The 62,961-nt window shown below is 44.7% G+C and overlaps 1 protein-coding gene across 1 annotated transcript; it reads right to left on the minus strand.

The window, feature by feature from the left end:
• Positions 1–5,386: 5,386 nt before the first annotated feature.
• On the minus strand, positions 5,387–44,167 carry TTLL6 (tubulin tyrosine ligase like 6). Its single transcript, XM_057536451.1, is given in 18 exon segments — positions 5,387–5,696; positions 9,419–9,687; positions 10,160–10,529; positions 21,247–21,528; positions 22,513–22,690; positions 23,368–23,556; positions 24,877–25,052; positions 26,370–26,595; positions 30,689–30,774; positions 31,379–31,522; positions 32,296–32,452; positions 33,953–34,083; positions 34,221–34,339; positions 35,344–35,384; positions 36,259–36,469; positions 41,698–41,706; positions 44,064–44,091; positions 44,093–44,167. Coding segments are annotated over 17 exon segments (2,691 nt in total). The 3' UTR covers positions 5,387–5,696.
• Between the last annotated feature and the right edge of the window lie 18,794 nt (positions 44,168–62,961).

The following is a 62,961-nucleotide window of genomic DNA, read 5'->3' on the forward strand; positions in this document are numbered from 1 at the left end:
GAAATCAGACAGAGAGCTGAAGACACCAAGCACCAAATCTAGATTTTTAAAATTAAATCCTAGATTTTGCTTTCTTTCCTCATGCTTTTTGGGGACAGTAGTTGTTCAGGAGTAAAGAAGAAGAGGGGGCTTGATGAAGGCCACCCCAGACCAGTCAGGGCCCAAGGTTCGGGAGAGTCATGGCAGAAGCATGATTAGTAGGTGCCTGGCGGGAAAAACACATGCTCAGAACAATCCCCTCCCACCTCAAGGCAGCTCCTGGAGCTTCTCACCACCTCTCCAGCACACAGCATGTTCTCAGGAGACGTGAAATACCCTCCACAGGACACATGGCCTGATCGGCTTTCCCAGGATGCTGGTTAATAACAAGAGTCATGGCTGGAGAATGCAAAATAATTGAAAGCAATGCTTAGTAAATTGCAGTTTCAAGGTCTTCATTGCCTTCCTAACAATTTGCAAAACCCATTTTATTGCTTTTTTAGATTCCTTGAGTTGAAATGCCACTGTGTGCTGTAATTAAGCTAAGTGATATGCCAGCTGTAAATACAAGGGTTGTGAATGATTACATTCGGCTCATGTAATCAGTCAGTATGGGTGGGGGAGGACGCTGGAACAGCTGCCAATCTGCCTGCCTCACACTCCCTGCCAGGGTGGAGGGGAAAACTGGAATCTGAAGTGGTTCTTTTAAGGCTAGGGAGAGCTACCCAGCCTGTCTGAGGTGGGCTGGGGCTGTCCAGTGGGATGAGCCAGGTAAGTGGTTCCCAAACTTGGCTGTGCCTCTGGACCCTCTGAGGGAGCTTTCTAAATCCAGGTCAACAACCCCCCTCACCCCAGCCAGACTCACTAATTTCGTGTGATGGGTGGGGGCACAAAGATCTTTTAAGCTGCCTGGAGAACCTACCCAGTTCTGAGCCTGGAGAACCTACCCAGTCCAACATGGCTACATTTAACAACTTTGTCTTTAGGAAATCACTTTTGTATTTGGAAATGTTTCCTTCAGTGCTGCTCTTTTAAATCCATCTGGAGACAGAAACTCATCCACCTGCTTTATGAAACAATTACCCTGATCTCCATCCCCCAAAGCTCCTTCTCCCAAAATTCCTATTTTCTTTCAAGGGACTCAGTTCTTTTGAAGCCATCTTTCTTGTTCTCTTTTCCTTTTCCCCTCCATTCATTCAGCTGCTATGTCCAAGCTCCACAGTGTTTTTCTCACCTGTCTCCCTTTCTTTCCCACAGTCAGCCATCCTGATAGGGGCTGCAAGGGCTTGAAATCTGGGTCATCGTATGAGCCTCCTAATCTCTCTCCCACCTTTGTTCTCTTCCCTTGCCAATCATCCATTCTACCATCTACTACGAGATTCACCTTTCTAACACTTAATAAAGTCTCTCTTCCATTCAAAAACCTTCAGTGATTTCCCACTGCCCACTGAATTAGGTCAACACCTCCCAGGATAACATTTTAGACTCTTCACGATATCAGTTCATTCAGCAAGTATTTACCAAATCCAATTATGTCCTAAGCACCAGGCTGAAAGCAGGGGATACAAAGAAGTAAAGACATGGTACAGTGCAGTGGAGAGATAGCCACACAAACAAGTTCACCATCATGAAGGGTACAATAACAACAACATAAACAAAGAGCACCTGGGTCTCCAATGTCTTCTTTTAAACTATCTTTCTATTGTCATCTCCCAATTTTCCTTTCTGATCCAGCCAATTGGACTAGACCTTACTTCTTAATCATGTTCAGGGTTGTTTTTATTTTCTTCCAGGGCTTTATACCTCAGTCCCACACCTCATATACACTTTTTAAAATCCTATTTATAGGGAGAAGATATATGTAGATGATATATGCAGTAAGTGGTTAATATCCAAAATATATAAAGAAATAGCACACAACTCAATAAGAAATTTTTTTTTAAAAGCTGAACAATCCAATTTAAAAAATGAGCAGAGGACCTGAATAGCCATTTTTCCAAAAAAGACATACAGGTGGCCGACAAATGAAAAGATGCTCAACATCACTAATCATCAGGGAAATGCAAATAAAAACCACAATGAGAGATCACCTCACACCTGTCGGAATCCCTACTATCAAAAAAGATGACAAATAACAAGTGTTGGTGAGGATGTGGAGAAAAGGGAATCCTCGTGCACTGTTGATGGGAACATAAATTGGTGCAGCAACTATGGAGAACAGTGCAGAGGTCACTCAAAAAATTAAAAGTAGAACTACCATATGATCCAGAAATTCCACTTCTGGGTATTTATACAAAGAAAATGAAAACACTAATTAGAAAAGATATATGCACCCCTATGTTCACTGCAGCATTATTTACAATAGAACAGTTATGGAAGCAACCTAAGTGTCCATCGATAGACAAATGGATGAAGAAGATGTGGTATACATACACAATGGAATATTACCTAGCCATAAAAAGGAATGAAATCTTGCCATTTGTGGCAACATGGATAGTTCTAGAGAGTATTATGCTAAGCGAAATAAGTCAGACAAAGACAAATACCAAATTTTTTCGCTTATATGTAGACTAAAAAACAAAACAAATGAACAAACAAAATAAAACAGAAACAGACTCATACTGGTGTTCACCAGAGGGGAGAAAGTTGGGCTAAATAGGTGAAGGGGATTAAGAGACACAAACTTCCAGTTATAAAATAAATAAATCACAGGTATGTAATGTACAGCATAGGGTATGTAGTTTATAATATTGTAATAACTTTGTCTGGTGACAGATGGTTACTACATTTATGGTGGTGATCAATTCATAATGTGTGTAAACATTGAACCACTATGTTGTACACCTGGAACTGATATAATATTGTATGTCAACTATATACATCAATTTTTAAAAAATGTTTTGCTTTGTTTTTTGCCACACATGCAGGGCATGCAGAACTTCCCCAACCAGGGGTTGAACCTATGCCCCCTAAGTCCTAAAAAAAATTTTTGTAGAAGAAAGGGATTTGAACCTAAATTTTTTTGAACCTGAATTTTTATACAAAATTTCATGCAACGGCAAATAAATAATCACTGAAATGGGAAACTTTTTTACATTAAAAATCTTTTTAATAGAAAAAGTCCATTTATCTTTTTCTGTCACCTCAAATATCACCTCTTCTATTGAAGCAGACTTGATCCTCACAGCTGGGTGTGAGAGCGTTTCCTTCTCATCCACCGATGCTCTTTTTTTCAGTGGCACTTAACTCAGGCTAGTTGTCCGTGAACCTGTCTTACCCCACTGCACACTCCATGGAGGCAAGGACCACCACAAGCATTTTTTTGTCCCCCATGAGCATTCAGCAGACAGCTGCTCTGCATAGCCCCATGGCTGAACAGGCAGGAGGCGGGTGGGGCTAGAAAGGCAGCCTACTATTTTGCCTTCTCATTGGACAACCCAGAGCCGTTACAGTCTCTATAGGCAGGACCAGCTACCTAATTTGGTGGGCCCAGTGCAAAATGAAAATACAGGACTCCTCATTGAAAACTTATTCAGAATTTCAAGATGGTGACAGCAGAGCATTAAACCAAATGCAAGGCCCTTCCTAGTGTGGAGCCCTGTGTGACTGCACAGACTGCATGCCCAGGAAGCTGACCCTGTCTCTAGGATCAAAATTGTCCCTTAGGGGCTTCCCCGGTGGTGCAGTGGTTAAGAATCCGCCTGCCAATGCAGGGGACACAGGTTCGAGCCCTGGTCCGGGAAGATCCCACATGCCGTGGAGCAGCTAAGCCCGTGCACCACAACTACTGAGCCTGTGCTCTAGAGCCCGCGAGCCACAACTACTGAAGCCCACACGCCTAGAGCCCATGCTCCGCAACAAGAGAAGCCACCGCAATGAGAAGACTGAGCACCGCAACAAAGAGTACCCCCCGCTCGCCGCAACTAGAGAAAGCCCGCACGCAACAAAGACCCAACTCAGCCAAAAATAAATAAATAAATTTATTAAAAAAAAAAAAAAAAAAAAATTGTCCCTTAGAAAGGCAAATAATTCTGATTTCACCTTATTAAGAGACTTCCTTTTTATCAGCTCAGGAACCTTGACTGGCTGGGGCTGGTGACTAGGGAGAAAAGGGGAAAGATACAGAGCTTCCAGGAAGCCCCATTTCAGCAAGTCTTACATCTTTTGTCTGGGCCAGACTATGACCTATGGCAATCTGATAGTGACAATGGCATCAGGAAAGGGCTGGTGAAAGGGGGTGAGGTGACAATTAAGCTTTTACTAGCCTGCCCAGTGGTAACCAGGGCTTCCTTCTTCTGGTATTCAGGTGGGCCTTGAATTACTACTAAAAAGAACCCTCTACCAGGAGTCCTTGATAATCAGGCTTAGGTCGGGATAAAGGTGGTGTGTCTTTGTGTGTGTGTCACAGCTGGGCACAAATGGCTAGAGCCTAACTTCTCCATTCAGTATCTTGGATAATTAAAGTCTTTTGCCTGAAGGGTACTGTAGGCTTCAAGTATCTCAGAATCCCCTGACATCCTTGAGGCCAGAAATTCATCCCATTGGGAATACATCAAGCAAAGTGAGTCAACACTGCAAAGCAGATGCTTGACTTCAGACCTCACCCTTCTTCCTCCTCTCCTGCTCCATACTCCTCCTCTAAAGCTCATCCCAGAGATCTAACTCAGGAAGAGGAAGTGAGGCAAAAATCTTGGCTCACATTCCTGGAGAGGGTAGAGAATGAACTGGCAGACAAACTGAGATGTTACACCTGGAGTCTAGCCAGGCCCTATGCTGGCCAGAGACATGGCAGCCATGGTGCCCCCAAAAGGGCCACCTCAGGCTGCAGGCTCCCAGCAAGGCGGACAAGGCTTATGGAAGACCACTCATCCAAAAAATTTCTTCAAAGCCTCCTGACACATTTGGAGCTCTCTTAATGAGAGGTGCTCAGAACTCTCTCTCCCACCCGCCCCTTCCCATTCTCACTCCGGATCAGGCTCCTCATCCTGGCATGGAGCATGGCAGTTTATTTGATTAACGCACACTTGAGGGAAAGAGGCATCATTTCTGCAGGTCAATGGAAGAAACACCTGCAGACAGGGTACTCTCACCTCCCCTCTGTCTTCATCAGCAATTTGAGTTAGGCTGGTAAGGGAGATAGCCAGAAGATGTTTGCGCACTGAGGTGCTGGCATGGGAGGAGGTCTGGTCTTTACCTGATGAAGCTACAACCGCCTCAACTCCCTTACTCAGGGGTCAGAGTTCTCCATCGAGCTTAGCCCTTTGTCTTTTCTCTCTGGAGTTGAAGACAAACTGACACTGGCCTGTTGGTGCCCTGAGGGCTTTGGACTCCTGGAAATTGTGAGTCCTTCTCTGCAGCACTCCTCCCTTCGTGTTGCTCTATCCTTGGGAGTGTTCTGGATGACAGTGCTACGTGAGGGACCCATAGGAATGTCACTAGTGGGGCAACTGGGGTGTGTCCTGGGCAGCACCAGTAACTCCCAGAAGTCATGGTCCTCCAGCACTGTAAGCTAACTGGGGAGGGGGGGGGGCGGGCACAAAAGGCAAGGCTATTAGCCTCAGGGTGCTAATGGGAGGTAGTCATAAGACCAGGATGTCTAGACGAGGAAATAAAACTCAGTTGCTTCTATGGGCATTGTAGACACTGTAGGAAGAAACAAATCATTTCCTGGGAGTAAGAGGAAGAAAGGGACACAATGGCAGAGATCCAGTCTGATTCTGGAAAGAAAAAAAAAAAAAGATTTTTCTTAGATTTTCCTTTAAAATGGCTTCTAGAATATTCAAGCCAATTAACTCATCATCACCTTTCCTATCTAATGGGTCAGGAGGCACTCAGGTGATTCACATCCACAGTAACCAGAAACTTTATTTTTTTTTAACATCTTTATTGGAGTATAATTGTTTTACAATGTTGTGTTAGTTTCTGATGTATAACAAAGTGAATCAGCTATATGTATACATATATCCCCATATCACCTCCCTCTTGCGTCTCCCTCCCACCCTCCCTATCCCACCCCTCTAGGTGGTCACAAAGCACCGAGCTGATCTCCTATACAACATTCATCTTCCTGCATCCTTACAGCCCCAAACATTTGATATGGATCATTTAAAAGCTGGCCACAGATAACAAGTGGTAGCAGTTAAGAGTACAAACTTAGCTCTTGGTATCTATGTGCCCTTGGGCACGTTACTTAACTTCTCTAAACCTTGGTTTCCTCATTTGAAAAAAGAGAATAACACCAGTACTTACCACAAAGTGTTGCTTTGAGGATTGAGATACTGTATGCAAAGCTTTTAGTGCACCAAAAGCAAGTGTCCAGAGTGCTGGGCTCAATACCATCAGCACAGTATCATCATCACCATCAACATCATCGTCATCATCATTGCATCTACCAGTTATTCAGTAGGGTGCCAGGCACCCTGCTTTAGCAAGCTTTAACTCATCCTTAAAATCCTACAAAATGGCCTATTTATCCCCTAAATAAGTGGCCCACTCACTATGAAAGTGGATCCCAAGGAAGGATGATGAGATTATAGAGATTTAAGCAGAAAAATGGAGGAAATTGCCAGGGCTCCATTCCTCACATGGGTCAGGATGGGATCTAAGTTCATGGCAGAGTGGTAAAGAGGAAGAAATATCAGGCTATGTTGTCCAGAGCCCACCACTCGTGTGAGTTTGGGCAAATCACTGAATGTCCCCGAAGCTTGATTCTCTTCATCTGCAACTTGAGGATAAAGTAATAATGTCTGCCTTGCCAAACTCACAGCACTGACCTGAGGATTATATGAGATACGGTACATAAACTTGATGTGTGGAAGGTTTTATTATTACACCTACCAAGAAAGCCCATGATTCATAATTTGGACTTCTGCTCTGCTCTTTCCCTCTTTCATTCAACCATTGTTTATTATGCAGAAGCCCTATTCTCACCCCACATCCTGCTCCATTTGTAAATCAATGTGTTGATAGGCATTCTGCTGTATATAATCAGACTTGTATGTGTCAGTCCTTTACGGTCTGGCTAGTTGGGAATTTTTAGAAGCCATTATTTGATCTAAAAGCAGAGGACCAGCTCTGAGATCTGGTGACTCCACATGGTATTCTAGGAAGCCCTGCTTGGCCTTGGCCATCACTGCTTCCTACAGAAATACCTTCACTAAAGAGCCATTTATTATTCCCTCAGCTCTAACTGAAGCCTAATATTAAAAATGCCATTTGAAAGAACAATAGTGTAGCTTTAAGAGCTTGAGGGCTGGGAATCAGCAACATCTGACAAATCCTTTCTCCACCACTTAAAGCTGTGGAACCTCCTGAATGTTAAGCCTTATGCTCTTTGAGCCCCAGTTTTTCCTTTTCTAAAGTGCACAGTTATGATTAGAATTAAATTAGATAAAAAATATATATATTTAGAGGAGTGCTGGCGCCTAGAGAGTATGCTACCAAAAAAAGGGTAAATTTTACCATCATTAATATTCATTAGAAAACATGTCAATACCTTCAGCCATTAACCACCATGGATGGTAGTAAGTCTATAATAGCAAGTGACCACATGACAAACTGCTCTTAGAAATTAGAGGCAGGGAAAGAAGTCTCCTCTAAAGAATCACCTATTTACTAGATGAGTAAACTTATCTTTACGCATTTAGGAGAAAATATCGAAACCTTCTCTGCCTACAAAATCCCAGAGCTTTGCATGGAATCTGAACCCAAGCTGACTTTGCTAAAGAATGGCATGAAGAAGCAGCATCCCGTGTCAGAGCTGTTCGCCAAGGTTCCACTGAGGGGGAAGCTGTCCTTGTTCCCAGCTCACTACAACCCAAAGCTGGTGCTGAGTGACCGGTCATGTGAGTGCCAGTGTGTACAGGGATGTCCAAGAGCTCAGTGTGGGGTGGGGGTGGGAGGATGAGCCCCTGCCTTTAGAGAGACCCCAGTGTGATGGTGGAGGCATAGTCCATGTCCTTAAGGAGTCTCTATTCTGACTGGGGAGACAACAAAGTCCAAAACAGAATGCTATGTTTGGCTTTTTCTGTCCAGAGCTAAATTCAATGGTCATTACAGGAAGCACTTTATCACATCCTTTCAATATAATTATCTCTTCCCTTTCCCTGTGTGGCTTCTGATCATTAAAACTTCATTTAACAGTCATATTAAATACAAGTTTTTATTGTAATCTGCTACATGATCCCTCTTTTTTTTTTTTTTTTTTGATCCCTCTTTTTAAAAGTAGGAGCATAAATAACTTAAAATTCTGGAAAATTATGAACCGAAGATAGTGGGGTACGTTTGAGCCCCATCAGGATTGGGGAGTTTTGTTCCTATAACAGGCCCACAGGTCAGGCCTGGCCGTCACAGGTTCCTCTGCCCAGGCCTGGGTCTAAACACAGGACAGTCTTCACTACCACACCTGAGATACTTCCTTGAAAGGCAAATTCTCAGTGGCCTGTCCCAAATCTCTTGTGTCAGGATTTCCAGAGGTGTGGCCTTGGAAACTACAGGCTTAATAAGGAGCCCCATATGATTCATATCATCTGGGAAGTTTGGGAAACACCAGGCCCAGTTTTTCTCTGATGGTGGTAAGAGGACCAACAGAATCACCTAGAGGAGTTCCTTAAAATGCAGGTTCCTGGGCCCCCAGTAGGACCTACTGAATCAGAATTTCCAGGAGCAGGCCTTGGAATATGCATTTTTATGAGCACCCAAAGTGATCCCTATGGGCTGATGTTCACTCGCCAGCCCTTCTGCAGTGTGAGCTACAGGTTACGAGGGGGCCGGGTCAGACTGTCTGGTCACAGTCTGCTTTAGGTGGCAGGAGTGAGGGAGATGATTAAAATGTATCTCCTTCCATAAGCAGCCAAGCAGCACAGATCCCTCCACCATAGGCAATACTACGTTGTAGAGTTCTCCTAAGTTTTTACATATCACCTTCTTTTAGAAGCACTAACTTTCTGACAAAGGGCTCCCTTGCTATCTCCTTGGTCCTTTTACACAGTGGAATCAAAGCTTAAGGGTCTTTGTTTCCAGATCTTCTCAGGCGCCACTATCCTGTTGTTCCATGCCCTCAGTACACTCCATCACAGGGCCAGCTCTCAGGGCAAGTGACCTGGACCTAGGCCAGGCTGGCAGAGCACGAAAGGTGTGGAAATCAACCCCTCACGGTTGGCATGGTTCTACTTACGGGACCGGCATTAGCGACTGTCTCAATTTCAGCCATGAGTGGAAGACAAGGCTAAGTGTACCTAAAGCAGTGGGGCCGGATCAGTCATAGCAGAAATATACATTGCAAGGGGGTCACATTTTGACTGAGGTTAAGTCTTAATTGTCTACTTACCTGTATGTATTTATGAATCCATCAGTCCACCTACCTACCCAACATTCTAGAAGTATATGTATAGTGCCTGCCAATGCATCAGACACATGAAGGGAATATGGATGGGCCTACCTAGTTCCTCTCACATCCTCTTTGGCCAGAGGTCAGGCAGTGGCTGTATGCTTCCTGATCCTGTATACACCGGTCTCGCACAGCACCTGTATGGCTTCTGCCAGGCCTCGGATCCAGTCGGGCTGCAGTGGCAACCACCAGCAGGTCATTCAGGGAAACAGCATGGCTGTGAGAATTCTGCAAGAGGAGGAGGGAGGACACATCCAGCTGCCTCTTCTCGCCAGAGCTTCGGCTGCAGAAGTAGCACTCCTGGGGCAGGGAGGGGTTTTCTGGAAAGGCAAAGGCATTGGCATCATCAGTCTGTGCTGCTGGACTCAGCACAAATTCCTGGCGAAGGCCACCTCCCACTAGGGTCTCCCACTGAAAATTGGCGGAAGCTGCTGAATCAGAATCAGCCACTGTGCCTTTCCTCCAAACAGTTTCTCTTCCCTGTTTTTTTTTTTTTCAAACTTACCACCCCCAACTTGTACAGGCTCAGCTGAATGGGCCTCATCTGAATGAGAACAGGAAAGATTGAAGAGGGTACTTAGACACAGCTCTACTTTTATCATTTTTTTGCTTTCCCAATAAGACTAGAGACCCCCTAAGAACAAAAATTATGTCTCCGCCATCAGACTGGGGTCTCCCTGAAGGCAGGGGCTACAGTCCCCCTCAGACAGGGCACTCCCCAAGATTAGGACAGGTTCTGTTGGTTTCTCCATCCCCTAAGCTCTTCGCACATCCCTGTACACTGGCACTCACGTGACTCGTCACTCAGCACCAGCTCTGGGTTGTAGTGAGCTGGAAACAAGGACAGCTTCTCCCTCAGTGGAACCTTGGCGAACAGCTCTGACACAGGATGCTGCTTCTTCATGCCATTCTTTAGAAAAGTCCAGCTTGGGTTCAGACTCCTTGAGAAGCTCTGGGATTTTGTAGGCAGAGAATTGTTTGATAATTTTTCCTGGATGAGGTGCCGAGGCATCTGCTGCTTCTTGCATTTAAAGGAGGCCATCCTGTCCATCTCTGAGCTACTGCACTCAGAGCTGGTTCCCATGGTCACCCCTAGCAGAGACTGGGGGGTGTCTGACACCTGGGTGGTGGATTCTGGGAAGGTTTCTACTGAGGTTAGAGCCTGAAAAAGAAAATGGTCCAAAATGAGATTGTGGAAAGCAAAGGGCTCCCTCCTATGCCATTTTTAATTAAAACAAACAGATGAAGAGCTGAGTTCATGAGCAGCAAGAAAGATTTTGGTTAGAACAGTTTCTTAACCATGAACTGGTTAAACACTAGGGCAGAAGATGGTGGGGAGTGTCCACAGAGTTTCCTCTGGAGGTCTTTAAACATGAGATAGATTTTAAACCGTGGAGACTGGTAATCAGAGAAATAGGTATTATTTCACAGCTATTAGACTGGCAAAAATTAGAAAGCTGGATATCAGTGTTGGTGGGAAGGCGGGTGGGATGGGTGTCTCATGCACTGCTGATGAGAATGTAGGCTGGTCCAGCCATTCTGGTGAACCATCTAGAAATACTTGGTTAGGTAAGACTGCAAATACCCTGTGACCCAGCAATTCTGCTCCTAGCTATATATGCTAAATAAGTTATTAGATTGCTCCTTTTAATCAAGTACACCAAGGTTCCCAGCAACATTATTCACAATAGCCAAAAGTGGACACAACCCAAATGTCCACCAACAAATGAATGGATAAAAAAAATGTGGTATATACACACAATGGAATATTATTTAGCCTTAAAAAGGAAGGAAATTCTGATACACGCTACAACATAAATGAACTTTGAACACATTATGCTAAGTGAAATAAACCAGACACAGAAGTACAAATATTGTATGATTCTATTTATATGAGCTACCTAGAGTCCTGATACAGAAAGTACAACAGAGAGGAACAAAATAAGGCAGGAAAGATATCTGAAGAAATAATGGAGAGAAACTTCTCAAATTTGGTGGAAGACATCAATTTACAAAACCAATAAGCTCAAGAATTCTAAATAGGATAAATACAAATAAAACTACATCATATTTCATTTCAAATTGCTGAAATTCAGAGATAAAGAGAGCAGTCAGAGAAAAATGACACATTACATACATGGGACAATGATATGAATACAGTTAATTTCTCATTAAAAAAGAAAAAGAAGAAGAATATCAGAAGAACTGGAACAGCATTTTTAAAGTGCTTCAAGAATAATGTTAACCCAGAATTCTAGGTCCAACAAAAATCTCCTTCAAAATGAAGGCTTTTAAATAAAGACATTTTCAGATAAACAAAAACAGAAAATTCATCACCAATATACAGATGTGCACTACAATAAATACTAGTAATGTATGTTAGTACAAAAGAGAGAATAAGTTTCCCATATTTAAAATTAAGTACAACGTTACCTCTAAGTAGATTCTGACAAGCTGAAGATGAATATTGCAATCCATAGAGTAACACTCCCCAAAAAAGGCAAAAAGTTATAACTAAAAAGATGATGGAGAAATTAAAACTAACAAATACTCACTTTTTGATTAAACCAAAAGAAGGCAGAAAAGGAGGAACACGGGGAAAAAGCAGAAATAGAAAAGATGTATAGAAAACAAACAGAATTTCAGCCCTAAATCGTATTAATAACTACATTAAATGAAAATGGAGTAAACACTCCAATTATAAGGCAGATGTTGTCACACTGGATAAGAAAGCAAGACCCACTTATGTCTGTGTATAAGAGAAATTCTTTTTTTTTTTTTTTTGAGAAATCCTTTAAATATAATGAGAAAAGTGAGTTGAAATTAAAAGAATTTTTAAAAAAAGATATACCATGCAAACAGTAACCATAACCAGCTGGAGTGGTTATATTAATATCAAACAAAATAAATTCTAGGACAAGGAGTATTACCTGGGATAAAGAAGATTTTATCATTTCATGATGATAAAAGGGTCACTACATCAAAAAGACAAAATAATTATAAATGTGTACCTAATAAAAGAGCTTCAAAACACATGAAACAAAAACTGACAGGACAAAAGGTAGAAATAAACAAATCCACAATTGGGGTTGAGATTTTAACATCCATCTCTCAGCAACTGATATAAAAAGTAGAAACTGGGCTTCCCTGGTGGCGCAGTGGTTGAGAATCTGCCTGCTAATGCAGGGGACACGGGTTCGAGCCCTGGTCTGGGAAGATCCCACATGCCACGGAGCAGCTGGGCCCGTGAGCCACAATTGCTGAGCCTGCGCGTCTGGAGCCTGTGCCCCGTGACGGGAGGGGCCGCGATAGAGAAAGGCCCGCGCACCGCGATGAAGAGCGGTCCCCGCACCGCGATGAAGAGTGGCCCCCGCTTGCCGCAACTGGAGAAAGCCCTCGCACGAACCGAAGACCCAACACAGCCAAAAATAAATAAATAAATAAATAAATAAATAAGAAAATCCTTAAAAAAAAAAAAAAAAAAAAAAAGTAGAAACCAAATCAGTCTAGATATGGAAAATCGGAGTGACGTTGTCAACCAAAGTGATCTAATTGATTCATAGAACACTATACTCAGCAACTGTAGAACACACATTCTTTTCAAGTGCACATGAAACATTCATCAAGATAAATCATTTGCTGGGCCGTAAAAGAAGTCTTGATAAATTTTAACAAAGCATTTCTACTAATCGCAAAGGAATTAAATTAGAAATTAATAACCATAAGATATCTAGAAAATCCCTAAATATTAAAAAATTAAACAATATACTTCTAGATCACCCACGGAACAAAAATGAAATCACAAGGAAATTAGGAAATATTTCAAACAATGATAATAAAAATGCAGCATATCAAAATTTGTGGTATGCAGATAAACTAGTGTTTACAGGGAAATTTATAGTGCTAAACACATATTAGAAAGAAAGAAAGGCTTACAATAAATAATCCAACTTTCTACTTTAAAAGGCTGGAAAATGGTGATCGAATTAAACTAAAAGCTAGTAGAAAAAAAGGAAATAATAAAGTTAATACTGGAAAGCAATGAAATAGAAAATAAACCATAGAGAAAATTAACAAAGCCTAAAGCTGGTTCTTTAGTTAATAAAATGGATAAGCCCATAGTAAGATCAAGATAAAAAAAAGAGGAAATAGAAATTGCTTTTATCATCCATGAAAGAGGGGATATCACTACGGATCATGCAGACATCAAAGGGATAAGGAAATTTAAAACAATGAGAAGGGACAGTAGTCTTGGTTCTAGCTGAGATGGATTAAGCATACTGCATCTGTCTCTCCCACTGACTGTTCCTATAAAACCTGCACAGAATGCATGCACAGAGTAGCTATCCGACAATTCTGAAAAGTAAACAGTAGCAGGCAGATTGAGGAAGATGAGAATTCAAAGTACCAGCAAGTGAGCAGTGAGTCTACTGTTTTTCCTCCAGTATCCCCTGACCTGAACTCAAGGCAATTCAAAACTCAAAAATGGCTACTGGGGAGTAGAAAGAGAAAGCTCTACGAGAAGCCCTATAGCTGTGGCTCAAAGACCTTTTTTTCTTCTTTTCTTTTCCCCGCTCTCTGTACCCCCATGTCCATGATGAAATCCTGAGGTGGGTTTTGGTAATTAATAGAACTCAGTGATTAACAGAACTAGTGTACAGAAAATTAATAAGAATATAGAAGAACTGAACAACATCAGCAACCAAATAGATCTAATTGACTCACTACCCAACAGCGGCAAAATAGACATTCTTTTGAAGTGCACGTGAAACATTCTCCAAAAGAGACCATATTCTGAGTCATAACATAAACTTTAACAAATTTAAAAGAACTGAAATCATATAAAGTATGTTCTCTGACGATATGGAATTAAAGTAGAAATCAGTAACAGAAAAACACCAGGAAAATCTCCCAACAACTGAAAATTAAACAACACATTACTCAATTGCCAAGATATGGAAGCAACCTAAGTATCCATCAACAGACGAATGGATAAAGAAGATGTGGTCTATATTTAAAATGGAATATTACTTAGCTATAAAAAAATGAAATTTTGCCATTTGCAGTAACATGGATGGACTTAGAGGACACTCGGCTAAGTGAAATAAGTCGGACAGGGAAAGACAAATACTGTACGATATCACTTATATGTAGACTCTAAAAAATACAACAAACTAGTGGATATATAAAAAAAAAAAAGAAGCAGATTCACAGATATAGAGAATAAACTAGTGGTTACCAGTGGGGAGAGGGAGGGGTGAGGGGCAATATAGGGGTAGGGGATTAAGAAGTACAAACTAGGGGCTTCCCTGGTGGCGCAGTGGTTGAGAATCTGCCTGCTAATGCAGGGGACACGGGTTCGAGCCCTGGTCTGGGAAGATCCCACATGCCACGGAGCAGCTGGGCCCGTGAGCCACAATTGCTGAGCCTGCGCGTCTGGAGCCTGTGCCCCGCGACGGGAGGGGCCGCGATAGAGAAAGGCCCGCGCACCGCGATGAAGAGCGGTCCCCGCACCGTGATGAAGAGTGGCCCCCGCTTGCCGCAACTGGAGAAAGCCCTCGCACGAACCGAAGACCCAACACAGTCAAAAATAAATAAATAAATAAATAAATAAAAAGTAAAAAGAAATGGATAAAATTAATTTAAAAAAAAAAAAAAAAAAAAAAAGAAGTACAAACTATTAGTTACAAAATAAGCTACAAGGATATATTGCACAACATGGGGAATATAGCCAATATTTTACAATACCAATAAATGGAGTATAACCTTTAAAAACTGTGAATCACTATATTGTATACCTGTAATTTATATAACATTGTACAGCAACTATACTTAAATAAAAATAAAGGTTTTTAAACTTAAAAAAAACCCTACATTTCTAAATAACCCATGGGTCATAAAGAAAATCTCAAGTGAAATTATAAAATATTTTGGACTAAATGAAAATGAAAACATATCAAAATTTGTGGTATCTAGCTAAAGTTGTTCTTAGAAATTTATAGCATTAAATGTTTATATTAGGGAAGAAGGTCTTAATCAACATTCTAAGCTTCCACTGTAAGAAATTAGAAAAAAGAAAAGAAAAATAATCCAAAGCAAGCAGAACATAAGTATTAATAAGGGCAGAAATCAGTGAAATAAAAAATTGGAAAATAATAGAAAAAAAATGAAACAAAAACCCAGTTCTTCAAAAAGAATTAACTGATAAACTCCTAGCAACACTTACCAAGAAAAAAAAGAGAGTGAAAGAACAAACAAATTACCCACATCAGGAATGAAAGAGAGGGTATCACTACAAACTCTGCAGACATTACAAGGATAATAGGGAGCTACTATAAACGACTCTTCACATATAAATCCAACAACTTAGATAAAATGGACCGATACCTCAAAAACCACAAACCACCAAAACGCACTCAAAATAAAATGCATAACATTAAAGAAATTGAACTGTAGTTTAAAATATTCCAGAAAAGAAATCTCCAGGCCAAGATAATTTTACTGGAGAACTCTAACTGAATATTTAATTAAGAAATAATGACAATTCTACACAATCTCTTCCAGAAAACAGAAGAGGAGGGAACACTTCCCAATTTATTTTATGGAGCTAACAGACCAAAAAAAAAAAAAAGTAAAAGAAGAAAAAAAACCCTATAAACTAACATCTCTTATGAACACAGACATAAAAATCCTCAACAAAACATTAGCAAGTTGAATCCAGCAATGCATAAAAAGAACAATACATCATGGCTAAGTGGGGTTTATTCCAGGAATGTAAGACTGGCTCAAGATAAAAAATTAATCAATGTTGGGACCTCCCTGGCAGTCCTCTGCGCTTTCACTGCAGGGGGCATGGGTTTGATCCCCGGTCCAGGAACTAAGATCCTGCACGTCGTGAGGTGTGGCCAAAAAAGAAAACGAAAAAGAAAAATAATCAATGTAATCCACCATATTAACAGTCTAAGGTGGAAAAACTATATGATACTATCAACTGATACCAAAAAAGCACTTGACAAAGTTCAACATCCATTCATGATTAAAAACAACTCTCAGCAAACTAGGAATAGAAGTGAACATCTTCAACCTAGTAAAGAATATCTACAAAAACGCTACAGCTAACACCATACTTAATGATAAAAGACTGGAATGTTTCCCCTTTAAGACTGGAAACAGGGCAAGGATATCTATTCTCTCCACTCCTGTTCAACACTGTACTAGAAATCCTAGCCAGGCCATAAGGTAAGAAAAAGAAATAAAAGGCATAAAGATTGGAAAGAAGGAAGTAAAAACCATCTTTATTTGAAGATGACATACTTGTTTGATGAAAATCCTACAGAATCAACAACAAAAATCCTTACTAGAATTTATAAGGCACCCAAGCAATTCAATGAGAAAGGAAAGTCTTTCAATAAATAGTGTAGTAACTAGATGTGCATATGGGGAAAAAGCCTAGTGCCCATCACCTAGCACAGTCAAAAGTTAATTTGAAACGGATCATGGAACTATACACAAAGCTAAAGCTATAAAGCTTTTAGAAAAAACCTAGGAGAATATCTTTGTGACCTGAGAGTGCATGAAAATTTCTTATATAGAACACAGAAAGCAAAAACCATAAAAGAAAAATTGATAAGCTTCATCAAAATTAAGTTTTTTCACTAATCAAAAAACACTATCAAGAAAAAGAATAGGCAAGTTTCCAGACTATATAAAGCATTCCTACAACACAATAGTAAAAACATAAATAATCCCATTTCTTAAAAGGGAGGAAGGCAAAAACTTGAACAGACTCTCCATAAAGAAACATACAAGAATGACCAATAAGCATTTGACAAAGTGCTTGACATGCTTAATCATCAGAGAAATGCAAATTAAAACCGCAATAAGAAATCACAACATAGTCATTAGAGTGGCTAAAATTTAAAAGACAGATAGCACCAAATGTTGACAAACGTGGAGCAATTGGTACTTTCATTCATTGTTGGCTGAAATGTACAAAAGATACAATCACTTTAAATAAAGACTTTGGAGTTTCTTATAAAGTTATACATAGATCTACCCTTTGACCTAGTAATCCTTCTAGGTAATTATCCAAGAGAAATGAAAACTATGTCTGCAAAAAGACTTGTACAGGAATGTTCATAAGAGCTTTAATCACAATAGCAATAAAAGAATAAAAACTGGGAACAACCCAAATATCCATCAACAGGAGAATGATAAAAAAACCTTGCAGTGTATTTGTACAATGGGACACAATTCAGCAATAAAGAAGAACAAACAACTGATATACCCAACAACATGAATGAATCTCACAGATACAATACTGAACTAAAGAAGTCAAACTCAAAAGAATATATACTATAATATTCCATTTGCACAAAATTCTAGAATAGGCAAAACTACTCTAAGATGGAAAGTCAGAGTCAGGATAGTGGATGCCTTGGGGAGGGATGCAGGGAGCAGGAGGGTAATTGCCTAGGAATGGGCAGGAGGGAACTTTGGGGAAATATCAGAAAGCTCGATATTGTGATAGGGATATGGATTACACAGGTGTATTTATTTGTCAGAATTGTACAGTTAAGATTTTAGCATTTGAATGCATGTAACTTTAATCTTAAAAAAAGAAAAAGTGGGGCTCAATAAGAAAAAAAATAGGACATAGAATGAGATAAATAACCCAATCACATTCAAACAGATTTTAAATGCATGTATTTTAAAAAATCCCTTCTTGGGACTTCCCTGGCAGTCCAGTGGTTAAGACTCCTTTGTTTCCACTGCAGGGGGCGCGGGTTAGATCCCTGCTCGGGGAACTAAGATCCTGCATGCCACACAGCATGACCAAAAATTTTTTTTAAATAAAAATTACAAAAAAATTTAGAAATCCCTTCTTTACAAGGAAACAAACTAACAAAAGATGGTGGATAGATGAATGGGAGGTGAGCACAGGGATAAGGGACAAGTAAATAAACAAAACAGTCAAAGGCTTTGAATGAACCAAGTATGATACAACACCCCGAACCAATGATTTTGATTAAATCAACATGAAATCCAAAAAAGAAAAAAAAATAATGAATTGTTGTTAGCTGCCCTATTTTTTTAATCTCTTTAGTGTTAAGTAGTACTGCTTTAAGCCTTAGGTTAATGCAAAAAGAACAAGGGCAGTCTTAAGAAGTTGTTATATTAAAATAATAGCTAATGCGTACTGACTCCTGTGTGATAAACACCACTCGTGGATCCACTTTCGTGGATCCTTTCATTTAATCCTCACAATGATCCGCTGGTAGGTACTATTATGAAAACACCATTTTTTAGATGGGAAAACTGAGGCTTAGGGAGATTAGAGTGACTAGATGGGAGTCATAATATATAATAAAAGGAGACCCCAGGATCTAAACATTGGCAGCCAGATTCCCCAAAGTATACTCTTTACTCATTATTATTATTTTAAAATTTTATTTATTTTTGGCTGCGTTGGGTCTTCGGTGCTGCACGCGGGCTTCCCCTAGTTGTGGCAAGCGGGGGCTACTCTTTGTTGAGGTGTGTGGGCTTCTCCTTGCAGTGGCTTCTCTTGCTGCGGAGCACAGGCTCTAGGCATGCAGGCTTCAGTACTTGTGGCTCACATAAACCCACATAATGTAAAACTTACCATCATAACCATTTTTAAGCGTACAGTATAGTAGTGTTAACTATGTGCACACTGTTGTGCAACACATCTCTAGAACCTTTTTAACTTGCAAAACTGAAACTTAAACCCATTAAACATCCTTTTGTTTCTGCCTCTCCACAGCCCCTGGCAACCACCCTTCTACCTTTTGTTTCTAAGAGTTTGACTACTCTAGATACCTCATATAGGTGGAATCATGCAGTATTTGTCTTTTCGTGACTGGCTGATTTCACTTTGGAGAAATGTCTATTTAAGCCTCTACCCATTTTTTAATCGGGTTGTTTTGTTGTTGTTGTCATTGTGAGTTGTAAGAGTTCTTTATATATTCTGGATATTAACCCCTTATCAGATATATGGTTGGCAAATGTTTTCTCCCATTCCACAGGTTGCTTTTTCATTTTGTTGACTGTTTAAGTCTGATGTAGTCCCACTTATCTACTTTTGCTTCTCTTGCCTGTGGGGTTGGTGTCATATCCAAGAAATCATTGCCAAATCCAACGTGATGAAGCTCCAAAGCATACTCTCGTAAAGGTGTTTATCAAACCGCGGTTGCAAACCTACCAGTAGGTCAGGAAATTAATTTAGTGGACTGTAATGGGTATTTTTAAAAGAATAGAATGAGTCACTATATGCAGTGTGGCTAAGCACTGTTTTAGAAACTTTTCTCCAGTTGTATGTGTGTGTATGTGACGGACTATGAAATAAAATGAATTTCTACTATGGGCTATGGTTAGAAATTTGAAAAACATTGCATTACTCTACACTGCACTCGGACCAAGCAAAGACCCAACAACGCGGAAGATTTTCCAGTAGTTATAGTAGAGTCATCACATAGCTCTTGGTGGGCCTAAGTATGATGAACACAAAAGAACCTGTGTTGGCATTGCTGGTACTACATTCATGTGGCAACTTAGTTTCTAGAAAAATAGAAAATCAACTGTCATACTAAATTAATATTTTATGCAAATTTTATTGGTGCTACTTGTTTTGTTTTGCAGTTGCATAAGAGCTATATCGGTGTAAAGACTTTATATCTGGTTTTATGCTTGTATATATTTATACAAATAATTTAAGTTTACAATTGGAATCTAAAAGAGCTTTCTTTCTTTCAAAAGGTGTCCGTACAACAATGGAGTTTGAAAAACACTGTTTAGGTCGTGGACTGGGTTCAACAATATCCCCCCCAGGGCTTCCCTGGTGGCGCAGTGGTTGAGAATCTGCCTGCCAACGCAGGGGACACGGGTTCGAGCCCTGGTCTGGGAAGACCCCACATGCTGCGGAGCGACTAGGCCCGTGAGCCACAACTACTGAGCCTGCGCATCTGGAGCCTGTGCTCCGCAACAAGAGAGGCCGCGATAGTGAAATGCCCGCGCATTGCGATGAAGAGTGGCCCCCGCTTGCCGCAACTAGAGAAAGCCATCGCATAGAAACGAAGACCCAACACAGCCATAAATAAATAAATTAATAAAATAAAATAAAATAAAATAAAAAGAATATGCTCTTTAAAAAAAAAAAAAACAATATCCTCCCCAAAATTCATGTACACCCACAGCCTCAGAACGTGACCTTATTTGGAAATAGGATCTTTGCAGATCTCAAGTTAAAATAAGCTCATATTGGATTAGGGTGAGCCCTAAATCCAATGACTGGTGTCCTTATAAAGCCATGTGAAGAAACACAGAGGAGAAGCACCGGAAGAAGTCCATGTGATGACAGGGGCAGAGATTGAAGTTATGCTGCCACAAGCCAAGGAATGCCAAGGATTGCCAGCAACCACTAGAATCTAGCAAGAAGCAAGGAAGGATCCTCCCTAGAGAGCCCTCACATGGAGCATGGCAACACCTTGTTTTCAGATCTCTAGCCTCCAGAACTATGAGAGGATAGATTCGTGTTTCAAGCCACCAAGTTTATGGTAATTTGTTACAGCAGCCCTACAGAAACTAACACAACAGGTGGTAACCTGCCCAAAAGAGGGGATGCATAAGACGGCCTTTCTAAAAGCCCTAAAGGTATAGGTCTAGACTCCTAACAGTATGCCATTCCACAACTTGGGCTTCACAAGTGGGGAAATCGAGGCCCAGAGAGGGTAAGTGGCTTACTCAAAGGGCCATAGTAAGTCAGGTGCAGAGAAGGGACCAGAAAGCCACACTCCTACCTCACCCCCCACCCCACCCCCCCACCAGTTCGGCCCTCAGGGAAGGCAGACTGCTCTACTTACCACAGTGCTGGTGACTGTGTTCACTGCAGAGGTGGACTTGGCTTCCCTGATTCTGGAGACGGGTTTACTGAGCTCTGGCCTGGAGCAGCTGAGAAGGCTTGAATTCCTCAAGTCAGTAATAGAGCTGTAAGGCCTCACAGATGTAGGCTTATGGGGAGCAGGGCCAGCCTCCTCCCTGGGGGCCTCCTGCTCGAGGCTGTTGTCTGTCTCATTTTTCTTTGTGTCTCTGATGCTCGACAGCAAGTCGGGTGTGCAGGACATTAATGTCAATGGCTGGAGGTACTGGGAAGGAGGAAACCAAACGTACAGCCCATGGGAACCCAGCTCTGTTCACTTCCAGATCATCTGCACCCAAGGGTAGGTGCAAAGGAGATGAGGAGGAGAGGAAAGCAATCAGAATCAAAGTCTCTCTAATCAGGGGCTCTTAACCTGGGGTTCAAGGACCCCTAAAGGGCTCATGGATGGTTTCACGGGGCCTTTGAGCCACTTAAAACTGCAGTTTTAAAATTGTATCTTTGTATATGTTATGGCAAGAGATTCCATAGCTTTTATCAGATTCTTGAAGGGTCTATGACCCTAACAAAGTTATTTTTTTTTTTAATAAAAAATAAAAATAAAAACCTGCTCTAAACCTGTCCCTTCAGGTAAGTCTTTGAGAAGGAGATAGACTGAAAAGTCAACTGCATCTTTCCAGTGAGCCAGAAGAGAGAGCTAGGCAGAGAAGGGGGGGACCCAGAGATTCAGATGATAGGACAACTGGATAGCTGGCCCCAGCCTAGAGGCTGGTCCACGCTTTGAGCAGAGAGCAGGCTGGAAGCACCAGCTGTGTTCAGTCACCCTGTGTAGTGTTCTGAGGTCCTGCCTCCCAGAAGCTCTTCCCTGGGGCCTCCTCTCTCAGCTGTGCCCCTGGCCTGCTGGAGGGGAGCATTCCAACCCAGACTAGAGTTGGGGACCATGGCCACAGGTAGTCTTAGAGCCTACTCCCTACATGGGGATGGTGGTCAGCCTCCCAGCTGCTTTTACTACAACTGAAGGAAGAAGGGCAGACCAGCGAGAGTCCTCTCTGCCTGGATGGAGGGATCCTCTGAAGGCCTCCGGGCTCCTTGTGACTTCCGGGCTCCCCTCCCGGGGCCCAGCCCTCCATGCGGCCCCATTCCTTCAGTGTGCCTGAGCTCTCAGGAGTGGTCTCCTCAGCATCCCCCCCTGGACTGGCCCCAGCCAGGGAAGGGTGCTGGGCATGCGCGCTCCCCTCCCGTCCAGGTTTACTTGTTTGGAGGCCGGGCTGGTGGTGGTCTTGCACTTCTGCCTTTGTTTCTGTCGCCAGCTCTGCATGCTCTTGCCTCTCGCTCGCTCCCCTGCTGATTCCCCCTGCATTTCTACCCTCTTATCTTTCGTTTGGAAGGATATTTTCTCCTGTTTCAGTCTCAGCTCCTGGATCAGCTGCCTGCCCAGTGAGGAACAGTCATGTAGGTTAGGGATGGGCTGGGAATGTGGACACTCTCCTTGAGGGCAATGGGACGCCCTGCCCTGCCCACCTCATAGGGTGGAGTGGGGGGCTGCACCCCACTCACCACACCCCACCTCTCTCCTCACTTCCCAGTAGGCCAGATCCCACAACTGGCAGGTGCTGGGAAGAAGGTCTGCGTAGGAGGCTAAAGTTAGGGGCTCCCACGTTGGACCCCTTCACATGCTGGGCCTCTCTGGCCAATGATGTGACGGAAATAACTCAGTCACATGACTCAGGAGACAGGGGTTCTAGAGCCTCTTCTGTGGTTATCTGCTGTACGATCCTTTTTCTGCTCCATGAAATGAGGTGGAGGGCGGGGAATGGACCGGATGGGATGAGCCCCTTCCGGCCCTTAGATTTGACACCTGCATGAATCCAGGAGGCAGCCCTGAGGGGCTGGGCATTCTGGAGTGGGGTGGGGGTGCCTGTCTCATGGGTGAGTGTCTAGAAACAGCCTCATATCCACTTAACAACATCCCACACCAAAGAATCTTACGATTCCTGGTCCTTGCGAGACCAAAGCAACTTCAAGGCTGCTCCAAGATTACCCCGCAGGTCAAGCAAACCCCTCTTCCCCCAACACCCTGCTCCCCTAGGCCCAGGAGCCTTCCTACCGGGCATACACCTCCCGAGCCCTGGAGGCAACTGTATTCTGGAAGAGGGAGTTGTTGTCCTGGAAAAACTTCTCATACTTCTCCGAATTCACACTGGGATAAATCAGGCGGAAGCCTCCACAGTTTTCCTTTTCATACTTCTCAGTTTTCTCTAGAAGCATGGCCTGAAAGCCCTTGACTTCCTCCTTCCTGTTGGGAAGCAGAACACAGGGCTGCAGTTGGGGTTTCCTGGGACCAAGCTTGGAGAGGACATGGCCTTTCCAAGGACATGGATGTCATCTAGGGCCAGACGGAGGCCTCACACGCCAACAGTGGTCAGTCAGCATTTCCTAAATAAATGAACGCATGAACGTTTCCCTGAAAGGAGATTCTAGCCCTCCCGGGACAGCAAGTGTCATAATGCACTGAGAGCTGGTTGGAATGGTCTTCCTGACAGCTCACCAAATTCTCTCCCATTACAAGTAGAGCCTATTTCCCTCTTGGCTTTGTTCTGACAAGGCAGACTGTCGCCATCTTCCCAATCACAGCCCCTGCTACCCTTCTCTGGCGAACTGGCAGCTTGTGTTTTGCTAAATTTGAGGGCTTCATGGATGAGCTTGATGAGCTTTTATGAGCTGTGATGATCTCATTCTTCCTCACAGCCCCCCGGGGAGGTGGAGGTCAGGGAGTGAGGAACGATAAGCCCCTTTTACAGCAGGGAAACCAGGAGCCCCTGAGCCACCCAGGGCCAAGTCATGACGAGGAGACTGATCCAGAGGAGGGCCCTGGCCGCCCCTTAGCTGACGCTGCCTCCTTCTCCAGGAGTTTAACGGAAGGCAGCCTGGAATGCCAGGCAGCCCACCCACCGGGCTCTGTGTCCAGACCTGCCACTTACCAGCGAGGTGACCTGTACAAGGCAGTTTCCCTTCCAGAGTCTTGGTCTTCTTAGCTCCAAAAACAGGACCATACAACACCCTACGCTACCACCTACCCATCCCCCTTCCAGGGAAGACAGTGCACATGAACACGCTCTGAGAAACACAGTGCCATCCAAACAGAGATGCCATGCCCTGGTTCCAGAAGCTCAGTCCCGAAGGATCAGGCTGGCTCCGCTCATGAGGAGGACAGCGGGCCACCGTGGGATCTGAAAAGCAACAAAGCCGTCTCCTTGACCAGGCTCCGGGTCTTCCTTCTCGCTCTACAGAGGAAGGCCTCTGTTAAAAGGCAAATGCTACCCAGCAGGGAGCAGGGCGACACAGGCTCCCGCCAACACAGTGGCAAGGGGAGGATGGACAAATCTTCCTTTTTGTATAGATAAATGGTTTTACTTTTGAATTGGTAATCCCTGGATGTTCATATGATATTAATAAACTCATATCCATCACATGTATTTATGTCTATAACTTAATCTCCTATTTTTAGGAACAAAGGAATAGCCACAGTAAAACTGTTCAAACTGCCACATCCTGCCAATATATATTAATTTTCCAAATAGGATTATCATTTGTTAGAATTGACCCATTACTGTACCTGGTCTCCCGAGAACGACACTGCTGCAGGAACCGCGCCCGTTGTCTCTCCTCCTCCAAGACTTTCTTTTTGTCACAGCTTCTCAGGTTGATCAGGACCAAAGTGTCATACAGCAGACTGTCCTTTACCTCTTTATCCAACCAGGAGTCAGTGGAGAAGCTCGGAGAGTGGTTGACCTGTGAGGGCAAGACAGCAGCTGGGGAGGCTGGGCAGGGTGCAAGCAGGGCGTGAGGCGAAACGGCCCCTCCAGGGAACCACCCGAGCCCACCTGGGTCGGGGCCCTGGCTACCAAGATGAGTGGAGAGGAGAGGGAGAGAGGGTCTAGACTGGAGCCACGGTGAAGAAAGGAGGAAGCAGAACCCCCTCCAGTTTAACTAGCTTTCATTTTAGTCCTGTCTTCCTGAGAAGCATGGCAGGGGGCGGGGGGCCTGCCTTTGGTTTCCCCTCCACCGGGTGTGCGTGTGCCCCGTCCCATGCACTGTGCATCCCAGAGAGCCGATGGAAGGGGACAGTCCAAAGGGCCAGGCTGGGAGGTGGGGAGGGGAAAGGAGTGATGCATTCGGGATCCTGACCGGGGTTGACGGGGAGACTGGTGGGAGGACGGAGAGGACTCATTTCTGCCCACAGAAGAGTCTATGTTGTTCAGAGGCACTGTGTGACATTTGAAGGTTTCCAGCAGTTTCTGAAGGCCTGCTCCTGGTGGCTTATTCTGCTCTTCGGGTGAGAGCTCCAAAAGGCCATATTCTCCTTCCCATCCACACTTGGGAATAAGGGCTGGGAATGGAGGAAAGGCAAGGCCCCAGGAATCTGATCTGTAAATCTGGGTCTTGCGCTCTGAGGGCTGACTCTGTGTCACTGGCAGCTGTCACCATCACCTCTGACTTGTACCGCAGCCCCACTCCCACCCCCACTCACGGCGTGCACCCTGAATGGCCATGGGAGAGGGCTGCTTGCACAGGTCCAATCGGGAAGAGAAGAGGCCACCCAGGAGCTTCTCTTCCTCCTCTTCCCACCACCCCATGGGTCTGAGGGAGGCAAGAAACTCACTGAGTGGCTCCCCACCCATTCCCGTGCCCACAGACACCGGGCCGCTCTCCGTTGGTGCTTGGAACTGAGTGGTCCAGGCCCCTGAGAACCAAGCCTGGCGGCTCCTGTCTGATCTTCAACATCCTCCACCCAGCTTTGGCGAAGAACCACCCCTTTCTGGGAGATGACTCTGTTATGAAAGGTAGAGCTGTCTTTAGAATCACTCTGGGCCTGAGATCAGAGCTTCTAAGTCTGGGTGGACCTCAAGAAGGCACAAGGAATTCTCTAATTCCCGGCCGTCTACCTCCCTCTGGTGGCCACTTTTCAGCAAAGGGAGAAGCCCCAGGCAGCAAGCGCCTCGGGGGGCGGTGGCTTGGGAAGTGGATTACAACCTCCTGGCTGAGCAGGAGGGAGGAAGGATAACCTGGTAACAGGCGCCAGTTTCACCCCTCGCCCCAAGCCCACACCTCCAGCAGCCAGGGCTTGAGTTTGTGATCCAGCAAAATGTCGAAGCCCAGGATTTCAAAGCAGGCGCTGTTGAGTGTGTGATTGGGGAAGCAGGTGTGGTAGTTATGCTTGATGATGGGGTGAGCCGAGATGAGCGTCTTGATGATGATGTCCTCGATATCTCTCCAGATCTGCCCCACGTTGTAGCCGTGGCTCTCCATGTACACGTTGAAGGTGGAGAGCTTCCTGGAAGGGAACCACGGGCCATGAGGCAGGGCAGCCCACCTCTGATCATCTAAGGCCATGGCACGCTGGAAACCAGAAACTTCTGGAGAAGATAAGGCCCCAAAGCCAGTGGGGAGGGACACCCAGGAGCCAGGGTGATACCAGGGCTGTGTCGGCTGAGGAGGACCTTGCAGGAGCCATAGGGCCATACTCCTCAAGCCTCCACAGTCCTGGAGTGGGCAAAGGTATACTGACATGTAAGCCCTGGCCTGGGCACTTTCACTGTAACATAGAAAGCACCTGTGGGCTGGGGCAGGGATTCGGTATCCCAGGTGGAAAGCGGAATGGATGAATAAAAAATTTTTTTTAAAAACACCCTACATCATGGCTTTGCTTTGGTGGTAATGGTTTCTCAGCCTGTGGTGTTCATTAGAAGCAGTTAAGGAGCCTTTAAAGGCCACCGATACCTGGGTTCCACCTCAGCTATCTGAGGGGATATTCTGGGGACACTAAAGACACAGAAATTTTGTTAATTTTGTTCATTGTTAACCCCCTAAAGGGCTGACCAGAGGGAAAAGGAAACCCCAGGGCATCTCCACAGATAGGGTTACCAACTGTCCCAGGGCAAACCAGACAGTCTGATTTTAGAGCTGAAAGTCCCACATCCCAGGAAACCCCTCAGTCATAGGCAAACCTAGATGGCTGGTCACCCTATCACAGAAATCAGAGGATATCTACCCCATGCGGAGAGGTTTGTGAGGAAACATCTGAGGAAATGCTCCAGTCAGCTCCGAGCTGGGCAGTACAGAGACAGGGCGAATCTGACAGATCCAAAAGGCAATGGCGGGGACAGACACTCAGCCCCTCACATGCACACATGTGTGCACAGAGAGCCAAAGTGGGAAGTGGAAATATTGGAGGAGGAAATACAGGCGATGCAGGGGAATGAAGAACAAAGAGAAGAATGAGAAGACAGGAAACACGGCTCACCCAGGCCATGCAAAGAGCTAGATGGACTCCCGTCAATGGAGCCAATGCACATTTGCTAAGGGCCTGCTGGGTGTGCAAAACTCATGCAATGAGGGGATCCCAAGAAACCAGCACCTCTCTTGTGGGAAGCCTAAGGACCACTTGAGGAGTCAGCACACACGAGACAACCAAAGATGCATTTATATCACGACAGATAAACAGAGGCCACTCAATATAGAGGCACACATTTTCTACCTGCCATTGTGAAGGATGGAGTGTTGTGCGTACATGAATTTTCCAGATCGCTTGAAACCAACCCTTTCAAGTGCAAAAAAAAAAAAAAACTGTTTAATTTGCCTAACTGGGAAATAAATTTTCCCAAAGTAGATTATACACTCCTCTACCTTCTTATAACAGATGTTATGAATCATAACATAACCTCTTCTTGATGACTCAGGCACATCACAATGAATACACATAATTGTGCAATTTCATAACGTCCAGTGGCTAGTCCATCCAATTTAACACACCAGCTATGTGCCAGGCACCCTGAAAGATGAAGAGGACCCGGTCTCTGCCCCAGAGGCCTGCCAGGTTTCCAGTTTTTCTTCTTCTTCATTGCTCCTACTGAGTCTGCAGCCTGGCGGGGATTTACTGCCGGTACAGCTGGCCTCAGGCTAGGGCGGGGGGAATTTGAGGTAGGGGAGGGACTCGTAGGAGAAGCAGATTGTCTCAAAAGATGGGGAAGAGGAAGATGAGGAAAGCTGAAAGCAAACAGGAGGGAGAAAAGGAAAGGACTCTGCCCCGCAACATGGGAGGCACCTAGAAGGCCAGGGCACCATTCTAACCATCAAGGAACTTAAGTACAATTGGGGACACAAGGAAAACATGTGCCCCAAGCACAGAGAAGTTACGGGCTACAGCTGCTGCTGACCGTGAGGGTGGTGGGAGTCCAGAGATAGAGAGGTTACTGGGGGTGGTTAGACGCGGATTCCATAGGCTTGTCCTTAGAGATGGAAGCCAATCCTCTCATCTGACAGGTGAGGAATCAGAGGCCCACAGAGGAGACGGGTTTCACCCACACTGCAGTGGTTATATGGCTGAACCAGCACCTAGAACCAGGTCAGAGAAGGCAACATGGAAGCTTAGTTTGACCAAAGGGCCTTCAAGGATGTTCTCCCATGTTTTCAGTTGGAGCTGAGCAAAGGCAGAGAGGTGGGAAAGAGCAAGGCCTGTGTATCAAAAATGAGCAAAAGAGTATCCTGGGAGAACACCGTGGAGAGGATGGCACTGGCAGTACTGCTAGTGGTTAAGGGCACAGACTCCAGAGTTAATTCCAGCTCTGCCACTTCCCAGCTGTGCGAACTTGGGCAAGTTTCTTAACCTTTTTACACCTGTTCCCCAATATGCAAAATCGGGGTGATAATAATCACGCCAACTTTATAGTGTTGTTGTGAGGATTAAATAGGTTGAGGAATGTAAATTTCTTAGAGCAGTGCCTGGCAGACAGGAAGCGCTCAACAAATAAAATGGCAACTATTAATGTAGTAATAATAATAGTGGGAAATGGGGTCTGGTCAAAGCATACAGCAAGCAGAGGAGTTTGAACTGGATTGCTCTAGGCACCTGGGAGCCACACTGGTTACCTGAGAGCAGAAGTAATGAGTATACGGAATGTGTAATAATAACAGCACCCACTTGCATAGGGGGTATTGTTTTTGAGGCCTATTCATACACATCATCTCAATAGGTCCTTACGGCGTATTTGTGAGGCTGGCCAGCCGGGATTCACGTTTATTGCGTCATTTTATTTATTTATTTATTTTTGGGCTGCGCCGTGCGGCTTGCGGGATCTTAGTTCCCCGACCAGGGATCAAACCTGGGCCCCCTGCAGTGGAAGTGCAGAGTCCTAACCACTGGACTGCCTGGGAATTCCTCATTGCGTCATTTTAGAGAGGAGAAATCGGAGGTACAGAGAGGTTAAGCAGAGGTGGCTGGAGCTAAGAAGAGTGAGGAGGCCACGCAGCTGTCGAGGATGAGGCTGAAGCTAAGTCTGGTGGGAAGGAAGGGACGGAGGGACCTTTGAAGGAGGAAACTTCAGAATTCAATGACGTGCTGGAAAAGGAAACATCTAAGATGACACCAAACTCTCCAGTCCTGCGGGTTAGAAGTGAGAGAGGGGGAAGCTTGGACTGCTGAGGGCCCTTTGATGACATGCCTTTAGACGAAGGCGAAATCACAGTAACTACGAGCAATATCCGTGCTCTGTCACAGGTCACTTGAGTCTCAGAGTGACCCTACGAGGTGGGCAGGGCAGGGCGTCTCATTGCCCTATCCTACAGACCAAGAAATGGAAGCTCAGAGAGGTGAAGGGACTTGCTCCAGCTGACTCAGCTGGCGAGGGTCAGAGCGGGGCTGGAAGCCGGGCCTCACCAAGCCCCGATGTTCAACATGCAACCGTGCAGGAAGCCAGAGGGTGCCCACAGACCAGGTGGGCGAAGAGGAAGTGGGGGAGCCATGGGCAAAGTCGGGTGGCCAGCGCCCTCCAACAAGGGGGAGATCGCCTCCTGCCAGCCCAACACGTCCCCTTCCAGCAGGCTTAACCTAGTGATTTTTCCATTTGCTTTTTGGAACTCTGCTACCAAGGGAGTCGTGAAATTTCCTGTGCTTCTCTGATGCTCTGAAGCCAAACAGACTGCCTGTTTATCAGTCCTTTAAGTCTGATGCAAGAGAAAGAGCAGGGGCGTCGTGACACATCACTTGAGAACCTCTGTTGGAGCAACACCCCAGGAACCACAGGCCTGGCAGGTCCTTCTCCGGTGTCAGACCAGCAGTCGAGAAATATCTGTTGGTCTAGAAGTGTCAGAAGGGCCAACTGTAATAAGAGTATGTTTTGGTGTGTGTGTGTGTATCCTGCTGAGGAAACAGTTCGTGTTTATCTCTCCTCCTCCCAACCTCCTAGGGTTTATGATGTGGCCTTCTTTTAATGATTAACAGCCAGAGGGCAGAGACTAAGGAGTCTCTTCTGACACCATGTGACCCAAGATGGAAACACTGATGGCGACTGACAGGGTTTGGATAGAATCTCAGAGAGCAGCTCGGAGCCCAGTAGGGAAAGAAAAGAGAAGGGAAGCCGCTTCCTTACCTCTTGCTGCCAGAGTGAGCATCTCGAAGGAAATTGGAACTGTGCTTATTAATGGAATAATTAGTCAGGTGCATGCAGATATCGTCCTGGGGAAAGAGACACAAGTCTGTGGGGTCAGGAGGAAGGGCAGCCTTCCACTTCTTCTCTGTGCCCTTCCATGGCCCCTGGGGCTTAAAGAGATGGAAAAGAAAGGGGGCGTCTTAGGGCTTACTTACACTGGCAAAACAGAGGAAGTAAGAAGGGGTATCCTACAGCCTGGAGCATAAGAAACTCCCACTCCTCCTGAGGTTGGGTGGCGCTCTGCTGAGGGGGGACTGCAGGAGCCCTGAGGGCCTGGGGATGTTGGGGGAGGGCTGGGGGCTTGCCCACATCCTTCTTTCCTTGAGCACCACGGAATTGTGGCTTTGCAGTCAGGCCATGAGTCCCCACCTCACCTCTTCCTAGTTCTGTGACCTTGGACAAGTCCCTTATAACTGGATTTTAATCTCCTTATCTGTAAACTGGAGATGATAATCCCTATCTCTGAGGGCTCTTGGGAGGGTTAAACGAAAGAAGAGATACAGCCCCGCACATAGTAAACCACAGTTCAGCAAGTGACAGCCACGTCCACCATGCCTTGAGAAGGTAGGTATAACTAGGATTTTTTACCAGCTAAGAGAGGAGGGGGAGGCAGCGTGTCCCCGAACTCACCAGGTTGTCTGGGCAGGGGTGGGAGTAGGAGGTGGTGGCAAAGCGCGCCAATCCTTCGTTGTACACAAAAATCCTGAGAGGGTCACAGGATGTCATGAGCACGTAAATCCGCAGGTCAAACTTGAACCCGTCGATGATAAAGGGCTGGGAGGAGAGAACAGAAGCCACACGGCGTCAGAGGAGGAACCCAGACTTGAAGCCCATTAGCACCCTGTCTTGTTTTCGTGGCTTCAGCTCCAGTGTAACCTGCGTTACAGAGGCCAGGCTGGGCTAGGGTTGGGGAGGGGGACAAGGGGATTTAGGCCATGTGACCTTGTGGAAGTCACTAACCACACCAGGCCCCAGCTTCCTCATCTGTCAAATGGCATGAGTAACCACCTCCAAGAGCTTTCCTGGCAACAAGACAAAATAACATGAAAAAGTCCTGTGATGAAGGACATGTTGTTACCACTCAGGGCTTGCTACTGTTGCACTTCTGCCAGAGTTCTCCCTGCAGTTGCAGTATTGACTGCAATGCCAGCCAGGTCTCCTATGCACCTTCTAGAAGGCTCCCTCCCTGTAAAGGGCTATACCTCCAGTCATGGACAGCTGGTTACCATGATCTCTCCAGGGCTACTCCCCTCTCCCAAAGGAGGTGGGGCCTCCACAGACCCAAGGGGCTCTCCCAGCTGCCGTCTGTTAGAGGCAAGGGGCCAGCCTGGCAGCGCCAGACCAATCGACAAGAGTGCAAGGGCAAGGGTGCTCTGGCCCAGGCACATGTCGCGTCTCTGGTCAAAAGGCTTGGTCCGACCAAGTCCAAAGCAGGACTTGGCTCCACCCCCACCCCACCCTCCCTTCCCTCTTTTCACAACGGTCCAGTGGAGCTACAGCCTGAGGTTGCCATGGACGATACATAAATAATCACGATGAGGAAGTACCTTTGAGATATAGAGTTGACAGATCATATCCTCCCCTGGTTTGATTTCTTTCATTCCCCGGGTGATGAATATACCTCTCCCCTGGCAGCCCGAATCCGGCTTACAGATGTACGTCTTATTTTTTCTTGACCTGCTGTAGTTCTGCAAATCTCCCCAGCTACCAGAGCAGGAAGAGAATGAGATACACCTTTAGCAGGGAGATCAGTGAAAATGAAGGCTAGCTCTTTATTTAAAAAAAAGAAAAAAGTGACAAAAGCCCTGGAGTTGACAGACAGATGCCCAGAGATCTGGTTACAGGAGAGACAGTCGAGCACACACAGCAGAGAGAGGATGGGCTCTGGAGGGAATTCAGACCTGGATTTAAACCCCGGCAACAGCACTCACCAGCGGTGTAGCCCTTTACCAGGACTTGACCTCTCTAAGCCTCAATTCCATCATCTACACAATGAGGACAATGACAGCTATCTCACACATGACATGATGCAGGCAAGGGGCTGGTCCATGCCGCACACCCGACAAAGGTAACCGTGATCCAAGCAGTTCAGCTTTCTGAGTTTGCAGATAAGAGGTGTGAAGCTCTGAATCTGACTCAGGCCCTGACAAATGATGTGACCTTGGATCCATCAGTCTCTTCCCCTGCTCTGGGCTTCAGCTTTTCCTCTGTAACACCTCCACTCCAGCTAGAGTGTGAGAGGGCAAATACCATCTTGAACGTAGTTTGAAGAAAGTATATTCAGAAGAAAGAAACCAACTTAAAGGATCATAAATCTCAGTCTTGCTATACTTCTTGTTTTGCATTTTAACTCAAAGGAGCATTGTTACCACTGGAGAAGTCACATGACTGCAATGTCCCTTAGTGGCCATGAAATCTGGAGGCGCCTGTCAACCCGATGGCAAACACATTTTCTTTGAAGTTGCTGCTGAGCTCTGCAAATTGTTCTAGACAAGCTAGGAAAGGCTGGGAACCCTGGGGCTCTTGGTTTGGGAAAGCACGGGGGGGGGGGCGGAGATGGGAGAGTGAGATTCCTGGGGGGCCTTTGTGAGTAAATATAATTCTGATGGCAATGCTTCTCTACTCCCCCACCTCATCCCAAACACCAGACTGTACCCAGGTCATGCTCACGTCATCTCACATTCCTCCTGCTTCTCGTGGTGTGGTCCAGAGTATTTTATGTACCAGGAATGGATGTCCATTTTCCAGATGGATATAGTGAGACCAGAGATGGGAAAAGGCTGACTGCCATCCACGGCACTGCCATGGGTCAGAGGTCAGGCGTCCCTCCCTGCTCCTAACCTAGGTGCTAACCATTACCTCACTCCCTCCAGAAATGCTCGAGGGCCTTAAAAATTCAGAAACTGCACAGTGAAAAGGCTGGAACAAGTTCAAAATCAACAGCTTTCAAGGTCAGAACAAATTCTCATCCCAACTGCAGGCACAGGCTCCAAGGCACCCAGCCCCTAAATGTCATCTAATTTTATAGGCAGAGCCTTGTGTTTTCTCAACCTTGGACACACCCTTTATTCCTTCTCTTCCTGAAGAGGAGAGAGAGATGGGAGACCCTATGGGAAGGGAAAGTAGCAACCAGGGAATCGGGGGCAAGAGGAAAATGTAAACTGGGGGTGGGGAGTGGAGAAAGGGGCGCAGGTGGGCACTCACTCAGCAGGAAGACACCAGGTCCTAGGGAAAAAGTGGAAATCTTTTGGGAATATCTTTAACATGCGGCTCATATTCCTGGCCAGCAAGTCCTTGCGGCAGATTTCAGTCATCCCTGGGAAGTGATTGATTTTCTGCAAAGGAAGCCGGAAGTCGTGAACAAGGGGGCCCATGGGAGTACCCATGAGCTCCCCTTGGGGACAGTCATAAGACTGGGGCACCACGGGGTAGATGCCACGCTTACACAGAGGACCAGCTCTGACCCAGATACCTGGTAACTTTTGATTTCCATCACCCGCTCCAGTGACACCGAGTAGTCAGTCCAGTAGAGAGTCCAGTCGTCGTTTTCCCCTCCCTCTCGAAGGCCATACTGTTGGGCAGCCCTACGCACTGCCATGGCAGGTGGAGAAAGAAAGGCCCGTCAGCCGGGAAGTGGGGGAGGAGCACGTGGTGGGGAGGTTATGTTTCTAGGTGCTCCCAGACTGTACACTGAAGCCAGACAACTGGGCTCCTTGGGACTGGAAGCCATCTTGCCCCATCTGGACACACCGTTGCCGAGAAAGGAACACGGAGAGTGGAAAGCTCCTGGAGAACACAGCTTGTGCCCAGTGATCTCCACAGAAGGTTTTCTGGGTTGAATGTTTCACCCACCCTTGCCAGGAAGTAGGCCTCTGGCTTTCCTCCAAGCACTAGCACTGAATGTTCAGGGGATATAAACTAATCCTTAATATCGGCCAGAGCCAAGCTTAATTAGCAAGGTAAATTGACAGAAAAAACTATGCAGTGTATTTCAAAACCATATATATGCTATCACGTCCTTCTTCCCCGGTCTCTATTAATCTTAATAACTGGGAGCTGACTCCAACACAAACTCAAATGCTTTCAAGAGCCTGGAAAGGAAGAAGTGCCTGCAGTGACCAGGAGAGTCAGGACCAAACTAAAGCACCCAAATTCGAAATGAAAATAGTGGACTTCCCTGGTGGTGCAGTGGTTAAGAATCAGCCTACCAATGCAGGGGACATGGGTTCAAGCCCTGGTCCAGGAAGATCCCACATGCTGTGGAGCAACTAAGCCCGTGCACCACAACTACTGAGCCTGCGCTCTAGAACCCATGAGCGTAGAGGCCGTGCTCCACAACAAGAGAAGCCACCGCAGTGAGAAGCCCGCCCACTGCAACAAAGAGTAGCCCCCGCTCGCCGCAACTAGAGAAAGCCTGGGCAGCAACAAAGACCCAACGCAGTCAAAAATTAAATAATAAAAATAAAATAAATAATTTTTTTAAAAAAATCACACTTCTAAAAAAAAAAAAAAAAGAATATATGAGTGAGCCTTCCCAACTCTTTGGGGGAATCCAGTGGGTCCCCGTGGTGGGTGCCTTGAATGCAGATGCTCACCACTCTCATATCGGCAGCTGGATAGATTGATCACCAATCATCTGGAAAAGAGAAAGGGGAAAGCACCAAGACAGAGACAGGCACACATGCCAGAACAAGTGACTGCACGTAGAAACATCGTGTCCCACATGGAGCTGCCTGATACCTAAGTGGCCACACTAAGCCCCGTTTGACCATCCCTGTTACTGAGGACACAAATCCCGAGGGTTGCAGAGTGACAGAAAACATGGGTTCAGAGTACTGTTACTCTGCCCACGAGCTAGAAATTCTGTATTGTGATTATAGCTGATTTTGCTTGAAGCTTCATATTAACATCATCGCTTCCTCAATCCTTTTACTCCAGTGGCCCATCGGGAACAGGAAGTGAACATCTTTTTGGCCAAAATACTTCATGGTCCCCCTCCTCTTGCCCCCCCATTAAGGGAAGCTGTGAGTTAGTTAGAAAGCAGACAAGCTTTCAGACATCAATCAGTCTGAGGAGTAATTCATTCCCCTCCAGAATGGAGCAAGGTATGGCAAAATATTAAATAAGAACTAGAATGCGGAAGCTGCAGTCAGATCCTAAGAAGTCAGCGTGATTCTGTTACATTTAAAGTGTACTAAGTCCCCAGGACAATAAGTACTTTCTTAAAACAAGGAAATCAATCGTCTCTCCCCACACAATTTTTTAAAGGGACTCTAAACACAAATAGAATGAAGATTAGGACAGGAGTGGTTTTATATTACACACCATTATTTGATTCTATAAAACAGATTATCAAAAGTGGGTTCTTTTTATGTGAACCAAAAGTGGTGTGATTTTTACTCCGCACGGTTTCTCCTTTACCCACTCCTTAGCAGCCGAGGCCCGCCCCCCTCCAGGTCCCTCCTGCTTTTACCAACATGGATCCCCATTCCTCATCTTTCAGTCCTAACCTCTTTTTCTTCCTCTTCTTCTTGCCTTGCTGCTGGGCATTCTGAAGCCCATTTTGAGCCCCAGTGTTCTCTCTCACAAAAGCCAGGGTGACGATTTCTTTTGAATCTTCTATGGAACTGTCCTCTCTCTCTTCTGAGTCTGTCCCTTCCTCTCCTTCCAAAAGCAGGCACTGGAGCATCTCCCCTGCCTGGAGGAAGCTCTGGGGAAACACTGGTCCTCCCCTGGAGAGAGGGCAAATGGAGTGGCAGTTACTCGGATCCACCTGCAGGGGGACCCCCTCCCTTGCTCTTGTGGGCGGTGGACCAGCGCTCAGAGACCAGACAACAGGTGGCAGTTTATAAAATGCCACCCTACCTCCACAGTTGGTGCAGGCTCCAGCAGGGAGCTGATTCCACCTTTTGCCATGAGTATGACCTTGGGGACTCATTCAGCCAACACTGGCCTTGGTTTTTCCCTCCTGGGGTTTTCAGAAGCAAGCTGAGATGCTATGCAATGCATCTCGCCATAAACAATCTTATTATTAAAGTGAGTGTCTGGAGACAGCCTCAGAAGCAAGCCGTAAGCCTCCCTAGCTGAGGGAGTTAGTCCCTGTGGGTGCAGATGAGGTGCTCTGAGGAGGTCTGTTAACCATTTGGGCTCTGCACCAAACCTCCCTTCCACAATCCGCTGGCCTGAGAGTGAACACAACTGGCGCTCATGAGTGCAGGACTGACTCGTAGCTGGTTGAACAAGATTCAAGCCCGGGGCCAGATGCAGCCCTTCGGAGACCTCAACCACAGAAGAGGCTACAGTGTCTCCCTCACCATCCAATTCAAAATAAAAGCAAGACCAACTTGTAAAATACCTACAAGGAAGTCCGGCAAAGGTCCCATTCCACCCCCACCCCTGCCGCCCCCATGATGACGTCTGTGATGTTTGCTTGAAATTTCAAATATCAAATTTTTTGACATGGTTTTTAATGCCCCTGCTTCACTAATCCTTAGGAATGTGCTTAGTCTGCCTTTGGGTACCCAGAACTGCCCAGGCCCAATTAACTGATTCATATCCTCTTCACATCTGAGGCTTCTATGACCATAAAGCCAAATTTCTGGTGCTTTCCCCTCCTCTCCTCACCTCCCCAAAGCCCGCCAACCGCCTCACTATTTCAGTCCCTCTCTCCTCTTGCTACTTACCCTGTTCTTTCCTCACAAACTCTTCGGCTTTTAAAAAAGATATTAATAATATCTTTATTATAATTTATTCTAATGTATTATTATCATTGAAATACTGTAACATTAAAGGAAGCTCAGGGCTTCCCTGGTGGCGCAGTGGTTGAGAATCTGCCTGCCAATGCAGGGGACACGGGTTCGAGCCCTGGTCTGGGAAGATCCCACATGCCACGGAGCAGCTGGGCCCGTGAGCCACAACTGCTGAGCCTGCGCGTCTGGAGCCTGTGCCCCGCAACGGGAGGGGCCGCGATAGTGAAAGGCCCGTGCACCGCGATGAAGAGCGGTCCCCACACCGCGATGAAGAGTGGCCCCCACTTGCCGCAACTAGAGAAAGCCCTCGCACGAACCGAAGACCCAACACAGCCAAAAATAAATAAATAAATAAAAATAAAATAGCTACAAAAAAAAAAAAAATGAGATGTTCTAAGAGTAACAAATAAATAAGATCAGACATCAAAATAAAAAGATAATATAAGTTAAATCTAAAAAAAAAAAAAAAAAAAAAAAAAAAAAAAAGGAAGCTCAGAAAAGGGCAGTGTGGGAAATCACCCATAGCTAACATAGCAACTTTGGCCCTTTTGTGTATTCTTTTTTATTCTAAATTTCTAAGCATAATTATTCTTATATAATTGTAACCGTAATAGATAAACAATTTTGTATCTGCTCTTTGCCCACTTACTATCATAACATAACCATCCTTTTGGTTGTGGCAAAGTTTACATAGTTTTAATTTTTAATGGTTGTGTAATAATATCCCATTGAAGGAATGTGTCTGAATTTAACCAACCATTGCCCTATTATTGGCAATGTAAGTTGCTTTCAACCTTGCTATTATATAAATAGCTCTAAAATGCACACTTTCATGTACAGAAGAGCTTGTATTTCTTTAGCATTATATTCTTAAGATATTTATCCAGAACTAGAATTACTAAGTTAATGAATATGAAAATTATGTAGCCTCTGATATTTTTATTTATTTATCTATATCACCATGTTATTTCCCAGAGGGATTCCAACAATTTCGACTACCACCAGCACGTGCAATTATAGCAGGCTCACCAGAGTCACACGACCTCTTGGGAATCACCTCCCCTCTATACCCAACCATGCTAATTCCAGACAACTTTTATACCTTACAGCCAGGTTTTTTTTAACATTAATACACCCCGCCACCTCTCTCTGCTTCTTTCTCAAACCAAAATGGGGTTGGGGGCTCTAACTCAGAGGCTACCTATGAATAATTTCATAATAAGCCCTTACATGGGCATCATTCTTTAGGCTTTCCAAAGAATTGTCACATATACCATCTCACTGAATGCTTGTAGTCCCTTCTCAGAGGGAGAGCAGAGTTATTAAATCGCCAGGGATTGCCACTTGTATCTCTCTCTTGCTGAAGAGGGCTGTCCCTTAACACCCAAGCCCTCTGTGGTGACACCGGAACAGGGGGAGAAAGGGTTGTGCTCAGCACAATTAACGATGAAAGCTGGGCCTTGTGAGTCAGTTTTTCTTAGTGAACAGGCACATTCTTGGCAAAGTTCAAGAGGACTACAGTACATGAAATCTTGACCTTGGGCTGCTCCCTTCCTGCCAGGTAAACGGCCAGCTCCCCTCCGGTGGCCTCCACAACAGCTCCTGTTTACCAAGCCCTCGAGGAGGACTGGCTCCGTTTACCTAAAGGTTAATGTTAACTTGAGGAGAGAAAACTGACCCTGAATTCGGCCTCTGGAGTTGTGAGTTGTCTTTGCCCTTTTTCGAATCCTTGCCCAAGTGGTTAAAAACAAGTCGTGGCTGCTTATATTTGTCTGCCTCAAAGAGAAGAACAAAGAAACAGTCAAATTCTGTTTACTCTCGCACGAGAGGGCCTCAGGCACATAAGCAAGGAAGGGATGGAGCCCATGTATTGATACTTCTGCAGGAGCTGGTTCATTATGGCAGTCTTGCCCACCTTCCCCTGTAAACTAGGCTAGCTATGACACGAGAGCCTCTTGGAAGGCACCCAAGACAGGTGCAAGACAGCAGACAACAGTCAGGGCCACGTGTAACTATTTTTGCTTTCTCTTTGGGGGCTTTCTCTTCTCCCAGCCCTCTCCTTCCTGTTTCATCCCCAAGGCTAAATCCTTCTGGCTTCTCTCCAACCCCTGAAAGAGAACGGCTCACTCAAAAGTTGCCTACCAGGGCTTGCATACTGAATCTAGCCTACAGAAATGTTTACTGGGCCACGGTGGTGGTGGTGGTAGTTGTTATAGCTGTAAAATAGAAGTAGCTGCCAATAACTAGGAAATGTAGATTTCTCATAAAAACAGCTGCCAATAACTAGGAAATGTAGATTTCTCATAAAACAGCTGCCAATAACTAGGAAATGTAGATTTCTCATAAAAACAGCTGCCAATAACTAGGAAATGTAGATTTCTCATAAAAATCTAGATCTGCATTCCTTTTTGGAAAAGCAGGTCCCCATTGCTTCACGCCAGCAATCAACTAGAGCCGAGCAATGGCTCCCTCTTTAGCCATTTTCCAGCCTGTCCCATTCCCTATCTTTCCCTATTGTCTCCCTGATTCAGGAGCCAAGTGACAGCTGCCCCTGTGCTATTATCTTCCACATAGTAGCATTAAGAGAGAGGGAACATTTTCATATGTCTCAGATCACTTCTCTCTCATTTAGGCTACACGCCTGACCCCAGACATCTGAATTTACCCATCCTCCACCTGCGCATCTCTACTTCTCTTTCCCAGTCCCAGCAACTACTCCCTGCTAACCTGGGGGGTTCCTCTCCTGCCTTAAAATTTGTTCAGAAGCAGTCTTGCAGCCTTGAGGAATCAAAAGAGGTGGGGCCACAGATTCAAAGGACAAGGCTAAGGAGAATACAAAAGAGGGAAGGGGGCTGCTGCTGGCATCCTGAGATACTATATCTATATCCCAGTTTAAGGGCCTCTGCAGTCAGGGATGTGGCTTTAAATCACTTGCTAAGAGGCAGCTGTAGTGAAGTGGCTAAGAACTCAAGATTCCGGAATCTATCTGCCTGGACTTAAATCCCTGCGCTGCCACTTCCTAGTTGTGTGACCTCAGGCAATTTACTTATCATAACAGCACTCTGCCTGAGTTTCCTCATCTGTAAAATGGCCTGCCCCAGCCATGGGAATTAAATGAGGTAATTCATTTGAGTTAATACAATGTGCTTAGAACAGTGCCTGGCACATAGTAGGTGCTCACTAATTGCTACCTATCATTCTCAGCTGTGTGGCCCTGGACTGTGAACTCCCTGATGGAAGAGGCTATGTCTAAATTCTCAGCTCCTACCACAGTGTCTGGCGCATAGCAGAGGTTTCTATGCTTCTTGAATGAATGGGCTGGAAGGATGAATAAATGCATGAACTAGTTTCACCTGACTAAGGTTCTTTGTCCCCATTTATATAATAGAAATGTTGCTGTGAGCATTAAAAAAAAAAATTAAAAAACACTTTTTAAAGCATCGACCTTGCATCCTTTCATATAGCAGGCACTTAAAACACTTAGTTTCATTCACTTATAATAGTAAATACAATTTACAACCTACTTACCAAGTAACAGGTATTAACTATACTAAAGCACTTTATATACATACTGTCTCATCTCATCCTCATAATATCATATCACAGATACTCTCTTCCCTCTATTACAGATGAGAAGGCTGAAACATGGAGAGGTTAAGAGGCAGAGCTGGGATTAGAAGCCATGTCTGTCTGACCCCACCACCTGTCTCTCCTCTATACTCCACGCACTGCCTTTTCCTCTCTGTTGATCACCTATAAATGATTGTGACCATAAAGAGAAGCAACTGACTTCTTAGCTCCCAGAAGCAGTCTTGGTGACTTTAGTCCCTTAAGAATCAGCTGGTCCCACATTGTTTTCCTTAAAGCCAAGTGCTTCTAAATTCCCACTTCCAACAAGGGGCCTAGGTCGCCTCAGGTTTGACATAATCTGGGACCAGCCCTATTGTTTCTACTTCGTATTTATTTTCACTCTGTTTCTTTCCCTTCTTTTCACCTGTGTCCATGCTGTACCAGGGCTCTTATTTGGAGTGTAATTAGAACATTTTCTAGTGGAAGTCCTGAATATTATGGCTGGGAGGGACCTTGGAGAGTGTCTAGTTCAATCTGCTTGCTTTTTAGAGGTTTTGAAATCTCCCCTCCCAGCTACTGGAGGGGACATGCACAAAGCCGGAGAGAAGTCTGCAGAGCCAGGATCAAAGCCCCAGCTTCCTGCCCTTCTACATAGCTTTCCATTATGCCAGGTAGGTGGGCAGGCAATGTGGACCAAGGGATTTGGGGAGTTAAAAAAAGAACACTATGTTGTACAAATATATGTAGCAAACACAGAAAATACCATCTTCAATTTTTCTTCATGACATGAGACACATTCAATTCACCTTCCCAAGTAGGAGAGTTAAGACAGTGAAAAAACTCTGATTTTCCTTCCATTTTGGTACGGGATTCAATCTTGGGATCTTCCAAGGCATAGGCTGCCAACCAAAGCCGGGTTAGGCAGCATGAAAATGACCTTCATTGGCCACCAGGGGGAGGGGATGAGCACTGGGATGGCTCCATGCAAACAAACACTTTGCAGGTTACTTGGAGGGACTCGTTTCCACTTCTGAAGGACTATTCATGTTAACTACTCTTCTTGGCTCTAAAGGTATTGCAGAAGGGTGGGAAATGTTTAGTGCTTTCCTTTGCAAGGCTGAATGAATATGGGTGTCCTGTAAATGGGAGGAAAGAATCATTTGGTAGCTGTGTTTCAAGTTTTAGCCAAGTTTTTTTACCCTGACCTTCACAGCCTAGACTTTTCTTTCAGTCTGTAGGAATTCATACGGCACTGAAGAGTTTTCCTACTGTGTCTGCCTGTGACTTTCCTTCTCTTCTCCCAAATAATAGGCTTTCCTGCACTCCCCTCCCCTTTTCATCTTTTGGTCCTCATTCCCCTCCTAGAAGCACCCTCTGAAGGCTTTCAGTGGCTAGCCCTTGGAAAAGGTCGAAGTAGATAGGGGAAAAAAAAGATGTGGAGGTAGGACCTCTGGATCCTGCTTTCAGCTTTGCCTCTTTGACATAGTATGTCATAAGAAGCCAGTACTTATCTCCTCCCTCATTCCCTGTCTTCTCCATCATTACAGAATCACCAGGAAGATAAAAGCTTCATATCCAGAAAAGTGCGTTGAGCTTTGAAGCAGGCAGGATAAAATAAGATGCCTTCTATGGTCTTTGGCTTTTCATTCTAGCCACCCTTTGAATTTCAGCACAGGGCCTGAAGGGATCCTTAGCAAAACATGGACTAACAAGGGAGGGGAGGAGGCACTCAAGTACTCAAGGGCTTTGCCAGTAAGTGCTGAGAATGACTGGCCACATTCCCTGGGAACAATAAGAATCTTGCTGACTCAGATGCCACCTTTTATTCTGCTAGAAACTGAGGAATTCTGCAAGACTGGAAGATGCAATTTTCAGGGCAGGCTCATGCCCAGCCTTTTTCTCCACAAAACGCAGTGCATAACTAACAAAGGCCGATGGTTCTGGATCTAAATCCCACCTCTACCACTTACTAGAAGGGCGACTGTGGGTGATTAACTGAGTTTCTTTGTACCTCAGTTCCCTCATAAGTAAAGTGAAGATAATAATATTCATCTCATGGGGTTGCTTTAAAGATTAAATGAGTTAATATTTCTAAAGCTCTTAAAGTAGTGTTTGGTTCAAAATAAGGGCTATATTGTAAAATGAAAATATAATGGTGGCATTGGTGTATACAATAAATAACTTATTTAAGTGCCTGGCACATACCAGTGCTTAGTAAACTGTTAGCTCCCTTCCCGCATCATCCCCAAATGGAAGTTACATTTTTCCCTAGGGTTCATATCCCAAAGAACTTTTCTCAAGCCTAGAAGAGTTTTCCTTCAGGAGGGTGAGAAATAACATCTGGAAATGAAAGAAAAAGAGGCTGGAAAGGGGGTAGGTTATTTGCAGAGGGCTGTGCTGCCAAGAAAAACAGCAGTGTCTTTCTGTAAGGATTCTCCAGACAAAGGAAGAAAGGTTATCAAGAGAAGGATCCAAAGATGGGGAAGGGGGAGGTGGAGAGAGTTGTGCGATTCCCAGGGATCTCTTGTATCTAAGGGACAGTTGCCTGGGGGCACCGGGTTTGGGAAATCGAGGGAGGTCAGGAAGTGAGGGTGCACACAAAGGGCGACCCGGGTTCGGGAGAAAAGCTAGGACAGGAGGGGAGTAAGGAGCTGGGAAAAGAAGGGTCGGTGTGAGAAAGGTCCTGGCATGGGGGGTCTTGAGGATGAGAAAAGGGTGTGAGAATATTTTAGCAGTGAACTCAGTATGGGGCGTGGAAGAGGGTGAGCGATACCTAGACCTGCTGAGAAGCGGTGGGCTATGGAGCCGAGAGGAAGCGGGTGCGGTGCGGGTGGCTTTTGCCACCTGGTAGAACGCCACCAGGGAGGGCAGAGGGGGTAGCCCTGGGGAACTGGGCACCGTGGGGGACAAGGGGGACATGTAGAACCTGGTTTTCAGTGGGGAGGCACTAGGAAGCCGCAGCCTGGGGACAGCACCGAGTTTTGGGGCGCTCTTACCCGCGATTTTTACTCTCCCGTCTCGCCCCGGCTCTGCCGCCCGTACCGCTCGCAACCACACTGGTGGGTCCCCTGCTCGAAGGATTAAGGAGACACGCTCCCATTGGCTGCCAGACAACCCGTAACCCCAACCCGCGCCCCTCCTAACTTGGGGTCCGCCCAGCCCTCCTATTTGCATATAGGGCTTTCCAGGCCTTCGACTGGCCCCTGCGGTAGGCTGGCATGCCCCCCCCCTCCCGCTCCCCAATTAACCGCTCAGAGAAGGAAGCGCCCGAGGTCGTCCCGGGAGACGCCAAGGACGCGGGGACGCCGGGCCGCGCTCCCGGCGCGCGAAGCTAGACTACCGCTCACCCTACGCAGGTCCCCGCCCTCCCCGGTCTGCCCCGCCCCCGCGTCCGCGTCCGTCTGGGCCCGCGCCGTCGGGGCGTCGTGCGCAGGCGCGGCTGGAACGTCCGGGCTGACGCAGATCAGCAAGTCTAGCTCCGGAGATCCGGCGGCGCGGGTGGCGCCGAGCTAGGGGCGCCTTGCCCTTCGGGCCTCTGCGGAGGATAAAAAGCCAAAACCGGGAGCAGTAGGCGCCGTGCGGAGAGCACTGACTGGATTGAGACCTAAGTCAAGATGTCAGGTTGCTTGTGTAACCTCAGGCAGCTGACGTGACCTGAGGCCTCGCTGCTTTAGCAGTAAAATGGGTATCACAAACCTGTGATGAACAGCTCAGGCTTATTGAATCATGACTTCTCCTCAGAGTGTGGGGGGGTCTTGGCCCTTGCACTGAACTGCCCAGTAAGAGAGGGCCGCCGAGGGCTCAGGGGTCTTGGCTTCTCGAAGCAACACCTTGACTGTCCTCAGGTGGAGAATCAGAGTAGTGACTGGATTCAAATAATTGTGGTTTCCTAACGTTTCCACCTGTCTAAACTCAGAGTCCTGCCTGCAAAGGATTGGCAGCCAGTAGGGCTGTTTCTGCCTGGGTTGATTCAGGATTGGTGAAAGATTGAACAAAGGATAGATTTTAATGTCTTGAACCATAGTGATTTGGAGAAACTCCCTTATGGATTGAGCCGAGGAGTCTTGTTGCCTGTGTCCATCCCTCTTCATTCTTTTTTTTTTTTTTAAAGTTAATTTTTTTTTAAGCAGATACTCATTTTTAATCAATCAATCAATTATTTATTTATTTTTGGCTGTGTTGGGTCTCCGTTTCTGTGCGAGGGCTTTCTCCAGTTGCGGCAAGCGGGGGCCACTCTTCATCTTGGTGCGCGGGCCTCTCACTATCGTGGCCTCTCTTGTTGCGGAGCACAGGCTCCAGATGCACAGGCTCAGTAGTTGTGGCTCACGGGCCTAGTTGCTCCGCGGCATGTGGGATCTTCCCAGACCAGGGCTTGAACCCGTGTCCCCTGCATTGGCAGGCAGATTCTCAACCACTGCGCCACCAGGGAAGCCCCCTATTCATTCTTGAAATTTTTCCAGATGCTTAACTTTATGCCACTGAAATGTAACTGCTCCTGTAAAAAAAGATCATTTAGTCCCAAGGAGTAAGATTTATGTAAGATTTGATCATTACTCTCTACTGAGGGTAGAGCTCTTTTCCAGCAGTTGAGGGGAGACATGTAAAAAGGAGAAACAAGGCCATCTCAGAAAACCTGTAGTCGAAACAACTAAGGAAAGAGGCAAAATCCACATCTCTGATGTGAAGCATGTTGGAGTTAGTCCAGGAGTGTTTCTTAGAGCATGTAAGCTTTTAGCAGATTCATTGGGAACATTCTGGTCAGTGACTATGCCCAGGACTTCATGCTACGCTGTGATAGGATATTGGAGAAACAGCAGGTGAAGGGACTAAAAAAACCCTTCAGGATGGTTTTTACTTTAAGGTGGAAACATTTGAGCTACAGCAGATGCAGAAAGAAATCTTATCTGAACTTCGCTTATCTGAAAAATGCAGAGGTTTACAAGAGCCAGCAGTTACAACCCAGCAACACCCCCACCCCTCCAGGGAGACCTCCAGTCAGGGAGGCACCATCCCGGGATACACGGATATTCCAAAAAAACTGTCTAAATAAGTCTCATCAGAGCCTTCCATCCTTTGAAGCCTTAAACAACCCCCCCCCCTTATTAAACTGATGTACAAACCTTAATTCCTAGCTATTGGGGGAGTTACTCACTCTTGACTGCTCTCGTATGCATATAAACTGTTACCTTTCAGACCTAAATTGGTAGAGAAAAGATTTCCTGCCAACACAGGACACCGCCTCTTTACCTGCTGATCTGACCAGGCAGGAGGCTAGAGGCAAAGGCATAGCTTAACCCCAAGCAGACACTGAAATCCTGCTACGTGGTACTTAAATTCACACTGGAGGGCCCGAGGTGGAAGCAGCAGCCCATCTGCTGCTCTTCCAGAAAACTCTCTGCCGTCCTGTCCTCTTCCCTCTTCCCTTTTCCCTCTTCCCTCCAGGTGGCCCTAGGCCATCTTGCCCTTCCCCTCTCCAGGGCCTTGGGGACCCAGGTGACCGTCATCGACTGGTCACTCAGCAGATGCTTCCCTAAGACCAACTGTCCCAGCTTGGTTCCCCTCCCCCATCCTGCCTCTTTCTTTCCCCAGTGTCCTACCAATCTGCTCTGGCAAGCTCACACTTTGGTCTCTGGTTCCTCTGGAGTGATATTGTGATGGAAATGAGGGAGAGGATGCAGGAGGGAGCTGCAAAGATTTACAGCTTCCAGAGGGCTTCCATTAAAATCCCTGACAACGGGTTATTTATGAGAGGGTTGGCTGCAGTGGGAGCTAATAGGCCAGAGCCTGGCACTGCTGTCCTTTCAGGGGTGATGACAAGAACAAACACAGGGTGAATAGTAGAGCTGCCCCCACTGTAGAACAAAGCAGGCTTCAACCCCATTGGGCATCCTCTCCAGGGCCAGAGAGTGACAGCCAGGAAATCAGAGCGCATCAACGATTTGTAGCAGACAAACCAGAAACAGAAAAATCCACATGACAAATACTGAGGGGTTTTCTGAGCCTGGGTGTGAAGGTTGAAGCAGTGTATTGGAGGGTCCTTCCAGTCGTTGCAAAATGTGAACTATGTCCCCTCCTCTTAGCTTCTACTCAGAGGAAAGAGTGTGTGAAAAAATACAGGTCTGAAACTTCTGTTTTCACTTTTTGTTCCTAAGGCACCCACCTGACTAAATAAATAGTAAGACAATAACAAAACCCTCAGAAGGTTGTTTACTCTACAGTTGACACACACTGTTTCTCAGTTTGAGATGCTTCTTTTAAGTAATTAATGAAAAAAGAGAGAGTCCTGCCTTTACTCCCCTGAACCAAGGTCCCGCCTAGAAGCCCTCTCTTCCTGTGCCAGTCAAAAGAAAGTCTTGGTATATGTACCAGGGATGAAGTAGGGAGCTGAAATGCTGCAACGTATTAGGGAATGTTATAGAACTGTGTCCAATCACAGAATCAGAAGTCTTGTTAAATCAGAAGAGATCTTAAACACCCTGGTATTTCTCTTGTTTTCAGATGAGGAAAGTGAGGCCCAGAAAAATATGGTGGCTTGGCCAAGGCCTTGCAGGGTTTCATAGAGAACTGCTCCTTCCTTCACACATTCTTAGTACTGTTATTGGTGAAATAGAAACAGAAATTGCTGTCCAGCATCTCTTTTGACGTCTCCCATTTTGGTATGTATCTGGTGGAACTGAGAGAGCCCCTGGGAATGGGGCTACTTGACGAGGGCAATGGAGCTTCCAGGCTTCTGGGTTTTCTTTGTTTTTTTTGTTTTGTTTTTAAATTTATTATTTTATTTATTTTTGGCTGTATTGGGCCTTTGTTGCTGCACGGGCTTTCTCTAGTTGCCGCGAGCAGGAGCTGCTCTTCGTTGCGGTGTGCGGGCTTCTCATCGTGCTGGCTTCTCCTGTTGCAGAGCACAGGCTCTAGTTGTGTGGGCTTCAGTAGTTGTGGCTCGTGGGCTCTAGAGCGCAGGCTCAGTAGTTGTGGTGCTCAGGCTTGCTCCGCAGCATGTGGGATCTTCCTGGACCAGGGCTTGAACCATGTCCCCTGCATTGGCAGGCGGATTCTTAACCACTGCACCACCAGGGAAGCTCTCCAGGCTTCTGTTTTTATCTTGTCCTTCTTCATCTTCCCTCTGCCTTCTGGGGAAAACAGCTTTCCTTGAAAGGAGCTATTCATGGTTGTTTTTAGGGCACCCTTTTCTTGGCATAGATGCTCTTAGAAATAAGTTCCATAGAAAGTGCCCTGACTGCAGCTGAAATAACAGGCACATTACTTGAACAATTTCTATGTGCAAGGCATGGGAGACACCCAGACACATGCACTTATAAGTGCACTGCATGTAGCAAAGGATCCTCTGCAAAGTTGCCTTTTTGTTTTTCTTCAGAGTGCTTGGAACACTCATTTCCCACCAACACTTCTTTTTGGTGGGCCTAACAATATTTGTGTGTGTGACACAGGTATATAGTATGGAGTCCTCTCACTTACACATTGGTATCATTTTATAGGGTAAAAATAGTAATGATAGTTAAATTCAAGAATTACAAAGCAGAGCTTCCCTGGTGGCACAGTGGTTGAGAATCTGCCTGCCAATGCAGGGGACACGGGTTCGAGGCCTGGTCTGGGAAGATCCCACATGCCGCGGAGCAACTGGGCCCATGAGCCACAATTACTGAGCCTGCGCGTCTGGAGCCTGTGCTCCGCAACGAGAGAGGCCGCGATAGTGAGAGGCCCGCACACCGCGATGAAGAATGGCCCCCGCTTGCCGCAACTGGAGAAAGCCCTCGCACAGAAACGAAGACCCAACACAGCCATAGATAAAAAAAAAAAAAAAAAAAAAAGAATTACAAAGCAGTTAAATAGATTCAGAATCTTTGCTCTTTAAAAGTTGTTTAGGGAATTCCCTGGCATTCCAGTGGCTAGGACTCTGTGCTTCCACTTGCAGGGGCATGGGTTCAACCCCTGGTCAGGGAACTAAGATTCCACATGCTGCACAGCACAGCCGAAAAAGAATATAAATAAATAAATAAAGGTTGTTTAATGCATAACCTAAATATTCAATGGTTAGAGAATGGGGAAGTAAGCTGTGGTAGAATCACTTATGTAACAACAACCAAAAAAAAAAAAAATCAAAAACCAATCATTATGAAGTTTTACAGCAGTATAAAAGAGTTTTTTACCTAATAGTAGTAAGTGAAAAGTAATTTCATAAAGGCTATGACTATAATTATGTCAAACATGTATTTGTATGCATTAAAAGTTTGAAATACTAAGAGAATGTTCACCAAAAACGGTAAAACCGGGGCTTCCCTGGTGGCACAGTGGTTAAGAATCTGCCTGCCAATGCAGGGGACACGGGTTCGAGCCCTGGTCCGGGAAGATCCCACATGCCACGGAGCAACTAAGCCCATGCGCCACAACACTGAGCCTGTGCTCTAGAGCCCGTGAGCCGCAACTCCTGAAGCCCAGGCGCCTAGAGCCAGTGCTCTGCAACAAGAGAAGCCACCGCAATGAGAAGCCTGCGCACTGCAATGAAGAGCAGCCCCTGCTCGCCGCAACTAGAGAAAGCCTGCACATAGCAACAAAGATCCAATGCAGCCCAAAATAAACAAAATAAAATAAATTAATTAAAAAACAAACAAAAAAATGGTAAAAGCATGACTCATACTGGTATAAAAGTGAATGTGGGCTTCCCTGGTGGCGCAGTGGTTGAGAATCTGCCTGCCAATGCAGGGGACACGGGTTCGAGCCCTGGTCTGGGAAGATCCCACATGCCGCGGAGCAACTAGGCCCGTGAGCCACAACTACTGAGCCTGCGTGACTGGAGCCTGTGCTCCGCAACAAGAGAGGCCGCGATAGTGAGAGCCCCGCACACCGCGATGAAGAGTGGCTCCCGCTTGCCACAACTAGAGAAAGCCCTCGCACAGAAACAAAGACCCAACACAGCCAATAAATAAATAAATAATAAAAGTGTTAAAAAAAAAAAGTGAATGCATGTTAAAGATGTTATTTAACTTATTCACTGAAGATAGTCAGATAGATCGTTCAGCTGGTTCAAAAAAAGCAGCACAATTTGATAAAAAGAATTGCCAACACAAATAATCAATAACCAAACTATAATAGGAATATAAAAGAGTTGTATTTGAGCCAACCAGGAGACAACCTCTCAGATAACTCTGAGGAACTGCTCTGGAGAAGCATGGTTTTCAGCACAGTTTTATATCTTGTCAGAACAAAGAACATCAAACAAGTCAGGGATACATTCCTTCAAAGTTTCCAGGAAAAAAAAAAAAACAACAGATCAACATGTACACAGCAAGTCAGTATGGCCTTGGCACCTGGGAAGAGAGTCTTATCATCAGAAGAGTACCAGCACTGGTGTCCCAGGAACTTTATTTTTAACATGGATATTCTTTACTTCTGGTCAATGTCCCCTTTTCTTTGATGAGTAAAGCAGATGCATAATGTATGTTTGATAGGCCACAAACAGTCTGTATTAGTTAGCATAAAATTCAACTTAAATCATCTATAAGCCAGAATGACTTCCCCATACCTCTATATGTGAAAATTTCTTCCATTATTTCCCCCTTTTGATCGTAAATCTTTTGATAGAAAGCACTGATGATCAAAATATTTGTCCCTCAATTCCGGGGCGGTTGCTGCCTGCCCTGGGTCCATCGTGTCCCTCAGTGCTAGGCCTCCTTTTTTGTTTGTTTGTTTGTTTATATATGTATAGAGATTTCCCTAGTTATCTACATTGGGGAGAAACTAAACAGACATAGTGAACAGAATAGAAGTAAATACTGATGGGGAAACATTTTATAGGCTATCCATTTTATCAATTATATCAAATTGTCGTACAGACATTGTTCATGTGCTTTTAGCAGTAGGCTTAAAGAAAGCAGTGATACATGTCATGAATAGCTTGATAGCTAGGAAAAGAATAATAATACATACTATGACAATGATTCAGATAATTGTCTATAAAGCAAAGTGGAAAAATTATCTGTTCCTAAGGGGAGCCAACTAAATAGATCATTTAAAAGGTCAGTTTTTCTTACATCTTATAACCATTTTGCCTTTTGGGAAATCTTTTCTAGGTATGTCTGTACTTCTCCAGAGGTATCAGTATAAGTGCAACAAGTGGTATGAGCAATAACACAAATACCTCCTTGGTCAGCCAGTAGAAAATCTAAGGCAACTCTGTTATCTAATGCTACGTGGGCTAAGGAGATTAGGGATGTCTTTTGTGCAGCAGTGCTTTTTGCAGTCTCTGGCTATTTGATCAATGGTGGCTGATAGATTTCTGATTACATATAGTCCTGCACTAGGAATTAAGATTCCCAAAAGATTTTGCCACGTGGTATCTTGGTATCCTGCTAACGTGGATCTCTTGATTCTGTAATGGGAAGAGAAAGGAAGTTCATCTGTTTCCTTGTGTATAGACAATGGGGTAACATAATGTCCCAATAAGCAAAAACCTCCTATCTGCCAGCTATTAAGACATTTATGTGCCCATCCTTGGGAAGGTGGGTCATTTCCAATACCACATATGAGACAAAACCTGGAGGGGCACAAGTGATCCCTCCCAGAGTGCTCTCATTGATAACCTCATTAACTGGAAGTTTTTGTTAACAGGGTATTAAACCATGGGTCATTTCTCTTGCAGGCTTTCCAAAAGCCATCAATATGGTATTTGACATAAGGGAGTTATGGGCATAATTTACTTATTTTTTTCTCTTTAAGACATTTGTTTATTAAGTAAGGGATGGAGTGAAGGGATCCTAGGGCAAGTTGTGTCCAGTCTCTAAGGATTGAGGACAGTATCAGACAAGGGATGAACACATTAATATGTTGAAGAATTTGAACCTGAGAGGTTAGGCCAGAAGGAGGTAGGTCTAGGTAAATGGTAATGTTAGGAACATCTTAAAAGTTGGTGACAGGAATTATGAGGGACCTATATTGATCTTGTATTGACTGGGGAATTTGATGACAGATCCAACAATTGGTTAGATTACCCCAGTAGCTATACTCTGTGACAACTTTACTAAAGAATTTTCTTTCCATCCTGAATATTGGGGCAAAAGTATAGCTAGAAGTAAAACAATAATTTTCAATTTTGATAGGGAGACAAACATTTAGTAAACAGTACAATTGAATTAGTAGGATGAGTCTTACAAGCCTAGTTCGGATTCTTGTGTCAGCAGTCTACCACCGACGTTGTCTTCTTGTCCTGGTGTGGGTGTTGTTTGAGGTCAGCAATCCTTTCTATAGACCAGTCCAGTACAGAAGCCCTTCTTAAGTGGGAAATATGAATTTAAGAGTAAATTCCCTTCATTTTCACTGCGTGTGAACTACTTAAGTATACCTGATAAGGGTCCTTCCAAATAAGTTGGAGGGAGACCTTTAAATGATGTCTTTTCCAGTATGCATAAACCCCTGGTTGCAGGACATGGAGCATCTGGTCTTCATCGAAAAAAGTTTACTATGATCAGCTTCAGAAACAATCTTAGGGGCTTCCCTGGTGGTCCAGTGATAAGAATCCGCCTTCCAATGCAGGGGACACGGGTTCGATCCATGGTCAGGGAACTAAGGTCCCACATGCTGTGGGCCAAATAAGCCCTCATGCTGCAACTACTGAGCCCACGCACTCTGGACCCCACGCACCGCAACCAGAGAGCCTGTGCACCACAACAACTGAGCCCATGCACTCTGGAGTCCGAATGCCACAACTAGAGAGCCTGCACACTGCAACTACTGAGCCTGCATGCTCTGGAGCCCAAATGCCACAACTAGAGAGCCCATGCGCCGCAACTACTGAGCCCCAGCACTATGGAGCCTATGCCACAACTAGAGAGAAGCCCCTCACGCCACAATGAAAGATCCCACATACTGCAACTAAGACCCGATGCAGCCATAAATAAATAAATAAATAAATTTACAGAAAGAATAAAAAGAAACAATCTTAGAATATCCTTTTAATAATTTAATTAAACTTTACAATAATGTAACATAGCAACAAAGAGGTTATCTTAGATGTAGAAAGTATATACAAAACCTCAATATCCACAAAGGTATATTATTGAAACATAATTTTTCTTTCTAAATTATCCTCATTTATACCAAATGTAGTCAAGTTAAGATTAATTTGTTTGCAAAATAAGTCTGGTTTCAATAAACTTGGCATGATTATTTACATAAGTGTAATTGATCATATAGCCTCTTTTAAACTTGTCTTTGCTGGAACTTTTTAAAGGCATCTTAAGGCCAGGAAATCCATGCCAAGCACTTGGCCATCAGATTCCACCTGCAATACCTACAGGTTTAAGTGGATTCCTCCCTTCTCAGGGTCCAAAATATCTTGAAGTTCTTGCATCTGCCAGGAAGTGGACTTCCTTATTCACTTGGAAAGGCTGCTGAGAACCTAAGAGTTTCCAAATTCTGGAGGGATCAGGTAGAAAGAAAAGATAAATGCTTCAATTCTGCTTATAAAGGTATAATTTACCAAACTGCTATAAGCCATACTTAGCTTAAGGGGGAAAGTTCCCTTATATCTGGAAAACAAAGATTAAAAGCCAGTAGTATTTCAGACAAAAAGTCACAAAAATCATAATCATATTTACCAATTAGTCAAATCCCATGTAGTTGATTTTTGTTCTGCTTGAGTTTAGTTTTTCCTTTAGTTTTGTTGACCATGCCTGGTGACTGAGGATGATAGTGACAGTAATAATTTTAAGAAGTTTGTAAGGTTTTTTTTAAGATTCCTATGATTGGGAATTCCCTAGAGGTCCAGTGGTTAGGGCTCTGTGCTTCCACTGCAGGGGGCATGGGTTCGATGCCCAGTCAGGGAACTAAGATCCCGCATGCTGTGCGGCACGGTCAAAAAATAAAAAAATAAAAAATAAAAAATTTTTATTTTTAAAAATAAAAGATTAAAAGAAGACCCCTATGATTTGCCCAGGGAAGTGGGTGCCTTGATCACTGGAGATTGTGGAAAGCATACCCCACATGGAAAATACATTTTCTAACAGTTTCTTAGTCCTTGGGAGGATGTCAGCTTTGCAGCAAGGGAAGGCTTTAACCCATCAAACAAAAAGGGGGTTGCCAGGGAGCCAGGAAGAGCCAAGCAGCTGTATTGGGTTTCCCGTAGCCCCAACTGTTTAATTTACAGCTATTGTTTACTCATCTTAATTTCTCTGATTTGGGAGCAGACTGTTGTCATGTTACAAAGACATCAAGACGGCAAAAGTCTGACAGCAAGGGGTTCATTTTTGCAAAAGCAGAATGGACTTTATCTACACGTGCCATAACCTTTACAGATTCTGTTGTTGTTGCCTTCGTATGAAAGTCAGCTAGAGCATTTCCCTAATACTCTGGTTCAGTCCCTTTAGTGTGAGCCTCAATTTTGATGACGAATGACATTTTTATGTGAGGACATATAAGACTTCCAGGAGGGACTTCCCTGGTGGTCCAGTGGTAAAGAATCCACCTTCCAATGCAGGGGACACAAGTTCAATCCCTGGTCAGGGTACTAAGATCCCACATGCCACAGGGCAACTAAGCCTGCCAGCCACAACTACTGAGCTTGTGCGCCTCAACAAGAGAGCCCGTGTGCTGCAAACTACAAAGCCAATGCTCCCTGGAGCCCGCATGCCACAACTAGAGAGAGAAAACCCACACACCACAACTAGAGAGAAGCCCCCGCACCACAACGAAGACCCCACATGCCACAACTAAGACCTGAAGCAGCCAAAAAAAAACAACAAAAAAAAAGACTTCCAGGAATTTCACATAATTTCTGGAATGTTTATAATATATATTTATATAGGCATAACATAAAGAAGGCTTAATGTTACCTTTTATTTGACAATGCTTCCCATGTAATTTAACATACCAAATAAACCCAATTAGTTTAATAACTCTCTTTGAGACACTTTAGGACAAAATTACTTTCTTTTCCCTTAACAAAATTCATTTCCATTTCTCATACCATTTTTTTTTTTGGCTGCATTGGGTCTTCGTTGCTGCACGCAGGCTTTCTCTAGTTGCGGCGAGCAGGGGCTACTCTTCATTGCGGTGCGCGGGCTTCTCATTGTGGTGGCTTCTCTTGTTGCAGAGCATGGGCTCTACGCATGCGGGCATCAGTAGTTGCAGCACGTGGTCTCAGTAATTGTGGCACACGGGCTTGGTGGCTCCGTGGCATGCGGGATCTTCCCGGACCAGGGATCGAACCCATGTCCCCTGCATTTGCAGCTGGATTCTTAACCACTGCGCAAGCAGGGAAGTCTCTCCTCATACCTTCTTTTACTAAAAACACACACCTATTTTCCTTGTATACTGAAATGTTTCCCATATTATTTCTAGTAGCTTTAATTACATATGTATTATAATTTTTAGCCCTTAAAAAACCTTAGTTGCTAGATTAAGAAACCAAGAAGCAAGCAACTGTAAACTGTTTGTCATACCAACATTTCCTGATTGGCAAACTTATGAATATATTCCCAAACTTCTAGAAACATACATTTTCTCTTCCAATAAACCCAAACATCTAAGAAGACAAAGTAGGTAAACTTAGACTTGCTTAGCAATTAATGTTTTAGTATTTTATCTTAATTGGAAATGATCTGGATATTCAATGAGTTCCATTATTTAAATTAATTTAGCAAAACCCAAAAATCTGGAGAACCTATTTTTAAGTAGACATACCAGGGAGATCCCTGGTGGTCTAGTGGTTAGGATTCATTCTGGGCTTTCACTGCTGTGACCTGATCAGGGAACTGAGATCCTACAAACAGCATGGTGTGGCCAAAAAAAAAAAAAAAAAAAAGACATGCCATAAAATGTAATCATTCTCGGGAATTCCCTGGTGGCACAGTGGTTAAGAATCCGCTTGCCAGGGGCTTCCCTAGTGGCGCAGTGGTTGAGAATCTGCCTGCCAATGCAGGGGAACACGGGTTCGAGCCCTGGTCTGGGAGGATCCCACATGCTGCGGAGCAACTGGGCCCGTGAGCCACAATTGCTGAGCCTGCGCGTCTGGAGCCTGTGCTCTGCAACAAGAGAGGCCGTGATAGTAAGAGGCCCACGCACCGCGATGAAGAGTGGCCCCCGCTTGCCGCAACTAGAGAAAGCCCTTGCACAGAAACGGAGACCCAACACAGCCATAAATAAATAAATAAATAAATTAATTAATTAATTTAAAAAAAAAAGAATCCGCTTGCCAATGCAAGGGACACGGGTTTGAGCCCTGATCCAGGAAGGTCCCACATGCCATGGAGCAACTAAGCCCGTGTGCCACAACTACTGAGCCTGCAAGCCACAACTACTGAAGCCTGTGTGCCTAGAGCCTGATCTCTGCAACAAGAGAAGCCACTGCAATGAGAAGCCCGTCCACTGCAACAAAGAGTAGCCCCCGCTCGCCACTAGAGAAACCCCACGAGCAGCAACAAAGACCCAACGCAGCCAAAAATAAATAAATAAAAATTTAAAATTAATTAATTAATTCATTAAAACAATAAAATTTAATTATTCTTAATCACCTAAGAACTCTTATCCTATTTGTCTCTATTTTATTACTTACGAAAATATCATCATACCAAGTTAATTTTCTTGTTGACAAGTTTTATAACAGAGATAACATAAGTTTATTGACTTTCAGTAAACCCAGGCACATTAAAAGTATTATACTTAATGTTGATGACTCCAAAGACATGCCTGTATTAATAAAACCAACAACTTAAACTCGTTTTCATTCATTAAAGATTAATCTTAGATCATGTGATCCTTTAAAAATTGGGGTTAGTTTTTTGTTACATGTAGAAATATTTGATTTGTAAGTGCTTACTTTTAAGTCAATTAAATAGAGCTCTTTTACAAATTAATTTTGATAATATCATCTGGAGGTAGAAACATCATATTTATAACACACACACAAGACACACGTATATCCACATAGACACACACAGAGATCTCATAGTTTTCTTGCTTAAGTTTAAAAGGCCTCTCCCCTCCCTTTCCCCCCAACTGCCCTTTTGTTTTCCATTTTAGTTTCCAGTAATTGAGCCAAGGCTGTAGTCTCAGGCAATGTGGGCTGTGTTTGCATTTCAAGGACATGACAAGAGTTATAACTTCAAGTTTTCTCCTAGGAGTACTTTTGTTCTCTCAGGGTAAGAATTTTGAAAAGATGTTTTATCAAGCCAAATTTCTTTAACTGCACATGCAAAAACCAGTTCTGGAATGTCAAAAGAGCTCCATCCTGGCCATTTTAGGGTTAGATAAGTACTTGCAAGTATTGGCTCCGTAATTGTACATGAAGCCAACAGTTCCAGTGGGTTGCTGTCTGTCTGGGAGCTGATAGGTTTTAGAAGCATAGTTTCTCACTTTTTTTTTTTTAAAGTTTAGTTTTACTGTAAAGTACACATCTTTCCAATTTTAAGCTACATTTTTTAAAAAAGGTCAGCCGACCTAGTTCACTCCAAAGTTCCTTCTAGGTCCCTTGCCTAGAAATTCTCCCTAGGTCCCTGCCTAGGAATTTCCCCCTAGGTCCTTTTGTCTAGGAATTCTCCCTAGGTTACTTTCACCTAGAAAATGAACTGTTACCCCCTTAAGACTACAAATCTTAAGATAACAGCTCAAATAAAAGTCGCGGACCATTACTTAGTAAAAGGATATCCAGATATCAGGAAAAACTCACCAAAGCATCTGAAGAGTGCTGTGAAGCAGGGGTGGAGGGTGGGAGTCTCCCCAGGGGGCTTGGTACCAAGCACCAGCACAAAGTAGCATCCACGTGACCTCAGGCCAGTTTATCTGATATCCTGCCAACGACTCCAAGCATTGTCGATGTAAATAATTAATAACCAAACTATAATAGGAATAGAAAGGAGTTGTAGTTCAGCCAAACGGAGGACTATAGCATAGGACACAGCCCCTCAGATATCTCTGAGGAACTGCTCTGGAGAAGCATGGTTTTCAGCACAGTTTTAAATCTTGTCAGAACAAAGAACATCAAACAAGTCAGAGATACATTCCTTCAAGGTTTAAAAAAAAAAAACCAGATCAGCATGTACACAGCAAGCAGTATGGCCTTGACACCTGGGAAGGGAGTCTTATCATCAAAGGAGTACCAGCATTGGTGTCCCAGGAAGGGAGGCGTTTAATTTTTATTTTTAACATGGACATTTCTTACTTCTGGTCAATATAACCTTTTCTTTGATGAGTAAAACAGATGTATAATATATGTTCGATAGGCCACAAACAGGCTGTTTTAGTTAGCATAAAATTCAAGTTCAGTCATCTACAAGCCAGAATGATTTCCCCATACCACAATATGTGAAAATTTCTTCCATTAGAATACTGAAAGGAGGGACTTCCCTGATGGTCCAGTGGTTAAGAATCCACCTTCCACTGCAGGGGATGCAGGTTCGATTCCTGGTCGGGGAACTAAGATCCCACACACGCTGGGCAACTAAGCCTGCACGCCACAACTAGAGAGAAGCCCACACGCCGCAACGAAGAGCCCGTGCGCCGCAACTAACACCCAATGCAGCCAAATAAATAAATAAATACTTTAAAAAATATATATTGAAAGGAATTGCAAGCAGAGGTAAAACTGATTTTTTTCCACAAGGAAAGGAGGGAAAACAATCAAGCCTCTGTCAGACAAGTCAGAAATTACTTGTCCACAAATTACTTAAAATTTACAGAATTGTGAAATAATTCCCGTAAAATCAATTTGAATCAGCTAATTAAAGGAAGGGTGTGCAACAGACACATTTTTCTCTACAGATGGCAGTCTTAAAAACATGGGTGGGATTATGGAAATTTTTTTTTAGTTTATTTAATGTAATTTTAAAAAACAAATATATCCCTCCCCAATTTTTTTTTTAACATCTTTACTGCCAAATTTTTAACAGGACATTCCAAAGCACCTTTAAATATTAACACCCCCTGAAGTGCTTAGTAGGTGATTTGATTTGCCAGAACATTTTAGAAACAGATGGTTAATTTGAGGCATACCTGGTTCCTGTTTCTCTCTCTCTTTTTTTTTTTTAATTTTATTTGTTTATCTGTTTGCGCTGGGTCTTAGTTGCGGCATGTGGGCTCCTTAGTTGTGGCATGCAAACTCTTAGTTGCAGCATGAGTGTGGGATCTAGTTCCCTGACCAGGGATCAAACCCAGGCCCCCTGCATTGGGAGCACGGAGTCTTATCCACTGCACCACCAGGGAAGTCCCTGGTTCCTCTTTCTCCTGAGGTTTATAAAATACCATACTTGACCTAATTAATAGTCTCCTTCTTCCCATTGATTACTCATTCCTTCTCTTTCTCAAACCTGGGCATACAAGCTGTCTCTGCTTTGTAAGTCATCAAATTGCAGAGTCTCTAAATGGTTACAGAGACAGCAATCTTCAGGGATAAAAATTCCTCTCACCTTCCTTTTCCATGGAGTCGAGAGTCCAAAGGCCAGAGGAGCCATTGCTACTGTAAAGGACTGGGCAGGGCTGGAGCTGAGGGCAAAGGTCAAAGTAGCAGCAGCTACTTGGGCACCTTCTCCAAGGTTGCCCCTGCTTCTCCTTCCCAAAGTCCACACCCCAGCCACCCAGATGCTGCAGATCTGCACTAGCCAGGACAATGATCACATAGACCTAGTTAAATTTACATTAAAAAAAAATCCAGTTTCCAGTTGTAATAGCCATATTTCAAGTGTTCAGTACCCACATGTGGCGAGTGGCTACTGGATCAGATAGTGCAAGTAGCGAACATTTCCATCATCGCAGAGAATTCTACAGGACAGCACCACTGCAGATGACCACTCCCTCCCTCCATCTCAGATTTCTCTCCCATCACTTTTTCTGCCTGCCACGTTTGTTATTCAAATAAATCAAGCGTCTGACAAAGACTCTCTCTTTGACCAAACTCCAGTTAGGCGCCTCTGAGCACTTTTCTCAACTAGGTCTCAACCTTTGGCTTCTGTGTCTAATCCTTGCCAAGTCCAGTTTTAGCAAAAATCCTAAATCAGTTTAGAGGGAATCCTCCACCCCTGATATCTGATCCATCCCTAGCTTGCCCTCAGCAAAAATCCTATTTAGTCAGTTTAGCAAGAATCCCCACGACCCTTGGTGTGTCCTCTTGGTAATTTTTCATCTACTGACCCCCTCACTCTGCTTAATGGCTATAAATTCCTACTTGTCCTTATTGTATTTGGAGCTGAGCACAATCTCTCTCCCCTGTTTTAATGTTCCTATTGCAACAGTTCTGAATAAAGTCTTCCTTACCATTTAACAGGCTTCAGAATAGTTTTTTCTTTAACACCTCTTCTATGAAACCTTCCTTTTGCCCCTAGGAAAAATTAATTCTCTTCTAAGCACCACGTCAATTCCTCTTCTAAAGCCAATATCGTGGTATTAAACTCATTTATGTGTTTGTCTTCCCTTATGGATTACTGAACTCTCATGAAGAGTATAGTGATTAAGAGTACACTTGAGTCAGAATGCTGGGTTCAAAGTCTTCTAATGGCACTTACTAGCTGTGTGAGCTTGGGCAAGTGACTTTATTTCTCTAAGCCTCAATTTTATCATCTGTAAAATGGGGATAATAAAAGTGCTTCTCTTGTAAGAATTAAATGAGATAACCCACTGTGTCAGGCACAGAGTAATTACCCCAATCCCCAGTCTTCATTCGACTCCATACCTGGAAGTTGAAGATAAAAGTGGAAGATTTTCTCTGTAGGTCTGAATATAAATTCCCATTTCTTCAATACTCAGTTATAAAGGGTTGTACTTGCAGGCTTCCCTTGACACTTCTACTGGAAATAAATAAATCAGACTAATTAACCTTTTTTTTTTTTTATTCTGTGCTGTCAAATTTAGCTCCCCAAGCTATCAACAAAACAACCTATTGATAAGACAAAAGTGTGCTTATTCTTACTGCAGTAAAGAAGACTAGTATCTTGACAGAGTTGTAGTAGTGGCCGACAGGAGGCAGGACAAAGTAGTAGTATTTATTGAGAATTTGAAGATTGGTTGGAGGCGCGGCGGGGGGGCGGGAATCTTTCAATGCAGGTGCGGGGGCGCATGAGTTGATTAGAATTGGGCAAGGGTCATGATAAAATAGTTTAGGATTGGGGGACACAGCAAGGATTTTGAGGCCAGCGGTTCTAAGAGACTTGGAGTGTACAGAATTGTCAAGTGATACTTCCTATTGGAAAGCTGATGGTTCTTTTAGGAAGTTCTTAAAATGAACAATGGATTTATTTGCATTTTTAACTTCCAGGCAAGAGTGTTAATAGTTGTCATATTAACATAGACAGTAAGCTGTGTGTGTGTAGGAGGTGTCAGTTCTCAGTGCTTTTAAGAAAGCTAATAAGTAAAATTAATGGAAATATATCCAAGATTCTAAAGTCACCCCTGTAGATAGAGTTTTAAATGGAAGAGTATTATTTTGGTAACCCAGAAGGTGATCTGAACTTTCAGTAGAAACCCCACTCCCAGGTTTACTCATCATTTCCCATCATCCTTTCATCTCAGTTGAGTGCCACCAGTCTTGTGAGAAGGCAGGATTAAGAATGCTCATTCTCCTGCCTGAAACCTCAAGTGGCTTCAGGGGCATAAATCCCTGGTTAGCTGACATGGAAAACTTTCTTTCCGGATTTAGACAGATGCTACTCCTTGGAGAAGGGGCACTTCTGAATTTAACCTTCCATAGACAGCATGTTCAGTGTTAAGAAATAATTATCCTGGGCTTCCCTGGTGGCGCAGTGGTTAAGAATACGCCTGCCAATGCGGGGGACATGGGTTCAGGCCCTGGTCCGGGAATATCCCACATGCCGCAGAGCAGCTAAGCCCGTGTGCCACAGCTACTAAGCCTGCGCTCTAGAGCCCGCGTGCCACAACTACTGAGCCCGTGCACCACAACTACTAAAGCCCGCGCGCCTAGAGCCCATGCTCCGCAACGGGAGAGGCCACCGCAATGAGAAGCCTTCACACCGTGATGAAGCCCGCGCACAGCAACGAAGACCTGACACAGCCAATAAATAAATAAGTAAAATAAATTTATAAAAAAAGAAAAAAGAATACGCCTGCCAATGCAGAGGACACGGCTTCAAACCCTGGTCCGGGAAGATCCCACATGCCACGGAACAACTAAGCCCATGCACCACAACTACTGAGCCTGCGCTCTAGATCCCGCGAGCCACAACTACTGAGCCCGCGAGCCACAACTACTGAATCCTGCGCCTAGAGCCTGTGCTCCGCAACAAGGGAAGCCACCACAATGAGAAGCCCGCGCACCGCAACAAAGAGTAGCCCCCACTCGCTGCAACTAGAGAAAGCCCGTGTGCAGCAAAGAAGACCCAATGCAGCCAAAAATAAAAATAAATAAAATAAATAAATTTTTTAAAAAAGAAATAATTATCCTGACACTTGATAAAACAGTAACAGAGATTTTAACCAGGACTACTGCAATAGGGACATTACAATAGGGGAGAGAGATTGCACTCAACTCCAAATACAATGAGGACAAGTGGATAGAAAATTACTAAGAGGAGACGTCAAGGGTGGGGGAACTGTTGCTAAACCTACTTACAGGATTCTTGCTGAAGGCAGGCCAGGGTTTGATCAGATATCAAGGGTGGGGAATTTTCTCTAAACTGACTTAGCAGGATTCTTGCTGAGTTTATTCTTACTCCGATTAGGAAGAGCACTACCTTAACAGAGTTAACACTAAAGAATAATTTCTTTCTAGAGGGGTAATGATGAAACACAAACTGGGCTACCCAGGGAGGTTGCTGGGTCTCCTTTAGGGGCAAGTGGGACGCATGATTAAATGCCAAAGGGATTCTCATCTATAAGACTCTTAGGGAAGTATTACCTGGAGGCAGGAGAAAAATGAAGATGACCTCTCAATGGCCCTTCAAA

Source organism: Balaenoptera acutorostrata, chromosome 20, assembly GCF_949987535.1.
Source record: "Balaenoptera acutorostrata chromosome 20, mBalAcu1.1, whole genome shotgun sequence".
Classification (NCBI taxonomy): Eukaryota; Metazoa; Chordata; class Mammalia; order Artiodactyla; family Balaenopteridae; genus Balaenoptera; species Balaenoptera acutorostrata.